This window comes from Symsagittifera roscoffensis, chromosome 3 (assembly GCF_963678635.1).
Source record: "Symsagittifera roscoffensis chromosome 3, txSymRosc1.1, whole genome shotgun sequence".
NCBI lineage: Eukaryota > Metazoa > Xenacoelomorpha > Acoela > Convolutidae > Symsagittifera > Symsagittifera roscoffensis.
This window is the reverse complement of record NC_087064.1, coordinates 76,026,347-76,098,435: the sequence shown is the minus strand read 5'-3', so window position 1 is coordinate 76,098,435 and position 72,089 is coordinate 76,026,347. Positions and strand designations below refer to the sequence as shown.

The window sequence follows — 72,089 nt, the reverse complement described above, 5'->3', positions numbered from 1 at the left end:
AAGCTCAGCTTAACAAGATCCTAAGGAGGGTGTCTTTTACTTTAGGTGTGGGAACTTACGTTCATTTACAAAACCCTAGGATAGGGGTCCTCCAAAAAAATAAGGACCATTTCCTAGGATTTTGCTTTACGTGAGGACACCCCCCTTAGGAAGGACCCCCCTTAGGATCCGGGACACGATACAATACTACTGTTGGTTGCTTCAACGTTTTCGAACCATGGGATTACCAGGCAATGCCTGAAGAGTGTTCGATCGAGTATTAAGATAGAGCTCTGTAGTTCTTTTTACTCCACTGTAGAGTTTTCAGCTGTCCTTTTCAGGAGTTTTCCATCTCGTTGAACGCATTCAGATTCTTGAGAAGAGCATGCATGTAGTTGTGATTGAATGACGCACGTGTTCTCTGCTTGAACTTTTCATTCTTAATTCAAGGCTGCGTAAGTTTCCTTCTATCATCTCGTACCGTTTTTGCATTTCCTACACGTCCAGTTTGATTTTCCTCTCTCTCTCTTTCTGTCTCTCTGAAGAATCATTAGGATTTTCCAGATATTCACCCATCTGTTCCCGACTTTTTGTTACCATGTTATAGTTTTCTAGACCTTAATTTTTCGTCCGACGAACTTCGCTACGTAGCTTTTTTCGAACGTTATCGCCTCTTCCTATTTTCTATTAATTCAGGTCCAATTTTTTCAATAAGTCTGAGGGTACTTGATTGCTGATGTTCATGTCTGTAATTACTGTGCTGTCGTTTTACTGTACAGATTGTTCTGTACTTGGTTCTGTCTCCGTCCACTCAGTTTTGATTGGACGGAGACAGATAAAAACTAGAATGGCTACCATACCTAAAGTTTTCAATTTTCAAACCATAGCGGGTGTTTGTCTGTTTTTTTAGTTATAACCGCCAATCATTTTCTGACTCGGGCCATCATCTGGTCTGTAAATGATTTCTGCTTCACTTACGAGTCGTCTTTTAACGGTTGCGGTGTGTTTCTACTCGCATCGGTGCCGTCTTTTAATTGTGAGAAGCCTATAGCTTGCGTCTATTGCTCTTGTTCCCACATTGGACATCGGAATTGATTCTCTTACTTTTATTTACCGCTCAAACTCTAATCACGTGTCTCTAGATTAGTCGTTCGTTTTTTGTACAGTTTTGAATTCTTTTGCCTCGGATCGTCCTTGGCCTTTTCTTGTTTCGGGTCGTTTTTGTGTGCCCCTTCATTAATTCTCCTAGTTTTACCATTTTATCTGAAACTTTTCTGAGGTTGATTTTGTTTTTGTTGTTGCATTCTCCTTTAAGGCTGTTTTTTTCATGAATCGGTTCTGGGTGATTTTGTTCCGCTCAGTTCTATCAACCTAGTATTTTCCAATTTGGTTCAAGATAAAAATTTTATAACTTTTTTTTTGCGATTGTTCACTCTTTTGTCTCGAGAAGATGTTAAGTGTGTATTCTGTAATGGCCAGAAGGAAAATTTATATTTCTTATCAAAATTGTTATGCTTTGTCAACTTAAGAGAGAGTTATAGTATTCTTAGATATACTATAGATTTTCGGCGAGGTATTTTGACATTTTGGGTTATAAGCATGGAAAAAACGTGAACTTTAATGCTTTATCATATGACTTTTCAAGTATTTCGAGAATTTCCAGAATAAACAATACTTTCTTTCGTGTTAGATGAAACTCTGCGGTAAGTTTTAAATTTCTTAAGCTCAGCACAAATTCCTGGACAAACCCTAACTTACACTAGAACTCACAAAAGAACTGTGTGAAAATTACACTAGAAAATGTTTTGCACAAAAGAACTGTGTGAAAATGTAATTAAAAAATGAGAATCAAAATCTTTTTTCAATTGAATTTTTCTCGTGCAAAATAACTCTAGACAATTCATTAGGAATGATGCAGACTTTTATTTAAAAAAAATTATTTCATAGAAAGTGCTGGACCTTGATTGCTTGACCTCAAACAAACAGTATTACTTGAAAACTTACTCAGTTTAAAACGCAACAGTAATTATAAGAAATTTCATTCTGATTTTTGTTTTATCTGTAAAGTAATAGCCTTTTGCCTCATTCAAAAACTATTTTCAATTGTTCTTTGTTTTCTCAAAAAACAATATGAAATTTTTACTAGTTTTTTGGGATTTTTCGAATCTTGCAATTTCGTTGTTACAAACTTTTAAACTTAACCTCCAATTTTGTTCGGAAACTGTCACTCAGCGGGAAATAGAAGGTGAATTGCCAGACCGTGACAAGGAGTGCAGGAGAGCCGATGTAGGTCGCCGTCAAAAAAGATGTGGTTGAGGAATTACTTTTTGTCCAGAATGTTCTCAGCCTAGTGTAACAAAGCAATCAATTGCACCAGATTATAGCCTTCCAGACCTTTACTGAGGGGGTCTGAAACACCAGGGTTTGACTCTCAAAGGTGGCAAGTTGCCTAACTACCCACCTTACGAGTCCAAACTATCTTTCGGGCATAGTGCGGCAACTTCAGAAAAACCCATTGTGTTTGAGTTATTAACAATGAGCTTTTTAAACTGTCGGACTGACTGTAGAACACAGTCCGCCCAATCTGGTCTGTTCATACACAAACAGGGGCTCCTTTAGACATACCCAGGTATCAATACCCAGGTATGAAGACCAGTGGCTTCCAAGACTGCTCTGGCAGCTGGTCAACTACCGTCAACTACCTTCAACGTGCAACGTCATGTGCATGTCATCATACCACCCGAAGGATCGAACTCTTAGTCTTCAAGCACTATTGGTTGCGGGGCTACCAGCGCGATCGTTAGCCGTTTACAGACCTTGGTCCTAGACTCCGGTCATTTAGTGACGTATACGTCGCCTGGGACCCGTCACGCGGAGGTGATCATTCGTGTTCTTTCTGGGTCCTTGTTCGTGTTCTTTTTCTTCATATTCTCAAAAAACAAAATAAACACTTTACTAGTTTTTCGGGAGTTTTCGAATCTTTCAATTTCGTAGGTACGAATTGTTGAATTTAACTCTGGGAAAATCTCCCAATTTGTTCGGAAACTGTCACTCGGCGGGAATTAGAAGGTGAAATGCCCGACTGTGACAAAGAGTTCAGGAGAGCCGATGTAGCTCGACAACAAAAAAGATGTGGTCGAGGAACTGTTTTTGCCAAATATGTAATTTTTTTTACACAAAGCAGGAAATAAGTTGAGAAAAAAACTCCATGCTTTGATTCAATTAACAAGGAACACTCTGATTCTGTAGCTGATTTGCAAAACGTTCAGCTCTGTAGCTCATTTGAATAACGTCGAGGAAAACGAGGGGGATAGTGAACTGCTAGGAGATGAGTTGAATGACTGTCAATACCTCTAGAAAAACACTGGGATGGCGAATGGACACCAGTAGGTATTCAATCCTCAACTTTCGAAACCAGATCCCAATCTGCTAAATAAAAAGCTAAATCAAAACTTTGAAAAATTTGTTCGCTCCACAAAAATCAGCATTACTTTGGGATTTGTACTTAAATTTGTATTATAGAAACAAACGAAAGTAGCTATTTCTGCAACTGTGAAAATTACACTCTTCTACATGAGCCAATGTTGCTTTGCACTGAAGCGTTCCTGGCAAGGCAACTATACAGATGAACGTAAGCAAGCAAGATCTCTTTGAAGTTTATACATAAGGAAACAAAATACAAACTGGCGATTTAAGTTGATCTTTGATATGACCATTTTTGAGGCGCTGCTTAAAAATGTGCCTTTGGCATGTCCCCACTCAGTGACTCCCGAGCCAACATTTCTGAGAAAAAATCAGTTAACTGTTTGATTTCGCATGTTCACACACAACAACCATACAATGACAACTTGTGTTCGTTTCAAGCCTCTGCTGCAGTTCAAATAATCATACAACTTGCTAAACGAGATTCCAAAACGTTTTTTTGAAAGTTCGGGATGCGATCCGAAATAATTTTCTGGAGTTTTGATGGATAATTTGCCAATAGTTGAAGATGTGTTAGAGAAAAACATCTACACTTACAGTGAACATGGAGATTTTGAGGGTGAAAGAGCTGGGAGAAGTATTAGTAAATAAGAGATTAAAATGAAGCTTTTGCGATACAACAACTATTAATTACGTCAATAATCTCTTCTTCTTCAAATAGTTGCGATGACCAACTTGCGATATTTTGTTCCATTAAGCAAACAATTTTAACGAGCGCCTTCTACCTTGCAATGTTGATTCAAAACATTTATCAGGAAAATGTTTGCTTTTTGGGCGAGACGTTATTTGAAAATTGGAGTTCGAAATTGAGTATAGTAAAGAACAAACGTTGTTCAAATATCTAGTCATTTTTGACTTTGAATCAATATATGTAGGTTCTAATCAGTTGAGACCGATAGAAACAATGACCTGGATTGCGAAACATGAATCCGTTGCTGTATAATTTTCGTCGTATTTCATTGATCAACCCAAAGTTTTGTGTGGCAAAAATCCAAAACCCCTCATTGTTGAACTTGTGGCAAACCTGGAATTGTTGGCTGAAAATTTTCTTGAAATTGAAAATTTTCGTAGAAAGCAACAACATATGATTTAAGCATTCTCAATGAATGAGGCAGTTTTAAAAAAATGAAACAAGAAAATACAAAGATGAGTCTATCGATAATGAGGAAGAGACCGATGCATCCATCCACCTTCTCGGGGTTCAAACGAAACAATTGATTGATTTGATGCAATATTCAAAGAGACACACCTAAGCTCTACCAGTCTTTGTTTTCTACATTGGCCGGCTTGATATAAACCTCATCAAATCATGTCTCAACCCCTGCTTCAACAACGCTTAAAAAACTGAAACTTCAGTTATCAGGAAAAGTAACGTCTTTCTTTTGTCAAAGTTGGTGACATTCAACTTCTGGCCATTATGAAACTTTTGAGTGGAGCTACTGCTTTCGATTCATTCTAAAAGCTTACTGAGCAGATGAGATGAAAGATTTAATAGTGCCAACGAAACCTTGACACTCCCACAAGCTCGTCGAACAATAAATACCGCCGTAGGATTACTTTCACAGAAAAATGAAGAGCAGTATCCCCCTCAAAAAAGAATATGACGATTTTAAGAAACAGTTCAGCAGTAGATTAGCTGAAGAGCAAGCGAGGAAAACTATTGGTCTTAAAACTAAACCACAAAGAGGATTCGAAAACTACAATTGCCTGAAATCTGCCTTGGCAAAAAAAAGATGATAACGTTTGGAAATTTTGTACAGTGGTATAAAAGCAAAGATGTAATTCCTACCCTTGAAATTATGCAGAATCTGAATGAATTTTTTCAAAATAAGATAAAGATATGGACATGATAAAACTCGACTGCAACCTATAGAATCTAGCGAATTTGTTTACACAAGTCAGCCGACTATAATTTTTAGCCGGTCTACTGGAGTGATAGTAACTTGTTTAAAAACTAGGGGAAAATTGACCTATGGTCTCTCATTTTTTTAAACAACGAAAACAAAAGAAAGTGATTTTTTTTTTAAAAAAAAGTCAATTGAATTGTGAAAATCAATCGTTTGGATTGATGCGATTCAATTCCATCCTCCTTCGATATGCAAGGATATGCCCACAGTCTTGTATACATGATGGGAATGTTTGAAGAAATACAACCGGCAAGGCAAGAGAAAGTTAGAATCAAACATTTGTAAACATAGTCGATTCATTTTTCCAAGCCACCAGATTACAATAGAAAATTGAAACCTACTACGCAACAGGAACTCAGAAAAAAATTGATTGCTTTAATTTTTTGATGATTGCGGCCGCCATTGTAAAGTGTTTTGCAGCAATAGACTGTTTTTTAACGATGTCAAGAAGCGAGACATAGCCTCAGTGATGATCACATCAAACTACGATACAAGAAAAGGGAAATGGACGAGCTTTTAAAAGAATACAATCGAAAAAAGGATTTTTCATAGAAAAAATATGAGAGAGTTCTTGGTGGGATCAGTTTTTAAAAACAACGTAGAAAGAAAAATCCAGTAGAGATGTAACAATTTTTGGCGACGCGCAACGCAATCTCAAGGTTCCGGACAATCTAAAAGCAAAATTTTCCATTTTTACAACAGAAGACTTTAACCACATGAACACTTGTAACACCACTCTCCATCTTTTCCTTCCATTGTTCAAAAACTCAATTTTTGTACAATACACACTGCGTAAACTATTCAGCAGTTTTGCTTAGTCTGTTGTTCATGCTGAGAATTCCTTATCTGGTGGAGTAGCCGAAGCAATGAAAAAGCTATTTCTTGTGGTTATAAAATATTGGATAGATCAAAGCATACAATGACAAAATGACATGGTGAAAAAAATTGATTGAGTATCAACAATTTTTTCTTCGAAAATTTTAGTTCGTAATTGAAGTATTCTATGAAAAAGAGTTCATAAAAAAAACTATAGAACATCTTGAATCAATTAGAGTAGGACTTGATACCACAAAACGCTTTAAAAAAATGAATTGAGTTTTCGATTAGTTTTGCGATGTAAACAAAATTAAAGAAGTCGAATTGGACACAATTTTTCTCTATTTGGCTTTTGCAGAAAAAATTAAAGCTGTTTATCTTTTCCAGCGAGCAAACACAATTGGCTGAAAAACAAAATAATATTTGTCGAGATAATTTTTGATCAGAATTGAAAAATTGATTCTCCCCGCAATTGCTGCTCCTGGCACAGGAAATATGACAAGAGAAAACCAAGATTTTTCAATTTCAGATTCACCGAAATGTGTGTTTTTGCAGTAAAACTTACTGCTGCACAAACGGAGCAGTTAAAATCTAAATCAAGCGTTAAAGGATTGAACAAATGAGCATTAGAAAACTCTGGAGATGGCCTGATGGCAGTAAATCGACAAGTGAATCTCTGAACCTAAAGTCAACTATTAGAAGAATTGAAACAAATGACCATTCAGTTTCCATTTAAAAACAAACTAAAAAGGGCGTGAGCTATTTTTACACTGAAAGAAAAGCTGAATAAGATGGAAGACAACCTAAACCTCTGAATTTATAAACAGATTAGGTCGCAAAAACTTATACGACTAGCAGCTCTTATCTTTTTAGTAATCCAGAAAGTTTATGAAACCTAAAAATTGTTTTATCGGGCGCCAAAAAAACCTATCATCTGAAACTTACCATCTTACTATCTTAAGCTCCGCAACTTATAACCTATCTCAATACAAAAGGAAACCATTGTACTATTCCCTATCTCAATGCCTATTAACCTATCTCAAAACTATTCCCTATCTTTGAGCTTAGGGTTCAATCCCGGAAATCTATAGCCTATGCTATTTAAAGGGGGTCCGCACACTCCCGGACATTTTGCTCCAACATAAACTACTCCAGCTGTGAGGTTAAATCTTATTCGGACAGAATCATTTCGCGGTTCAGTTACACACAGTTTTTTCAACGCCACAACAATTTTTCGATTTGAAAGCACGCACTCTAATTGAATACTAATTAAATACGTAAAATGTTATAAGTAGAAACATATAACATCGAAAAAAGCATGAAAAGCAGGAACAAAATTTTGAAAATGGTGCATTGTTATAAATGTATGATAATTCTTAGCTTATTCTTCACATTCTGTCAAAATGATTTTGAGGGAAACATCTCTTGGATTAAAAAAAAATAGAGTCAAACTGGAAAGATCCAAAATGAAACAAGTCTACGGCTTTTAAATGCACTCGTTTTCACTAATTCACTGCCCGGTCATCCTACTTTTCATTTTCAGCACAACTATATGAGTCTCTTTTAAAAAACATTTAGACGGAGCAATTCAGTTATGTTGTGATAGTGCAAAATATGACTCATCTTCTGTTTTAAAATCAAAACATAAAAAAACAATTGTGAAATTGTTTTTTGATTAGAAAAGTAAGATTTCGGAAATTAAAACACCTAATACCTATTTGTATTAACTCACAAGATATTCGAATATAAAAAATTACATAGCTACAAGCATAAGAAAAGTCAGAGTTCTCTGGAAGTTTTAGTGGGAAAGGAAAGAATTTTTTTAAAAAAGAAATTAGTAACAGTATGAAATGTTTTTCCAGATGGCAAAATCAAATCAAAAAAAATTTTACTATAAAAGGTTCAAAAATTATTAAAGATATTCCCCTAAATATTATTCAAAACGGATACAAATTTTGCAAGCTATTGAATAGTTTTAATGAAGGGTAATTTTATGATCGTGTCATACAAAAACTATTGCTCATTTTTCAAACTACTGAGTATATATTTTAGTTTGGACATCAGTAAAAAAAATTAACACCTGACATACAATTCAAGATACTGCCAATTGGCATAAAAGATTTTTTTATTTTTAAAATCAGTAAAAAAAAGTAACGCCTGACTTATAATTCAAGATACTGCCAATTGGCAGAAAAGTTTTTTTTTCTTATGGTCATATATGTCTGCTGCACAAACGTAACAGTTAAAATCTAAATCAAGCATTAAAGGATTGAACAAACGCGCTTTAGAAAACTCTGGAGATGGCTTGATGGCAGTATATCGACAAGTATTGGTTAACTCTGTGAACCTAAAGTCAACTATTAGAAGAATTAAAACAAATGACAATTCAGTTTCCATCTATGAACAAACTAAAAAGGGCGTGAGCAGTTTTTACACTGAAAGGAAAGCTGAATAAGATGGAAGACAACCTAAACCTCTGAATTTGTAAACAAATTAGGTCGCAAAAATTCATACAACTAGCAGCTCTTTTCTTTTTAGTAATCCAGAAAAGTTATGAATCCTAAAAATTGTTTTATCGGGCGCCAAAAAAATTTATCATCTGAAACTTACCATCTTACTATCTTAAACTCCGAAACTTTTAACCTATCTCAATACACCTTTTCTGATTTCAACAGTTGGAGCTAAAGCTATCATAAAAAGAATTTATTCTTGAAAAATACGGATGGAACTTGAAAAGATGCATCAAAATTTGTTAATTTATCAAAATGTGAAGTAGCTCACTTGCAGAACAAAAAACAAACACAAAACACAAACACAAACAGGAGCACCATCTTGAAACTATAACTTCTCAAATTCTTTGAAATAAGAACCAATTCATGTAAAAAGGTTCAATTTTTGCCAGCACATAGTCCAATCGCAATGGTAGGATGTCATCAGGTGTGAAAACTAATGATTGAATTGATAAAATGCATTTGCGGAAAAGATATAACCAAAGATGCTGGCATAGCATATAAAGTCTAAAAAGCTGACAAATTTTTAGGGTCTCTACTTTGAGTGTACTGATAAAGCCACGGATCACAACAGGACTTCAAAGGCGACTAGAAGGCTCGATATATGTACCATGGGCTGAAAGTAGGCATAGCCTAGATGCGATTTAACAGTAGTAATATGCAAAACTAATAGAAGAAATGCAAAACTATTCGTAACCCCGGGACGTAGGCGACTGAAGCTGATGAACGCAAGTTTGACAATTTAATCACTGATGCTAATAGTTTTTATCCATTAGCATTTGAATTTCAGGCTCTAGCTTTTGAATTTTTTATAAGTAATCTCTGTGAGACCTCGAGCATATGTAGCGTGGAAACCATTGCAGGTAGTTTTTTTCAAAAACAGAACCTCCCAAACAATACAAGTTGTGAACGCTGGACTGGGCAGTGCTGTCAGCCTTTAATGATAGAACTAACTCCAAAGAACATTTTTATTTGTGGAGGCCAGGGAGCGTAAACTTGGCCTAGAGAAAACTGAGAATACTGTAAAAGTCAAATAAAACTACTAATTATATCAAATGCCCTATTCTATATATAACTTTTGTTTGACATCAACAAAAAAACATAGCTTGGAGAACATCTGAAGATACTTTCAATTGGCAAAAAATTACTACCTTTTTTCAAAAATCATTTGAGTCTCCAGCTCTAAATATCGTAAGTAATTTCAATGATTCAATTAATTTTTTCTACTCTATGTATCTTGATAATTTTTGAAATTTTTGATGAACAGTGAAATTGTGTTCTTTTTGTGTTCAAGTTCCTGTTTTTAGATGATGCTACGATCAAAATGTAGGAAACCTTTTTTGGGATGGAACACTGAAAAAGAATGATAACCAATTCGTGTCAGCAGTTTTTCCGGCAATCAAACAGAGCTTGTGTGCTTCTGTCGCTCACCTATTTGATTTAATCAATTTTCTAGCATCAACAATAGGAGCTGAAGCTATTTTAAGCAACAATTTTAGTTTAGAGAACGAGGATGGAATATATAATGAAGAGATAAGACTTTCGTTTAAGTAGCTCTTCCACAGAACGAAATACAGAAAAACCAAAGCATCGTCAAAGAGCCGAGGCATCTTCATAGGATATGAGAAGCAACCGGACGGTTATGCAATTCGGTCGAAATGAAAAAAGTTCTGATTTTGAAAAAAAAAAGTAGTTTTGATTTGGGTCTGTCAAGCACAGTTGTTTGGAAACAATTAAAAAATCGCAAAACACAACAGCCCAATTCACAATTTTGGGGAAAAATGAAGCTTCTTCTAGCTCAATTAGTATTCGCAACTGATGTATCTTGATCTTATGAAAGCCAGGGTGTTCTTTGAGAGGGCAGAAAGTGGTTCCGGTAAGTGGTCCAAAAAGCCAGGTTTTTTGATAATCACTTGTACATCTGGACGGATGTGCAAATCGGTCGAAACGAAAAAAGTTCTCATTTAGAGAAAAGAAACACTGAAAATTTCCATTGAGCTGATTTTTGAGGTGCTTTCGTGATCAAACGATCTTCAAAGAGTCGACACATCTTCACAGAATATGAGGAGCAACCGGACCGTTATGCAATTCGATTGCAATGAAAAAAGTTCTGATTTCGAGAAAAAAATTTGATTTGGGGTTGTCCTGCACAATTTTTTTGCTAACACTTATAAAATCGCAAAACACAACAGCCGAATTTACAATTTTGGGAAAGATGACAAAGCTTCTTCTAGCTCAACTAGTATTCGCAATTGATGTATATTGATCTTATGAAAACGAGAATGCCCTTTGAGAGCAGAAAAAATGGCAACGGTAAGCGGTCCGAAAAGCCAGGTTTCTTTTTATAATCAATTGTACAACTGGGCAGATGTGCAAATTGCTCGAAACGAAAAAAGTTCTCGTTTTGAGAGAAGAAAACTTGAAATTTTCCATTGAATTTGTTTTTGAGTTGTTTTCGTTTTTATTCTAGTACTAATTCCATACTGGAATTATTTCCAGAGTTTTTTTATTTGAGTTCTTGATATCCTAAGTTCCTGAAAGTAAATAGTAGAGTTTTTTATCAGGTTGAGCCAAGATCATTTTAAGGCTGCTCTATCCGAAATGGACCAAACACACTGTTCAATAAAAAACATAGCTAATCCTCAACTCTGTTTTTAACGGCGTTTGCGTGTTTTATTTTTAGACACATGGTCCTGGAGCGTTCCAATTACCCCCTAGAGTGGGGGTTAGATCAGTAGTAGCCTTTAAGCCGTACTGATCTTGATTTCCGTATCTAGTTTAACCATAAAATGGCTCCGACCAGCGCCAGTCGGTAATATCCGGAGGTTTTATCTAGTTATTAGGATTTAATAGTGTTTTTGAAAAATTTGAATCGACCATGCAATGCTCAAGTTTATCGCGACAACTGAAACAGGAAGTCAAAAAATAGAGATCATCAAGAGTGAATTTGCGAGTGCTACTTCTGGGTGAGTTTTAGTTTGAATTGAATCAAAGGTCCACTGTCCAGCAAAATTTAGTAGTATTTACTTGAGTTTTCAACCTTGTTTTTAACGGCGTTCACATGTGTTAGATATTTAGAGACCTTGCCATGGGGAGATACTTATTTCTAGAAAGTGGGTATTTTGGTAGTAGCCTCTAAGCTGTAACGCAACCTCGATGTCTCATGTCTGAAGTGAACCGAATTTGCTCCGACAGATTGAGGTATCAAATACAAGAGGCAGTGTTCCTGACCTTTGAGCCACAGATGAATTAAGTGAACGACTGTTACAGCCAATTGAGATTAAAAAAACTGGCCTTTGAGCCAATTACCAATTATATTCTTGGGCTCAAATGTTACGCAAGTGAACGACCGCTACAGATTTGACGTTTGTCTCAGAGGCGGTTGGTAGGGACTCCCATGCAAACGCAAGGGCAGTAACTCCATAAAATTTTGTAGATTAAATGCGGGCACGGCTTGTAACCCCGGCCAGAGGCGGCCGAGGTTGAAGACCGCAAAACTGACAAATTAACAAATTATTCACTGGTGTATTTTTTTCGTTCAAAAGCCTCTGAAAATCAAATCGTAACCCTGAGCTTTTTGAAAGTAATCTCTCGAGAACAAGTACAAAAGAGCCCACTATAGGAATAGGTAGTATTTTAATTAAAAGAACTATCTCGGAATATAGGCTGCAATCGCCGCCCGTGTTCTGAGAAATTATAGATGAAAGTACCTTCGAATAATCTTTTAAATTAGATAGGCAACAAGTGGGTGTAGACTAAGCCTAGTGTAAGTATCTGATTGAACTGAAGTTTCATATCGAGTCAGTCTTTTCGAGTTTTTTCATTTCTGGTTGACTCTGTGAAGGTGTTGGTTCTCTCAATCAAAGTGGTTTGATTTTTAACCATAGGATCCTTTTTACTTTTACGTTAAATAATCAGGACGATATATCCACGAGGGAAAAGACCAACATACGAGCTGTACAGCCCTTCACGGTGAACCGCGGTTGTAACCCTGCTGAAGAACTACATGCAATTTTTTTCGGTTGTTTTTCAGGGCTGGGTGAAGTTGCCTCACCCTCAAGCAACGGAAATATGGATCATGGTGAGCCTTGAACATCCGACCTTTCAATTGACAGACGGAGACGTACCAATTTTAGTTTACAATTGTTATTTACAATATTTCACACAAATTTTGGTTTTAAACCATCATGTTAAATAATTAGCCAATCACAGTTGACCTCTGAACTGAATAATGAGATTAAAATATTTTTAACCTCTAGAATTATTTTAAAATATTAAAACTAATTTGCCTGGAAGTTTTTGAGTCATAATTTTGATTCAGACATGTACGTTTTTAAAGAAAAAAAAAACCAAAAATATTTTGGACTGAAATTTCATTGTCAACTCCCTGCTCCTAAGCTCATCATCGCGCGTGTTCAAGCCCGGTTTCTCTTTCCTGATATTATTGCGTCTCTAGTGTTACAGTTTTGTTTGGTTGTTCGACCTATCTATGATTTCCCAGCTTACTGCGCTTTTTCCTTCAAGTCTACGAGTCCTACCGGTGAATCTGCTTTCTTATTTTCCTCATTTTAAAGGTCAATTGTCGAACAATTTGTCCAACATAGGTGGAAGTGCATTCAGTACATGATAATTTATAAACCACTCGTGACCTGAGGTCATTAGAAAATGCCTACTTCAGCCATGTTGAAAAAGGTTCTAGTTTGCTTGTGGTGAAAACCACTTGAACGTTGGTTAAACTTCGTAACCTGCTCGCAAAGTTTTGGCTTTGGTTACCTCATCAGAAATGAGGTCTTCACATACTTCGGTGACAGAGTTAAAGAACTCCTCTCCTTACCCAGGGGCATGCCCTTACCCTCGATGATTTTGCACAGGGCATCTGCCACCACATTTGGGGACCAACTTTCAGGGTACTGATTCGACAGCTATTGCGCCCTATTAGTTTCTATAGCCTTATCAAAATGCTCCCAGTTAGATGCACTCCTAAAAACTCAATGAACAATGCCTCGGATAACAACACGAATATATTGAGGTGGGGCGCAGCTTCTATAGTTCAATATAGTCCCAGTATCTGTTGGTTTTTGATACCATTTGTACTTTACATCCATCTCCTGCCAACATTTGTGTTCAAACCAGGAACGGCAAATTACCCTCTGAATTAATTTCCTCTAGAATGAACAGGCTGCATCGAGAACACAATTTGGCTCACCTTTAGCTGCTCTGGGAACGTCATCCACATACATGGCAAACAATTATGCTTGTGGAGCATCCTTTTCATTGTTTTTAGCGCGGCAGCAGCTTTCACAAAACAGACGATTTCAGTTTTCGATGCGTATATATCATTGGATAATTTTCCGTTTTTCTTACTTGAAATCAATTTCGGCAAATCTCGCATTCACCCCCTTTAATCTATATGTAACTTTCCTGGTGCAACACGAACCCAAACCATTTTTGTCAATATTGCATGAATCTCCGTTACCGCCGGTACTTCTTATTTTTAAAGCAAACTAATACTAATTGTTGCTCGTACTGCAATCATAGATTTGCCAAAATACTAATGTACTGCAATCATATATTTGCAATAAAATTAAAGTAGGAAGCGACCATTGCTAGAACGCCATATACAAAAGCCTTTCATTGTTGCTCTTTGAAATTCAGGAGGAGTCTCCTGGCTGTACAGTTTCTGTAAGGCAATTTCAATTGCTTCCTCCAAAAACATAATAGTGTATAAACTTTTCACATCAGGAGCTATTATGGTTTATTTTGCTCCATCGATGTTTTCAAAAAATTTTGCAACTGTTTTGTAAAGATTTCCATACGAGCTGCCCGGAAGTGATACTACTGGTCGTAGGTGGGTCTCAGTCTTGTGTACCTCAGCTAAACCGAACAAACAGGCGGGTTTCCCCCTTATGACCTCATAATAGAATTTAATTGATCACTTATCTCGTTTCTTCCGTGATTACAAGTAAGTCATGAACGAAAATTAATCGTAATTCATCCTTGTTAAGTTCCTCAATTTTCAGTATCACCTCAGAATTGCTACAAAGATTCCAGTCTTGATTCCAGTCTATTTCCTCATTATGCAAAAACCAACCCCTTTTCAAAAGGCACAGCCAGCAACCCATGATCTTTGAGATATTTCCTCGTTTTTTCGACGGCTTTGTCTCTTGCATTGCACTTGGAATTTTTTGTTGCAAATGTCTTTGCCGCGGCTGGTATTTCAAATAAAGTTTCACCCAATGTGTTTTGGTTTTTCAATTGTGAGACGAAAAAGTAGCTATTAGCCAAAAAAAGCGCTTCGTTGAGTTTAGGGGGGAGAAGGTCCACTTTGTTCATCGATGTTTTCAAAAATTTTGCAAATGTTTAGTAAAGATTTCCATACGAGCTGCCCGGAAGTGATACTACTGGTCGTAGGTGTTTCCCAGTCTAGTGTACCTCAGCTAAGCCGTACAAACAGGCGGGTTTCCCCCTAATGACCTCAAATTAGAATTTAATTGACCACTTATCTCGTCTCTTTCGTGATTACAAGTAAGTCATGAACGAAAATTAATCGTAATTCATCCTTGTTAAGTTCCTCAATTTTCAGTATCACCTCAGAATTGCTACAAAGATTCCAGTCTTGATTCCAGTCTATTTCCTCATTATGCAAAAACCAACCCCTTTTCAAAAGGCAAAGCCAGCAACCCATGATCTTTGAGATATTTCCTCGTTTTTTCGACGGCTTTGTCTCTTGCATTGCACTTGGAATTTTTTGTTGCAAATGTCTTTGCCGCGGCTGGTATTTCAAATAAAGTTTCACCCAATGTGTTTTGGTTTTTCAATTGTGAGACGAAAAAGTAGCTATTAGCCAAAAAAAAGCGCTTCGTTGAGTTTAGGGGGGAGAAGGTCCACTTTGTTCATCGATGTTTTCAAAAATTTTGCAAATGTTTAGTAAAGATTTCCATACGAGCTGCCCGGAAGTGATACTACTGGTCGTAGGTGTTTCCCAGTCTAGTGTACCTCAGCTAAGCCGTACAAACAGGCGGGTTTCCCCCTCATGACCTCAAATTAGAATTTAATTGATCACTTATCTCGTCTCTTTCGTGATTACAAGTAAGTCATGAACGAAAATTCATCGTAATTCATCCTTGTTAAATTCCTCAATTTTCAGTCTCACCTCAGCATCAGTGATGATTTAAATTCTGAGAGTTCTTACTTCTTATTTATCGAATCGGAAGCAATACGTAGGTATTGATGGCCACAAATCCAGTTTACTAGATATTTTCAGCGGAATCCCACAAGGATCCATCTTGGGGCCGCTGCTATTCTTAGTTTATGTTATTGATCTCAATGTCAACGTGCGTAGCAGTACCTATGCTTCTGCGGATGATGCAAAACTTCTGTCTATACATCGGAGAAACTCGCATTGCGAGCTTCAAGGCGATCTTAATGTCCTGAATTCCTGGGTTGCGAACAATTCACTTCAGTTTAACTTGGATAAATGTCACATTCTGCCTTTCCGACCGACAGACTCGAGTTTTGTATTAAACTCGGCAACGCTTGAAAATGTCTCAAATAAAAAAGACTTGGGTGTTATCGTTTCTTCCGACCTATCATGGACTCCCCACATTCGGAAGCAATGTCAAAAAGCCGTCTCAGTGTTTTTCTTAATCCGAAGAAACATTTCTTCTTCTGTCAGCGTAGCCGCTCGCTTGAATTTATACAAGTCGATGGTTGTGCCTGTCCTAACTTATAATTCGCCAGTTTGGTTCGCTATTAGGTCAAACCAGAAGTCCCTCGAAAGTGTTCAGCGGCGAGTCACCCAGTGGATACTATCATATCAAACTGAAAGTTATTTCGAAAGAATGAAGACACTGAACATCTTACCAATCACTCTACATCTGCAGATATGCAACTTACTCACATTCTCCAAAATTGTTTTAAATCATTATGATTTCGATTGGTTTGCTCATGTTAATTTCAATGACACTCTCAACACCCGCTCTGGGGAAAGTGTTCGCCTAAGTATGCCGCGAGTGAGACTCTGTGACATTCGACCAGAATGTCAAAAATGCAATCTCTGCAGAATTCGGAATTTTAGCAGTAAGCCTTCCGGATTGGTGGTTTTTAAGAACTAAGGGCGTTATTGGAACGTTTAGCCAAACGGTGGAGGCTGGAATATTCTAGTATTGTAAAATTTTAAAAATTCGAATGATGACGTCACATTTCTGAGAAATGCTGAAACGGCCATTTTAACAAGAAACGAGAGAAAAAACACAACAACATTAGTTGCGCTGACGAGAACAACTTTATCGAAATTGAAGAAGTCGAAATTGAAGAAAAACAGCAGCAGATTGCAGAGAACGTTCCGAGTTGCAACTATTGTGCTGCTACAATAGTTGCAAGGCCGTTGCGAACAACGGTGAAGGGTAAAAAACCAGCCTTCCGTGTTGTCGTGAAATCGAACTTAAGGAGCTTGATTCACCGGATTCAAGAATCCGGAAGGGTCTCGGGACGGAAAACTTTTATTGACTCATATGAACTTTTAGCATCCTGTCATGTCCCGACTTGAATTTAATTGATATTTGGATTAGTTTTGACAAGGATGAGGTGCTAAGAGTTGGGGGGGGGGGGGGAAGGGTTGATCCATCTTCGATGGAGATGATGATTTTTATCTACTGAACAAAAACAATAGTAATATAATAAGTAGTAGCCCTGTTTTTAGGAGTGACCTCGTGATCTGGGGATACTGAGACCCAGCCATGAGCTCACTATTTTTGCATGTAATTCAGTTAATTTGAGCGTTCTGGTCGAAGCCGGAGAACAGTAACGTTTTTGTCGACCCGATGTTAGAAAAGACCACCGAAAAGTACTGGCTTGGTAGAGACGGTGAAAAACATGCAAAGCTCTGTTTAGACGCTAGCCAGTCGTCTTAAGACTTAGTTTTGTTATCCGTCGATATGTATCTTCCGGGCGAATGTTATATGTATGTTTTTATGGCGCTCCTGGGTGTTATTCTTTTATAACATCATGACCGGCGGAACCGTTAACGAGCACTCCGCGCCGAGCGGATGCTCACATTAACGCCCTTAATAGGCCTAAACCGCCGGGGCGGAAGGGTAGTTTGGAACGCGGAGGCCTTCCGGATTGCCGTGAATAGTTTTTTAACCTAGTTAAGACCGAAAATTCACGAACCAGGAAGGGTGGGGGGATCGGCCGTCTCCTCGTCCCCTGAGTGGTTGGTGACCAAAAACACTTAAAGATATAAGTAAAACCAAACAAAAAGTAGTATAGTACCCAAGAAAAACAAAAAACATAAAAAATAACCGAAAAAACCAAAAACAGTAAAAAAAGTAAAAAATCAGTAGAAATCATCCCCCCAGACAAGATGTGATTCAACCCCCCCGTTTGTTGTTGATAGATATATTGTTGTTACAGGCATTTATATCAGTCAGGATCGTTACGATCAATTTTGTAGCCCGTTTGTGAGGCTTGTACTGTAGGGTTATTTGAGCATTTAAGCACGTTAATGATAAATTGCGCTCAATCCGGAAGGGTCTGCTGATTTGCGCTCAATCCGGAGGGGTCTTGGGAGAATAGTGATCCGGCAAGCAGTACAAGGAGCAACAAGAAAGGGCTCAGCGACAACAACAATCGACTGTTGGGTATCTTTAACAAGTTTTGTATCCCTTTTGGTACAAAAATTAAGATAGTAATCTGTGGGGGGCTCGACAGTGCTGCACTGTAGTGACCCTTCACCAAACTGCGAATATCCGAGTTAAGCACCTTAATTCGGATACTAAACAAACCCGGAGGGGTATACTATTACTAATTTTATTACTTATATAGCCTATATTAATACTCCTATATCGTTTTTCAGTGAAAAACACAGAAAGCAGACCGGTTTTTAGGGTCAAAATAGCGATATTTTGATCCCCCCACAAGTCGCGATTTTTGAGACATCGATATTTTTTGAAACGGAAAAAAGCGCTAAGTTAGTTTGTTACATTGTAACTGCACTACTGTAATAAGTAGAACCGGTTAACTTTAGTTCGGAAGTGGTTGGAACTAGTTTGGTACCAAAAACCAAATTTTCCCATTTTTTGATAGTAAGAAACACTATAAAATCAGAAAATTTTTTGAAATCTTTGAGTTAGGACAGTAAAAATAGTTGTTCGGACAACGTCCACAAGTGAATCTACGAGTTTTAAAACCCGCTACCCGAAAGCCTTCCGGGTTGCAGAGAAATCGAATATAACGTGCTTGATTTGGTGGATTCATGAATCCGGAGGGGTCCAGGTAGCATAGTTTTTCGCAAATTTTTTCTGCTAAAGCGTTTTAGATCGGGTCTTTTGCATTGAACTAGAAGAGTATAGGCCTTCTGAGCTCGGATCAATAATTTTTAGGTCGAGAGGAACAGAATTGCGGAAAAAGTTAGGTGGAACCTATAAGTGAGAAATTTTTTGAGTTTACAAGAAAGACGTTTTGGCTAATAACTTTTCGACAACTGGACAGATCCGGTCAATCTTGGTACCATTAGATTAGAAATTAGCTGAACTTACTAGTAGGAAAGAGAATTACTCGAAAAAGCGAGCGAGAAAATTTTTTGAGATTGTTTTTAGCAAATTACACAAATCCGGAGGGGTACACCCTTCACGTTTTATAAATTTTTCTGAAAAACCCTTATATCCCTACCAAAAGTTGATAGCGATTGAACTAAGTAACTTAGGACAGTTCTAGACAAAAAAGGAGGGCTGAAGGCACAAGACAACCATAATAGAGTCGAAATTAGGCAAGTGATAAGACCCTTCACCGTTAGTGTGAATTGTCAAATAAGTGCCTTAACTTCAATCCGGAGGGGTCTAGGAAAGGACCCTATACCCTTCCCAGTTAATTCAAACAGCATAAATGCATCGCAGAACGTATCCGGAGGGGTATAAGCTGAAATTAAGAAAACTAAGAAAAGCTACTTTGACAGAGCTAAGGGCTCCGAATCCGGAGGGGTCTACTTTCCACAAAACCGGAGGGGTCCGAATCCGGAGGGGTCTTATAGTTGCTAATTCGGAGGGGTCCAAATCCGGAGGGGTCTACTATTAACTAACTCGGAGGGGTCCCAATCCGGAGAGGTCTATATTCTGACAGTCCGGAAGGGTCCTATTTGTGCCAATCCGGAGGGGTATTATTTTATTAAGGACTTAGGTGAACGAAAGAAAGACTAAAAAGCGAGAGGTATTAGGTTATTAATACACAGGCTAGGTATCAGTGACTGCACTGGTAACTTGCCTTTCAAAAAGAACCAGACTAATACAAAACAGGTCCGAACTCGGATATTCGCGACTAAATTAAAGATTTAAGTCTAAATTAAAAAGAGCGTGACTCATTGGTGTGGATTGAAGCATAATACGTTTTTGGGAAAAGTGACTGCCCTGAGGATTTTAGTAGGTCTAGCTCGGGCAGTCCGAAGGCAGATAGGTAACACAGTACTCGGTGGGTGCAATAGACGCCCACTTGAGAAAATTACTGCCTTCAAAGTTTTGTCTGTTTGGTGCAGCACCAAGCAGGGAAAGCTTTTTCTTTAAAAGACAGGTTCGACTATTGTACTGCGACCGACTAAGAGTACAAGACACATACGTTTTTTTATATATACATTCATATTGTGTCAACATATATTTTTGTTTTTGATTTTAAATCAACGTAAACTGTGCTTGATTGGGTAGTGAATACACTATCTTTTAAATTGACTGATAACATCATATTGTGCTAGTTTCCAGATCTTTGGACCGATAATCGGTTAGTGTGAATAAATTTTATACAAACTGTACTCTGACAACACAGGGATTCGTGGTCACTATTTAATAGAATCTGGTGAAATTTATTGTGTTGTGTCATTATTATTGTTAATAAAACTATAAGGTCTCTAGCAATTGAGTCAAGAGTAGGCATAGGAAAGTGACAAATAGAGAATGAGTCTAGACAAGTCAAGGATACCAAAACGAGGTAATAGCTCTAGGAAATTCATACCTGAAAAGCAAAGAAAAACGATGACCGATCCTTTTGTCGATTGGATCAAGCGATCCCGGTCCGATAAAGGGGAGACGGTTTCAGGCAGAATGGTTGAAACGAGAAGTCAGAAGACCTCAGAAGAGCGAAGAGAACTGTTAGAAGTGGAGGTCAATACGGACCATACCATGAACGACAACCAGGGAGTAAATGGACTGGAAGGGAGAGGCAGAAGGCTGGCGAGTGAATCTACTCCGGTAGAACAAGGCCATGATTTTGCCACTTCCACCGGGACATTGGATCGAGAGAGATGTCGGAACTGTCCGACATCTCAACTGAAGTAGCGACAACTAGAAGATCTCCGACAGACAACACTATGATGGCAAGCGGAACTGGGAAGCAAACAACGTCGTCATCGTTCTCAGAAAGAATGAAGAACACCTTAGGAAACTTCTTTCCATTCAGCATGGGAGGAGGAGCAGGAAACGATGGTGAGTCCCAGGAGGATGAGGAAGATGAAGAAGAGCAAGGGGACTTTGGATCTCAAGTCAGCCTCAATAGTTCGATCCAGGAGAGTGAGGCACACGTCGGAAGAGAGACTGGAACCATGGAAAAATTTGGTGTAGTGACAACGATAAGCAAGGAGACAAACACAACGGGCCAGTCAAAGGACTTCGCGATTAGGACAAGTTCAGAGCCACAACCTGAAGAGAGTAGAACCAGAGGGCTCGGCAATGCGTTAATGGATCCTGAAATAAATAATGAAAAGACGTTGAAGCAGAGAGTCAAGGCCCGGATCTCGACAAGCACGAAGTTACCTGGGACCGACAGGGTTACACCGCCACTAGTGACGCCACTCGTGGATAACGGGGAAGCACTAGAGGAAGCCTTAAACAACATAGTGGGCAGTTTAGGAGAACAAAATGAACATATGTCGATAAGGATGAGTGAACTAGAAAGAGCAGTTCACATTGAGAGGGAAAGGCTGCGGGAAGAAATAAACCGCAACAGACAAGAAGTTGACAGGAGCGAAAAACGCTTGAAAGAAAGAACGGACGAACATATGACGAGGAACTTGTCGCGAATGACAAGAGAGGCGGAACAGAGGGAGTTACACTTAAGAGCCGACATGGAGAAATTAAGAATTCAGCAAGAGCAGTCTCTTGGGTCTCTTGACACAAAGATAGACGCGATGATGGAGAGGCGAACTCAGGCTATCATGGATAGGTTGGACGGGCTACTAAGCAGCAAGAGTGGACCAAAAGAAGGAGAGCCGAACTCGGGAGGTCCAAGCAGGGAACCGAGGGTGAACTTCAATGAACATCAAAGGAGGAAGACGTATGGATCCACTAGAGGCAGGGGCAGTTCATCAGGCTATGCCACAAGGGGTAATACAGCATGGGGCCCGAACAGTAGAGCAAGTTCAACGGGGAACAGACAAACCTCGAACGAACGACCAACGCAAGGCACACATGCGACTGGGAGAAGTGATTCCGGCAACAGGGGGCATGCAAGCCCGAAGAGGAGTCATGTAGGTCAAGAGAGAAAAACTCACGGCGATTCGGATTGCAGGGATGCACCGCACACAGAGCCTTCGACAAGGTGTGAGGACACTCAAGCAGGACACTCAAGGGATGCTACGGCAATGGCCACAGCATTTGAACCCCTAAACAGGTCTTTGGAGACATTCCTGACAAGGTTATCAAGAACCAATGAACGCAGTGAGAAGTCCAGAAGAGTCTTTAAGAAACCAAGATGCTACAAAGACGAATCTGATGGCTGTATTGATACCTGGATAGAGGTAATGAAGCTGCATTTCGAGGAAGAGGACTTGTCGGAGAGACAGGAATGCAGCGCGCTCACCAGCAACTTAGAAGGGACAGCCCTGAACTGTGTCATGGCCAAGAAACAGTATCAACGTGACACTGCTGAAAAAATCTTCGAAATCTTGTTAAACCGTTTCGGATCAGGGGTGCAGGGGCACCAGGCGATGATGCGCTTCGAGAAACGGAGGCAACGAGAAGATGAAACAATAGACAAGTTTCTCGATGATTTGGAAATGCTGAGAAGACGCAGCCAACCGGATGAGTCAAACCGAAGGATGAACCTGGCCGTAGCCTCAAAATTCATCGATGGTGTGAAAAATGACGAACTTCGTACGATGCTAGCAACGCATTACACACCACTATCAACTAATGCGCCAACACCGGAGGAGTTGAGGCTCAAATCAAAAGAGTATCTATTGTTGAAATCTCCTTCGAGATCTGGATATTACAAGAACAATTTTGGCAATTTTAAGAACGGACCAGCAAACCAAGGGAACAATTGGTACAAACCGAGGGATGATATGGACAAGAGACGCTCTTGTGCTAATTGCAGTTCAACAGACCATCATGTGTCAGCATGCCCAGCTTACAAGCAAGGCATGAAAGCAATAGGCTTTAGCCTCGAGGACGAAGATGCGTCAGAGTTGGAACAGGTGGATTTCATGAGAGGAGTAATTGCGAATTTCGGCCCGAGGTGATTCTTTTGTAACTTGGAAGGTCATTTTAAATCAGATTGTCCGCAATTCTGGGATGCAGTGGCAGACATCAAGCATCCAAGACATGAAGAAGCTTTGTCAGGAGTGAAAGCCAGCAAGGCTCGACTTTTGAGCGAAGCGGAGGCACGCAGAAAGGATAAACCTCAAGAGCTTGTGGCAAAGAAGATGCAAGCGGTAACAGAGGAAGCACGTGAACCAGAACCAGCAACTGCGGCCGATGACTTCAAAATCGATTATAGGGCAGCTGCGAGGGATGCTATAAATAGACTAAAACAGGAACTAGTGACGAAAGAGATTGAACAAAAGGTGAAACTCGAGCTGGAGAATGAAAAATTACAGGAGCAATTGAACGCCTTCGAAGCAACGGAAGTTGAAGAGGCAAAAGCACCAAGCAGCTTGAGCATGAAACTTAATGTTATCTCTGGTCAGAGGTTCGGTATGGCACCGCAAGGAAGTAAAATACAGTCGATAATCTCGGTGGCAGGGCATCAGGTAATCAGAAATCTGAGTGAACCGTCTGAGTTCACTTTGATGCATTTGGACACATATGCAGACTATCTGAGGCAGATGGAGCCACGCACCGAGTCTAGGGCTGTGAGGGCACTACTAACGACGGGTGGCCCTCGCATGAAGAAACTTCATGGACGCTACCTAGAAGTCTATGGGCCGTATCAAGTGATGCTGAACGTGGATGGGATCAGCATCTACACCAGGACTTATGTAACAACAGATGATGACTAAATAGGGCAGATCTATTTGGGAGAAGAGGAACTCAAGGTCCGCAGGATAGGCCATGACGCCATGATGGAACAAGACGCAGTACACATTGGATATGAAGCAGATGTGACAGCACATCTGCTCGACACCAACGGAACAAAAATCGGAGTCACAGGGCTTCTGGACACAGGAGCGGTAGTGAGTGTGATGCCGATAAAAACTTGGGAAAGAATGGGCTTCACGCGGGAAGATCTGATTCCAACGAATCTCCGACTGGCTGCAGCCAATCGAGGAGCTATCTACGTAGCCGGAAGAACACCAATAACGGTCCTCCACATGGGAGGACGGGATCTTTGGATGAGCTTCCTGGTGGTAGAGAATCTGGACGATGCCGACCAATTCATCTTGGGCAGAGATTTTGTCAGGAATTTTGACGTGATGATTGATTTGAACAACGGTCTGATACGGATTAGAAACCCGGACCGAAAGTATGTTAAGAGACCAATTAATAGGATAATAACAGACGAAAATAAGGTACCAGTTTTTTTGGATAGAAAAGTAAAATTGCAACCAGGACAAGCTGTAGTAGCAATTTTTAGAATGAGAAATCTAAATTCGTTGAGTGATAGTGAACAGGTTTGCTTAGTACCGAATCCAAATAGTCAGAGTTCGGTGATTTTAGGCCGGAGCTTCTCGGTAACGCGAAACGGACTGTGTGTCAGTGTGTTGTTGAACACACTGGACACCACGGTTTCAATCCAGCGTGGAAAGAAGCTTGGCTACGCCTTGCCGATGAGGACCGACTATGAAGAGACAGAAAACTTGAAGAAATATAGTGTGAAAGACTGTCCTTATCATGCAAATAAAGATAAAATCTTAAAGAGAATTAATGAATTAAAATCTATTCATAAATTGTTTTCAATGAAATCCGAAACGGACGACGGCTTATCAAGCTGCTCGAATTTTCCGGAACGCCCCTCGTCATATGAACTAGATTCTGACAAACCGGTTTTGCCAGAAATAGAACATTTAAAAGGAAAAATAGGTGAGGGAGATTTTGAAAAATTGCGGGACCTCCTAAATCGGAACGCCGAGGTATTTTCAAAACATAAGGCGGACATCGGTTGCTGTAATTTCGTCGAACACGAAATCGAACTAGAAGAGGGCGCCGTTCCCCATAGGGAAGGCGCAAGGCGAATGACGCCACATAAATCGGAAGCGTGCCGAGCGGAAATAGAAATGTTGCTTGAATACGACATGATATAACCCTCGAAATCGCCATGGGCTTGCGGAGTAGTAATGGCGAAAAAGAAAGGGGGCTTAGATGCTGAAAGAAGATTTGGAGAGAAACGTGACGTTGTGTCTCCACAACAGTTTCTGCAGAAACAGAGAATCCAACGTGGATCCCCTACCTTGCTGTAAACAGAGGGTAGAAGAGCAGAAGTGTTGGAGGACGGCTTCCAACAGCGTCAGGATAGCCAAAGATGTGCTACAGGACACGGAAACCGAAAGTGCGGAGTCAGTATCACAGGAGGAAGAAATGGAACATTGATGAATGGTCGAGAAAACAAGAGGCAGCAAGAAAGAAAATTAGAAGAATTTAGAAGTTTTAGAACTTCTAAACGACGAAAAAGAAGAGAACAAAGGGATGATGAAGAAAAGTCAAAACTCAGAATTGTTTTATGTGTGTGAAAAACTCAAGTGAGAAACCAAGCAACCAAGTTGTAATTGAAAACTGAAACATTTAATTGAGTTTTGAAATTGTTGCATTTATAAATTTGCATTTTGATTTTAGTTGAAGTGGCTTTAGAGACACTCACTTATTATTTATTTAGAAAGGCTTGAGGGAAGAGTATATTTAAATATTCCAGCCTGCATGATTGTTTTTAATCACTTAGCAAGACTGATCACTTTGTGGTGATGTGGAAGGCTTGAGTAATCTCTCGAAGAGGGAGATTGTTTCATTGTTCTTTCTAACCACAAAGTTTCTCAGTTTTAATATTCAGGACAATAAACAAGCAAGATTTCCGAAGGGAAGGAGCATAGTAGGATAATTTTAGCTTGTTGGTTGGCAGGACTGTCCTGCAAGCCAACACCTTTTAAATCTAGGAGAAAAAGTTCTAATCGGGACATTGACACTGGAAGTCAGAAAAAATGTTTTTCTTAAGTCATATCCTCAATGTGCAGATTAATGAAGGAATTTTAAGGCTATAGTGATGTAGTATGATGCCATTTATATTCTGCAGTGAGTCGATGTGACGTAGATAAAAGTAATTTCGTGCATTTTGTAAATTCTGTTCGATGACACTGTAACCATTTAGAACATTGCGCGATTCAATGAGGACATTGACCGGACTGTCCGGGGAGTATGTGACATTCGACCAGAATGTCAAAAATGCAATCTCTGCAGAATTCGGATAAAGTTCTTCAAATTTTATCGAAATTGAAGAAGTCGAAATTGAAGAAAAACAGCAGCAGATTGCAGAGAACGTTCTGAGTTGCAACTATTGTGCTGCTACAATAGTTGCAAGGCCGTTGCGAACAACGGTGAAGGGTAAAAAACCAGCCTTCCGTGTTGTCGTGAAATCGAACTTAAGGAGCTTGATTCACCGGATTCAAGAATCCGGAAGGGTCTCGGGACGGAAAACTTTTATTGACTCATATGAACTTTTAGCATCCTGTCATGTCCCGACTTGAATTTAATTGATATTTGGATTAGTTTTGACAAGGATGAGGTGCTAAGAGTTGGGGGGGAAAGGGTTGATCCATCTTCGATGGAGATGATGATTTTTATCTACTGAACAAAAACAATAGTAATATAATAAGTAGTAGCCCTGTTTTTAGGAATGACCTCGTGGTCTGGGGATACTGAGACCCAGCCATGAGCTCACTATTTTTGCATGTAATTCAGTTAATTTGAGCGTTCTGGTCGAAGCCGGAGAACAGTAACGTTTTTGTCGACCCGATGTTAGAAAAGACCACCGAAAAGTACTGGCTTGGTAGAGACGGTGAAAAACATGCAAAGCTCTGTTTAGACGCTAGCCAGTCGTCTTAAGACTTAGTTTTGTTATCCGTCGATATGTATCTTCCGGGCGAATGTTACACTCGCGAAGTCGCGTCAAAACTCCTTTCATCGAATAACCCGCATGATTAACTCCCTTTCTCTATGGGTCGACTACTTAAATCCCATCGGTTTGAAACAAAGACTCATAAAATTGTTCTGGATGTTCTTCAACTCTTACTATTCAACCGAAAATGCTTGTACATGGGTGATAAACTGTGATTGCAACCTTTGCATCTGTAACTCTTCTCTAGTCGCAGGACTGTGATTCTCTGTCTGGGATTAAACTCCCTTCAGTACTTTACTGTAAAGCTTTCATAATAATAATAATAATTGCGGCAAAGATTCCAGTCTTGGTTCATACGTTTGTTTCCTCATTATGCGAAAACCAACCCCTTTTCAAAAGGCATAGCCAGCAACCCATGATCTTTGAGATATTTCCTCGTTTTTTCGACGGCTTTGTCTCTTGCATTGGACTTGGATTATTTTCTTGCATATGTCTTTGCCGCGGCTGGTATTTCAAATAAAGTTGCACCCAATGTGTTTTGGTTTTTCAATTGTGAGACGAAAAAGTCGCTATTAGCCAAAAAGTGCGCTTCGTTGAGTTTGTCTCTAATCGGAGGCTTCGGATCAACAGCAGTTCATGTCCCCATCAAGGCATCTCAATTTTATCAGCACTTTAACTGATCGCTCATTTCCCCCCAAGAGGTTTATCTTGTCTCTCGGACACTTTTTCTAACTTTTTTCAATGGTTTTCTGATGTTGTATTTACGCTTGCATCAACTTGACGCCTCACGAAATGGGAAATGGATGCGTAAAATGGACTAGCGAATTAATTTCGGTTACCGTGGTTGTTTTTGATTTTCTTATTTACACTAGTCGACAAAATAAACGCAATTTCAGATTTTTACTCCCTAAAAGCCTAACTTTAAGGACCATCATGGACAATATTTATTTCGAATTTTAATAATTAAAAAGTGAGACTTTCAGAGAGGGTAGTTCAGATTATTTGCTGTCGGTCACTATAGAAATTTTGATTAATTTCGAAGTAGATATTGCCCAGTATGGTCCTTGAAATTAGGCGTTTTAAGAATAAAAACCTAAATTTGCGCATAATTTTGTCCACTAGTGATTATAGATCGATGCAGCCTCAAACTGCACATCGATATCTTATCGACAGGTGCCACCGCCTAGCTCAGTAACAAGCGAGTTAATCTGAAGGATCTGGCCTGCTGAAATGTATTTCGACGAAATTTTATATTTAGAATAGATAATGAATTGTGTTACTGGTGTCGAGTTACGTGTTTTTATTGAAGAAACGTAAACCGTATCGAGTTGAATTTTATTACATCTAATCTAATCCTTTCCTTTTTTATCATTATCACTTCCATATCTAGATAATTCATAGGGTTTTGGCTGGAGTACGTGATGAAGGGACTCCCGACTAACCTCGGTTACTGAGACACCTTTGACCTTTTGTTGATTATTAAAAATATATATTTGAGATTTTCTATGATCAATTATCTACGATGATTAAGCGAAGAATCGAAACTGCAAAAAATCGACGACCGTTAAGATGTCCCAAGAAATCAGAAACAATTTATAACAGGTATGTTCAAGAAGCCATCAAAAGGGGCTTTGTCTTTTATCAGACCACAATGCAATCATTCAATCAGTATAAGTTAAAGTTAGTGGAAGATTTGAAAAGGAAGCGGTTACAACAAACAAAACTTTGTTGAGAAACCGTGATATCATTGTCTTTACCCAGATTAAACGGCTTCATTTTTTCTAGTAAAAGGTCGCCCCCATCAAATTGATAGCCCGAAATGGTTATTAATATCTTGTTTGCCTTTAGCACTTTGCTGTATCTCAAGTTTGTCCTCGTCTGGGGTGGTGTTTTACTCGCTGACTTCATGCTTGGGGTCCGGTTCGAGTACCTCTGGCCAGTCTGGCTCTTCTTACAGTCAGTGCATGACACCTACAAATATCAAGGATTGGTAAACCCTATTTTATATTATAAAGGATGTTTGAAAATTACAACCGAATGAAATTTAATCATATATTCTGTTTCAGGCATTTAGCTTGTTCTTCAGTTGTCTCAGTTTAACATCAGATATTATCTGTTCATATGCTATCAAAGATGACTGGATATTCTTTCTAGCAAGCTCTTATGTCTGGGTGCAATATGTTTGGCATACGGAGAGAGGAGTTTGTTTACCAACAATCGTTCTCTGGTTCCTGTTCGTTTGGGTAGAAGCGGCTGTGAGACTTAAAGACATTTCCAAAGACATGAGTCATAGAGTGAATCTATGTCGACCATTTGCTGCTCACAGGTCAGTTTTCGTATTTTATTTAAATAAGTTTTCAGTGACTCTAAAGCAGAGCTTAATATTTACTCTCACATGTTTTAGTATTGGATACCCTGTAGTAACCCTTGGTTTTGGGTTCAAAAGTTACATCACGTACAAGCTCAGACTCCGAAAACAGTCAGAAGTGCAGAAAGAGAATGATTTCTATTTTCAACTTCTCAAAAGAGCGTTACCACAGCAGACTTTACCATGTAAGTTGGTGTGCCGTTGTTTTTCTTTCTAGTTCTTTGGTTACAAGCGCACTCGTTTTTTATAGCCAATTTTTGTGCATAAGAGCTACGTGCGCGCCGTGTCAGTTCTGCAAAATACATGTAGCATAAAGTAATACTTTATATAATTCATCATCTATTTGGTAAATGTAGTTGCAGTCTTCAATTTGATTTTGCTTAAGGTATACCATATGGACAGTTGTCAATCATATTGGTTTTAACCACAATTGAAACGAACATCTGGTTCATGTGATCTTATTGGACTTTTTTTTGTCAATGACCGAAGAAAATTTTCACTTAATTTCTGTTCGTGTTTTCCAGGAGTTTTTCCAAAAATTGTTCATGCTCGAGTTTTGACCTTTGATTTATTTTAAAATTCACTTCAATTTCATTTGATGAAAGGAAGCCAAATTACAGTATCCAATAACAAAGTGCAAACGACGCGGAAAAAAACGTGATTCACTCTTTATATTAGTTCTCACGCTTGGACATTTCAGGCGAAAAATTTGTTGCTTAGAATCCTTAAATCATATAGTAGCTTTTTCAAATTGGTTGATGGATTCTGGGCGACAAAAGCCGTGAATTTGAGTTCAGTCAGGACCTGTACTTTTTTTGACTTTTTTGTTTTTGGGTTTTGGATCATTTCGCGCGTAATTATAGTTTAAACAGTTCCCAGGAGGCGTAGATATAACATCTTAGATTTATCAGCCATAGGTAGATAGCGCGGTATGATTGGGACCTTTTCGAAAAGTTCGTATGTGGTTTTTTGCCGGTTCGAGATTCCGGCTTGTCGTTTTTTTTTCGGCATTTCGAAATGTTTTCTAAATAAAGTTTTGCTAAAATTACTGATTTTAGTTTTATTGGCGTTAAATTCTGTTCAATTTTTGCTGGTAATTTTATGCGTTACAACAGCTTCACTTTTTTGTATATAAAAAAGTTTTTCTATTTCAGTCCTTCGCTGCTCATCGACTAATTTTTTTGAATGTGGGCTGTTTTCACTTGCGAGAGCAAGTGCCCTGTTATCTGGAACTAGTCATTTTTCCCGTAAACATTTTTTTTTACAAATCGTGATTGCTTTACTTGCTTTCTTTATTATTGAACCTTTAAAAAAATCCAGGGTCATTTCCTTTTGGCCTAGAAGTAAGGCGATTACCGTCGTACCCTTAGGTCTGGGGTGGAAGAATTTAACCAGTTTTTTTATCTGAATTTCGGTTATATGAATTTTGTATATATACGCAGTATCTTATATTGCCGTGCTTAAGAAACATTTCAGCGCAAGGCATGGCAGGATGAGGAGCGACAATGCAGGGCAGGATGAGGAGCGACAATGCAGGGCAGGGCGAGGAGTGGCAATGCAGGATTGGGAGCGCAAGGCAGCCCACAGCTGGGCGAAAAGGGACAAGGCTTGAGAAGCGCAGCGCAGGGCAGCAAGTTCAAGGCCGGGCAGGACGAGGGGGAGTGGATGAGGTACAAGGCAGGGCAAGCCCGGGCAGGTCGAGGAAGGGCGGGGCAAGGATTTCCAAGACAGTGCAGGTCGAGTAGTACAGCGCAAGGCGGGGCGAGGAGTGGAAAGTTAGGGTAAAGCGAAAAGAAGCCAGCCCAGTTAGAGGAGGGCAAGTCAAGGGAGGACCACGCAAGGCCAGGCAAAGGTGCACAGGGTGGGGAGTGGGATAGCTTAGAGCAAAGAAGTGTAGGGGCAGAGCGAGGAGGGGCAAGGCGTTGCAGGACCGGGCGAGGAGGGACAAGGCCTGGGGAGAGCGACCAGGGGCAAGGCAGAGCAGCGCACATCAGGGGCAAGGCAGGGTAGGACAGTGACCTGCAGGGCGGATGGAGCGCAAAGCAGGAAGAGTAGAGAAAAGGCACGGCGTAGAGGGGCAAGGTAGGGTACGGTAGCGCAAGGCAGGGTGTCCATCTATCTAGCCATCTATCATCCGCTCATCTATCCGACCAGCGTTATGTCAAGCCATCCATCCAACTATCTTTACGTTGTTTCCAGTCATTCGTCCAGCCATCCAGTAACCAAAGCATTCGTCCATCCAGTCGGTTATCCAATCATCCATCAATTAAAACATGCATCCATCCGGGCATCGATCCAGCCATCCATCAAACCATGATCCCTTCACGAGTTCTTCCAGCCGTCACTTCATCCGTCCATCCATCCAATAATATACCCAGCCATTTATGCAGCCATCTGTTCATCCATCAAGTTATTAATTTACCATCCAATCTTATACCCAGCCATTTATGCAGCCATCTGTTCATCTATCTAGCCATACATCATCCATCGTCCATCATTTCAACTATCCATACCTCAAGGTAGCGTCATCTCTACATGCAACGAGCAATTCATGAAGCCGCCGTCCATCTAGCAATCCATCATTCCTCAATGCAATTAGCCAGCGATCCATCTATCTATCCAGACATCCATCCATCCGTCAATTCAGTTATCCATCGATCCAACCAGCCATACATCCGTCTCTCCAACAATCCATCGGTCCATCCATCTATCCATTCATCAATTGAACAATCAATTCAGTCCACCTAACTATCATATCCATCCATCTAGCAATCGATCCTTCCGTTTATCCAGCCATCCATCCATACATCAGCTATTGAACTAGCCATTCTTTCAACCACTAAAGAACTTTTTCCGTGTTAGATAAAGGCTGTCCTTTTCAGGAGCAGCGTTAGCTGCTCAGGGCCGCTAGCTTTGAATATATTTTTTTGTTACGAGCCTTTGAAAAATGTGGAGGAATTTTGTGTTCAGGTGTGTTTTAGTTTCTTTTTTTTTGGCTTTCAGGTACCACAAACAATCATCGGAATGGATCGAGTGATAAATCATTTAAAAGCTCTTTCATTCGTGGTTCGAATCACATTAAAAATTTTGAAATTTTCTCAGTCGAGAACAACTGGTTTGAAGTTTCTGATTTTTGGTCTAATTTTGAACTAATGAAATGAGCGTACAGGCTTAAAATAGCTTGCCGTGAAATCTTAGTTTAATTGATTTAATTTAGGTTTTGGAATTTTCAGCGCCATATTAGGAACCAAAAGTTTCCAAAACTTCAAAAATTTCCAATTGGCCTATTTGACTATGATATGATTGTCGCATTTGCCTACTTTTTTGTTCAGATTTTTTTTCACACCATACAGAAAAAACCACACTAATTTGAAAAATTTCTTTTAAAACTATGCTGGGAACATTCTGTGCTACTTGTTTTACTTTTCTGTTCCTTGTTTTACTTTTCTGTTCCTCAAAGGTTCTTTGATGTGATTAATTTTGGTGCATGTCATATTGGTTTAGTTGCTCCATTATAGGTGGTTTAAAGGGTGAAAACATACTTAATGCGTTGATGTGTGATGATGTGGTTTCTTGAATCTTATTGCACAATGTTTTTCATGACACTTTTTTCGTCTCAACGGGTGTCTCTCCAATCTTTGTCTGCCTAGATATCACTTAGTAAGTTTGGTTTCTCTGTTAATTTAACACTGGGAATTATCGTTCTCGGCTTTTTTCAAATTGAACAACATGTGCGACATGCATTGAATATTAAGTTTTTTTTCGAGTTTTTAAAATAATTTTTGACCTAGTGGCTTCCATCATTATCTATCCGCTACCTCGCAATGCTATTTGTGTGATGCTACGCAAATGGTGCGAAGCTTCGTTTCGCCTCTGTGATTTTTGTTCATTCTTTTTTGATTTTCCTAGCCTAGATTATTGTGATCGATACCTTCTGTCGGTTGCGCGGCAACCGTTTATCCGTTTTTAATTAAGCTTTGCGCATTCCGAGATCGTGATTCATTTTAGTTGACCAGTATCCGCTGTTTGACGAAGAACCACGCATGATGAATGGGCACGTTGGTCAAGCTGGAATCACAAATCAGCCAACAATCTCAGGACTTCTGGGGAATCGCGGGGATACTGGAAGCGTCGATCGAACCACTACTTGGGTGCAAAACCATTCAGCTCATCCAGGAGCCAACGGTTTGACTCATCGACCGAATGTCGTGAGGGGAAATAACACATCAAATGAAGCTGAAACTGCGCGATCTACACAATCCACTGGTGTTAATTTCTCCTTTTGGCGTTCTTCTAGAACACCTAGCATTGAAAGTAACCTGAACAAGCACAATCAAATTAATAGTACAGGGTCTATATCCGCGAACAAAGGTATTAGTGGTTATGCCAACCCTCAGGCGAACAACCCTGCGGTCACGTCCACAGCTACTGGTCACATAGGTATAACTCAGAACGGAACTGTAGTTGCTGGGTCGCCAAGTAGCACCACCCAAAATAGCAATAGCCAAACTGCCGGCAACGCTGCAGTTGCAAACCAGTCCTCTCATCCAAAAATTCCAGACACCATGCGCACTCTGGCCCACGTATTCAATAGCTGCTTAACTCCTTCGGTCAACGCCTCTGGCGAGGTAAGCTGGATTCGGCTTCTTAGGGACTACCCCCCCTTGAACAACTTTTCTTTCACATTTTAAAGAAGTTTTTGAAGTTGATTTATTAGAGATTCTTAGCAACTTCGAGTCTTCTTCTCACTTGGCCTAGAGTTAACGCGGTTGCGTTTTTATCCCAAGGTCTGGGGCGCGAGATTTTTCAACAAAGTCAGTGTTTTTTCTTTTTTTTTGCTTTCATTACTCTGTTCCAACTGTCAGTTGGCTATAATTTTTGTGTCGCTTAAAGAGCAGAAAAATATTGATTTTTAAAAAAATTTAAGGTACTTGGTATTGCAAGCAAGATTTCAAGTTTTATGAGTTAGTTTTTCAAATTTTTTTATGACAATTTTTTTTTATTGCATTTTCTTGTTTTCGACTCCCTGGGCGGCTTACTACTCGCTTTCAGCTTAGTTGTGGCTAGTCTAGTGCTAAAAGTGTATTATTTTTCCGACTTTCGTTACGAAAGTAACGGAATATTTGTGCTCGGGGTGGGTTTTTTTTTCTTCAGACAAATTTCGACTTTAACTAGCCATTTTTGACGGAATTTTTTTTATATCATTCATTTATATCAAAGGTATTGTTGTCCTGAGCTCAAATTTGAAAAGATATTTTACCTGTGATCATTTTTCATAAAGTTATGGGGGTTTAAAGATTGCCATTTTGGTCAATTTGGGACAAATAACGCGCGATATAGTTCGCGCTATTAACGCGTAAGCGGAGAGTTAATCCGTCTTAAAATCGTTCCAAATCGGTTGAAAGAAGCTTATTTGCCATAATTGTTTTGTTACAAGGAGCAAAATTTATCCTTTTGTACTTTATGTGGCTTGTGGGGTGATGATTTAAAAAAAAAAATGTAAAAAAAATAAAATGAATTTTTTTTTCCAAAAATTGAGATTTTTAATGTTATTACTGCTCCATAAAGCTTTAAAAGGCAGTCGGAACATTCAGGGCTTCGCCATGATACGAGCAGTCTTGTTTAATTTTGGTTGTGTTTGTACTGCTTTTCTGATTTTTTTCTCGATTTTTTTATTCCGTTTCCTTGCGAGTTTTAGCGTGCAATGCGCCGCTTGCATGTTATCGCTATGATTTTGAGGTTAATCACTCTGCTGATTCAGCAAACACTCCCTAATTTTGGCGCACATAAAGTTCGCGCTTGAAATAGATTTTTTGACTGTTTCTCGAAAACTATCCACCCAAATCTGAGATACAGGGTTAAATTCAAATAAAGGATTGTAGGAACCTCCCCTGCATAAGCGGCTACGCTCAATTTTTTTGAGTCCAAAATTGATGGACCTCGGAAACGTTTAAGTTTTGATTTTTCGGCCCATTTTTGGAACGTTTTGACATTTCTGGAGAACTACCTTCACAAATCTGAAATTTTTGGTTCAATGGAAATAACGGGTTGTGGAATGCTTTCGTGCATAATCGACGACGCCCATTTTTTTTTACTCGTTGGATCTTTCGGAAAAGTCATTTTTGTTATTTTACCGTTTTCTGAAACTATTTGACTTTTCTTGAAAAATTTCCTCCCAAAAGGTCATGTTTTTGATAAACTGGCAGTTTTTTTGGAAACTTCTAGGTTTTTCACGATAACTATTCAAATCTTATATAAAGGGTTTGATTGAAACTGCAGATTGCTGAAAGCCTACCGGCATAAATTACTCCGCTCAGTGTATTTAAGATAAAAGTTATGGTCTCCAAGACAGTCAGAATCTTTTTGACTCGCCTTTAAACAACCCTGCCAATTCTTAGATTAAGTATTCAATCGAGAATCCCGGTTTTTAATCTTCTCTAGTATAAAAAATTTATGAGTTTTGGAGAGCCGAGTTTTTGAGCCGGGAAATCCCGGTTATGGGAACTTTCTAACGTTTCTAACAACAGCAGGAAATTTATTAACGGTTTTATGAGACTTTCTGGTTTTTCTTGAAAACTACCCTATCAAATTTGAGATGGAGAAGAGAAAATTTTGGTTCGCCGTGTTTTTTGTGAGCTTTTAATTTTTTTTCGACTTCTCACGTTTTTTATTGTTTTATTATTTTTTATATTTGTGTGGTATCGCAATTGATGCGACGCTTCGCTTCGCCTTTGTGTTAATATTGACTCTCAAAGATTTCAGACAGGAATTCAAAGTCAAGATCCAAGTTTCGCAGAACTTTGCCTTGAGGATTCAGTTCTTATCTGATTGCTAACTGTTTTTACTTCAGCTAAATTTCGGGCAACGAATGCTAAAATTTCCGAAAATCGATTACCGCCTATGAATTTACGACGCCTAATACAATTAAACGGGGATTGTACAAAGATCCCCTGGTTTGTTTGAGTCAGTCTGGTGGGTTTGAAAGAAACTGTAATCGCGGAATGGATGTTGATAAAGATGTTTGAAACGCGCAATAGACTTCTAATTCATTTGATAAGCAAACAGCTGTTTTGAATCTCAATTGATCTTTGTGTGCACGTAACACAGTTTAATCTAATATTTAAGTTCCTGATTTGCTTGCAGTGGTATAAAACATGCTTTTCTATGTGTGTATCTGATGTATGGTATCTTGAAGCTCTGGATTGTTGGTTTGATGAATTCTGCAAATCAAATTTTAGGCAGTTGCTGTCTGAAAAATGCGTTATCGTCTAGTTTATTTTGAGATGTTCAGTGAAAGTTTTTGATGCGAATATTTGTTTAGGGCTCGAAAAAGAATGTGGGAGAGTCTCCTAAGTCTGAAGAATCACAAGTAACAGTTCAATCAAGTACAAACGTATCTGCGGTTCCATCAACCGGAGTTTCTATATCCACAAAATCTTCTCAATCTAATAAGCGCGATGCGGGCAATAAGAAGGTGGGGGGCAGTAACAGTGGCGCCAACACAGGTCGGGAGTCTAGGAAACAACGTGCTAATAATAACAACAGCAACACAGGAGCCAGCAATTTCAACTCGAGTAACCCAGATTTTAAAAGTGGCACTGCTGCAGGTTTGTCCATGACCTCTAGCTCTATCTCGAACTGGCTGGAGCCGAACAACAACCACCTCTCTTCTACTTCTATCGTCACTACATTCGACAGCTTAACAGACACAGAGAAACTGCAAAAGTAAGTCAAAATCAGTAAACATATCCATAATTATACTTTATTTACACCAGTAGAGTAAGTTATATTACAAAACAACTTAACTAAACCAAATTATATCAATTTAAGAGGTGTTGTGGCTAGGTTTTTAGCTAGTTTGACACATATGGATTCACCTATGGCTGATATTTTTCTCACTCTCATTTTCGAGGTTTTTTATTTTTTTTTGAAATTTACATTTTCGAGCTAGTTTTTGTGCTTAGTTTTCACCTATTAATGATGGGTCGTTATTCCATATCTTTAAAGAAGTGTCAAAAACTGTTCCAAATATATTCCAAAATATCAGCATTGGCATGATTCAGCGAAGTGATATGGATTTGAGATTTTAAGATGAATAATATATGGCGCTGAGCATTTCATTGGCACACCATTTTTCATTTGATGCCGAAAAAGAGCCTAACCGAAAACTGATTAGTGGTCAGGTAGATGTGTACCAGCTTGTGAACTTAACAGTTGTTTTCGTTGTGGTTTTGAAGCGATTCCCAGTTGTTTCTAACTGACTTGACTGACTTTTTGAAGAATGGAGGAGCTGGACATTCTGGTGAAGAGTCTGAGTGCTGACTTGTCGGCGAAGGGCATGATCAACCAAGAGCTGCAGAGTAAGAACCAGGAGTTCCAGTCCAAGATAACCAGTCTGTCATCCACGGAGAGACACAGCAAACAGGAGATAGAACAGCTTAAAAACGAGAAGAAGGAACTGGAGAAACGCATCACAGGCTAGTCCTCATTTATATGTAATCTACATGCAGGCTGCAGTTCGAAGCAAAATTTAGAATCTAGAAGAGGCAGAGCAGAACAAGCACCAGTAGTTTATAAAAATTACTTTATATAGCAGTTTTTAGAAGAAAAAAATAAGTTTCCGACAAAGGCTAAATGTTCTATTCAAGTTGATCAGTAATATGCTCAAGGAAAAAGATCTTTTCGAATAAACAGACTGAAATTTGTTTGAAACTGAGCTGAGCATTTGTTTGAAACTGAGTCTGAAATGATAAGCACCCACAATTGGCACCTTAAGAAGATCAATTTTTTTTCACAAAAATTTCGCGATGATTTTGTTCTTTTTTTCCAGGAAAAGTCTTTAAAATTTGTTCAGGCTCAAAATCACTTTCTCGCGCTTTGACTTTTGAGTTTCAGTTCATTTCGTTTGTTAAAAGGAAGCAATTTTAAGTATCGAACGGCGAAAGTTAAAAGATTACGTTTTTCAGATTTCACAGCGAAGTAAAAAAATTCACCTATTGATCCAGTTTTCTCAAATTATGTTAACTTTATTGCATAAGCAAAGCTTGTGTTATAGTATGAGCTCTCTTTTTTTCCAACCTAAATCGCAAATATTGTTGTCACACAAATATTGTAGCGACCAAAATGTGTTCATTTTGAAAGTTCATTTTGATCAATAACCACCAGCTATTAAGTACAGCCAATGCTAAGGATATTAACACAGACTATTATATTACAAATAGCACTTTAGCTTCAAGATATCATGGATCTGTAGCGTAGAGGAAGGGAAGGAGACCCGCATCAAAATAAGTGGGTTCGAACCTGGGCAGGGTCGGCTGTTTTTTAATGAACTTTTTCGTATAATAGTTAAAATGCGTCCGCTCTATTCATTGAGGCTTGTTACTTGGTATTTTTTTTCCAAATTGATTGGTACTGCTATGCGTCATAGTTGGCTTGCGTCACTTAGCAATTATGTAGACTCATATTTGGCGTGCTTCACTTAAGTTTTACTCATTCAGTTTTTCCCAGTTGCGTTATCGGTCATATTTTTGCTTGTTTATGCGAAGTGCAACTTCGCCTCTGTGGCGAAAAAGTGCCAACATCAATTGTTTTAGAAATTAAGAGATATGGCCATCTATTTTTTCTCGGAAATTCGACAGCTGACTTTTGTCCGCAATTTTTTTCTGTTCGCTTGTGTTAATTGACTCTTTTCCAACTGTCTGTTGACTATGTTGTTGTTGTTGTTTGCTGTGGATCCCGTCACAGATTGGGAGGGCATAATTGTTGACTATGTTCTTTTCTTTTCTAGAAATTAGTGCCAATTTTAGTTTGTGATGTGATTTGAGAACTAAACAAACGCGTAGAAAGTTAGTGAAGGCAAGGTTGGTTACATTTTTCTTCAAAAAGTGAAAACAAAACAAAAAAATTGAAAAATTTAAATTGTTGTATAGTGAAATCAAGTTTTGTGAAGCTAATAGCCTTTAAAAAGTAAATTTTTGCCTAACGAATGTTAATCTTTCGTTTTACTCGCTCGAAAATAGACTAAAGCTCAAAAATTTCAAACCAGGTTTTCTAGACAATGGGACAATTTTGATTGAAAGGGCTTAAAATGATATATCACTCGACGCAAACAAAGAAAACTAAAACGCACCCAAATGCAAAGCTCCCCATTTTCAAAGGTAGGAACAAAAATAAATATTTTATGAGTGTGCCTGAAAATATTCGACTTAACACGTACTATATTTTAATCACAATATATTTTTATACACCTCTGTCATGTACAACAGCCGAGAGCTTTGTTGCACTACATCTATATGAAATCGAGAAAGATTCAATTTGGTTGTCTTCTTTTTAACTGGGTTTTCGCGAGCACAAGTTGAGAGTCTAAGAATTTCAGCATCGAAAGTCCTATTGTTTGAGAAAAATAAGTTAATGATTAAAAAATGGGTGATTTTCTGACAGAATTGTAAAATGCTGTCAGAATGGGTTTGATTGGAAGGGTGTTAAACTCCCTTCACATAAATAGCAATTACGTCATCGCATGAAAAGCAGTTGGTTCGAATCGGTTTTTTTCTTGAAAAGATGTAGAATAATTCTAATTGAATGAGAGCAGTCTTAATTAAATCAAGGGAGACAGTCAAAGTATGGGAGGAATGTGGAAAAGGAATTTCGACTATAATTTCAGACTTGATACTTTTCGATCGCAACATTGAACAAGGAATTTTAATATTTTTTTACATGTTTTAGTCTAGACTTCTTCTGGTGTTTAATTCACGCCAGATGAAAGACGCATGCCACACTGGTGTTATTTTTATGCCATCTAATTTCATATCACCGTCTTTTTTATGATCCAGTGTAATTGAATGGAGTGAGTTTTCATTTAGGTTACTGCCGTTTTTTTTTGGCTCGAAGTGGAGCTCAAATTGCGTTTTCCAGTAGCATTACGAAGAGTTGGCATATTATTCAAGCATTGTTTTTGAATTTGACTGAAATTTAAGAGTTCAAAGGTGTTAAGCTTGGCAATCATAGAAGATTCTTAAAATTAGAAGATTCCGAGAGGTTTAATATCTAAAACTTTCATTAAAAAGTTCTGTTTCCTTGGCAGCTTGAATTTGTTTGTTAGATATGCTTAAGTGTCAACGAACAAAGTGAAAACATGTACTTGTATCGTGTGGTTTTTCGGTTGTTTTTCTCAGGAAGAGTTGTTAAAAGTCGTTGACGTTCAAATGTGTTTGCGGTTTGGCTTTTGATTTGATTTCAAGGTCACAATTCGATTGGTTCACCAAGTGGAAGACAAATTGCTCTCCCTGGCAAAAAAAGTGCAAATGGCAGGAAAAACATAATTTGCGTTAATTTTAAAATATTATTTTTCAAATTCACTTTTGTTAGATTTGATTAGATTTTCCAGCAGGAAAAAAACATGCCTCTTAATTCATCTTGAAGTATCAGGGAACGCAGTGAAACACTTCAATAGGTCGTGTTTACATTAGCGATCATCGTAGCGTTTTTTAGTACGAACTTCTTTTTTTCTTAGCTAACTCGCAAATAAATTGTTCATTAAAAGTGTTCACTTAATTTGTGAGAGTTTTGCTATATAATCATGATCTGTAGCAGTGGAAATTTCATAGCATCTGTTCTCTGCTTTATTTAGGGCTGTGTTTCTGATTTAATAAGCGTCCGTGGCTGACAGTTTAATGCGTGAGACTCATTTTCTCTAGGTCGCAGTAGGTGCCAGATCGAATCCGAGACGTAGCCGAATTTTTACTAATTTGAGGCTTTTTCTACTTTCTCGTTGACTATTTATAGAGCTGATTTTTCTCGTGTTCTCGCAAGTGTTTGCGAAGCCAAGCTTCGTCTCTATGTAACTTTTCTTGTTGTTTTTTTCACAAACAAACTTTACAATTTGATCACTCTCAAGTTTGACTTTGGCGGTTTGAGTTTCGGTTTTTTAAATTTCAATACGAATTTATTTACTAAGAGAAAAGCAAATATTGCTCTTTGAAATTTAAAATACAAATGGTGCAAAAAAACGTAAATGATTTTCTGTTTTGTAAATTGGATTTTGTTTTTATGATTCACTGAATGTAGTGAATTTTTTCGGTGTTGGTATTTTTTGGTATTGGTGATTTTTTTTTCGGTTCCTTTTTGTCAGGAAAAAGTTTTGAATTGCTCTAATAACTACAGATGTACATTCATATATATCAATGCATCTATGATTGTACCTAGGTATATATACACTTTTTAAGCTCAATTCAAACTTATCTGCTAAAAATACGTGAAATCAGATGCTCTCCAAATACAAACTTGGAAATGGCGCGAAAAAACGTGAACGACTTCTAGTGTCGAAATTGGATTTTAATTGTTTGATTTCCCTGCGGAGTCAAAGCTTTACCCATTGATCCAGTTTTCTTGAATTGATCCAGCTATTTTTCTAAAAAAGCGCATAAAGGCCATATGTTTTTTTCATTGAAACACCAAAATTATGTTTTTTTTCTCCATTTTTTTTCATATTTCATGCGTTTATCGACTCTTCCAACGTTTTGCTGGCTATGTTTTAGATTTCCCAGTACAATACTGAAAAATTGGGAAACTTTTTCTTTCATTGGGCTAGTTTTATGAAAAAAGAACTGCCAATTTTGAAATGTTCTCAAAATTCAAGGTTTTTTAAAGCAGATTTTTTACTCTCCGAAAATCGAAAGTTAACAATTGTCCGTAAATAAGTCAATTTTTGTTTTTTTTTCTAGTTCAATGAAATTTTTCAATTCTCTGTTGACTATGTTTCTCCAATTCGAATAATTTGTTCAAAAAAGGATCCTTCATAAAAATGTTTTTGAAATCAACAGACTTCTTTAGATAATATTTTCTTCGAAGCTCAGAAGCTGAAATTTGTCAGAATAATTCATTGTTCTATTCAAATGCATATTTTTTTGATAAGTACGCGGATGTTGACGGGCACTAAGCCAATGATACATCAAGCCCAAGTTCCGTCAAAGTACTGCGTTATTTCAAAATTTTATGAGCATAACTATTTGCGAATCAAATCAACCAAGAATGAATCAAACAAGGATTGAAAAAAGCCCAGAAAAAGACCGGTTTGAAAATTTTTGATTTTCTGTCTAATTTTGAGGGAGAAAAGCGATCGAGTAACGTTCGTTGTCTGAAAATTTTAGGCTGAGAAAAGTTGATTCTACTGAAACGGAAACTATTTAGCGCTTGCTCGGTAAAAGTTTATCTTAAGGTAGCGCTACATAGGAAAAAAAATTCTAAAAATATTTAAATTATTGTGAAAAAAATGATTTTTTTGTTTTTGTTTGTTAATCAGTTTTTTTTTGGAATCTACGTTGTCCTAGTTTTAATTGTGGCTCGTAAGTTAACGCAAACTTGAAGTTGGGTCAGTTTTATCAGAAGGTGTCAATCATGAATTTCTTAAAGCGAACTTGTTTTCTTGGGAACTCAAAAAATTTTTTGGAACAGGAAATTTTAGTTTCCTTGTTTCTTATCTCTCTTCCTATTTTCTGTTGGATATGATTATGGTTAATTACAATCTCGTTAAAAGTTAATTGAAGGTTTTATTGATTGCTTCTCATAATTTTTGAAGTCGTGATGAATGATGACACTGATGAAAATCTTCTCTTCTGTAACTGTCAAAATAGCCTGAAAATAAAACATGAAATCATTTTTGAGTTAAATTTTGTTAGTTAAATCACTTAACACCAAAAGAGTGAGTTTTTTTTGAGGGCGTGAACAGTATTTTTGAAAAAGATTCGTCCCCTAATCGAAGGCGTTTTTCGACTGGGGTCGGTATCTCATGCGAAAATATGGTCCTCTTTTTTATTCTATTTGTAATGCAATAAAAGATATGGCAGCTTAACCTTGCGATAAGCTAAGGGTGATGCAATCGGGTACTATTCTTTTCTCCCGTAAAGAACTTAGATCAAAACATTTTTCACGTGAAAATATTACACGTGTTTCAACTTGCTTTGGAATGAAATAAGTTTTTGTCACCAATCCAGATTATCTGGAGTAGAGATAATTAATATGCCCTGAGCGATAAAAGCGTATGGTTCGAATTTGTAAAATTCCACTGGTGGAGGTGATCGAGTTATAAGATTTTTTTGCGACTGTTTTGTTGTATTTTTTTGAAAAACTTTTTTTTTAAAATAAATTTAAATGAAAAAAGATTTTGTCTTTTGTTTTGTTGATTAATGTGCACGGAATTAGTATTACTTTTCGTTTCCTGTTGATTTTAATTTTATCTAATCTGGTGAAGTATATTTTGTTTTCGTTTTTCTTTGTTTTTTTTTGTTCTCTCGTCTTATTTTTTTGGTTTATGCTTAATCGGCTTAGTGACCTCATTTTGCGTCGTTGCTTAGATAAAAAAATTTCTTGTGTGAGAGCGATTTGAGAGGGCACTTAAATATTTTAGAAGTTTTTTTAAGAGTTTTTTTGGCTCAACAGGTGTCGGCTTTGTTACTGCTTCGTAAGTCGTTTCGAAGCAAATTGAAAGTCAGTTGTCTCATTGGGCTTCTTTTGAACAAAATATGCAAAATAGTTTATTCAAAATATGAGAGCTTTGGTAGGTCTAGCTTTTCTCAGGACTAATTCTGCTTTGAGACTTTCGTCTTAGTATCTGTCTGCTAGTTCGTCATGCCATGTTTGTGTTGTATCTCGAGTGGTGCAAAGCTCTACTTCGCCTATGTGTCAAAACTAGTGTTCAAGGATTCATTTTATGTGATGTGTGGCAAACGTAAGAAGTTGGTTTGTGTGTGGTTGCAGATCTGTCACTGCAGAAGGTGGCGGCCAATAGCAAAGTGGAGACATTGGAGATGCGACTGGAGAGTGAGAAGAAGGGCAAAGTGGATGCGGAGAAGAGGGCGCAGGAGGAGAAGCACAGAGCCAAGCGGACAGTGGAGGAGGAACTGACCAAGTTCATGTCTGACATCGCCAAGAAGTTAGTAGAATTAGAACGGCATAGAACTGTAGAATAAGTACCCCGTCGAACTTATTATGGAGTTAATTGATTAAATCGTATTTGAAACTGCATGTAAAATAAAGTACCCCGTCGAACTAATTATGGAATTAATTAAGTACCCCGTCGAACTTATTATGGAATTAATTGATTAGATCGTATATGAAACTGCATCTACTTAATGGAGATAGTATTAGTGATAAGCTCTGTTACAGTGTAGCTTAACAGTTCCATTTTGTTTTTAATTAAGCGCAATTTATTGTGATAGTTCAAGTCGTTTGTGATATCCCGTGTTTTGTGCAATAATTTTTGTAGAATATGTGAGGAACTGATGAAATTGTTTAAAAAATCACAGTGGTGGGGGGTAAAAGAGCTATCATGGAATCGAAAAAAGTCAAACGAACACAAATGGTTTTTTTTCCCATTAAGAAAAAATAAGTAATAAATTTGTACCTCTATAACGAAAAATTATTGACTGTTTACAGGACTTCAGACTTTTCTTTGAAAGATAACAAAGGTTCGGTTTTTGTGTAATACGGTACGGTTTTAAACTGATTTTTTGTTATTTAAAAAAGTGGGTCATAATGCTGGAATTTTATTGGCTGAAACTAGTTCCAGTGAAAGAAAATCTGGAGTTAAATTAAAATTTCAATTCAGCAGTTTTGAGCCGTAGAACGGAAAGTAGTCTGAAGGCCGACTTGATATGTGCCAAGTTGTAGGTTCACTAATGAAATACGAATAAGGCTTGAGGCACTGAGCTAGCTCTCAAGGTAAGCCAATGTATCATTGAAGAAATGTGGTAATCGTTGTGTTTTTAGGAACGAGTGTACATCTAGTAACTGTAGCAAACGATCGAAGGATCTGGAACTAGAAAAGAATCAGCTGCAAGTCGAACTTGTCAGAAAGAGTGAACGGATGCTGAACATGGAACAAGAGCTAGAGGTTATTTGAATATTATTTTAATTTTTTTCAGTTCAAGCTTCTTCCGAGCTTGAACGTCGCGTAGTTGTTTGTTGATAAGCAGGAACTGATTACTCAAGAAGCATTCCGAGCACTGGTATTTTATTCCTTGCTGAAAAGTTCATGATTGTCTCTTTATAAGCGATGTTTTTTAGAACCATTCAGAGGTAACGTTTTAATCTTGAAACTGATTGTTATTGTTCGTTAATTGAATGGTTTTCTGGATTGACTTTTTCATAAATATTATTTATTGTCCTTTTAGTCATTGATAGAGAATAAATGGCATCTGAACGTTTTCATTCATACAGAAATTAAACAGGCGAGAGCAAGTGTCTTGTATTATTAAAAGTCTGATCACAGAAGAGCTGATTAGAGTGACATAATTTAAGAATAATTATGTGTTTCTTCTTGTAAATTGGTTCAATCCAAGACGCCTCCATGGTTTGCTTGAAAATTTTCTTAACATTTTTGCATTATGTTTGGTGTTCAAAATTTTTTTGGTGTTCTTGCGAGTTAGGCCTTTTTAAATATCATATATATATGTAAAATATATATATACATGTAAAATATAGACTAAACGTTGTCTTCTTGAAAACGAATTTTTTATTATTATTGTTCCGATCATTGAAAATGGGGAAGAACTTAGTTTTAGTTTTTTGCTTTCCACGTAAAATTAGGTACCACAAATAATCATCGGAATCGGTTGAGTGATATATGGTATTGACGACCGGTTTCGAGAAAAACAGGTTTGAAATTTTTGATTTTTCGTCTATTTTCGAGCGAGTAAAGCGATCGAGTAACGTTCGTGATATATGAAAATTTAAAATTTGGGCTATAAATTACTTGATTATAATTGAAATATTTGAAATTTTTAATGCAATTTTTCGGTTTTTTTGTTTATTTATAATTCGAAGACAATATTAGTCACTAAATTACGCGTTTGTATAGTTCTATCATCACACGGCGTACAAGAACAGAGACTAACTCGTAAACATTTTTTGAGAATGTGGTCGGAACATTCTGTGATACTTGCACAGCAACCGGCTGTCCTTGTTTAAGAGTAATGAAGGTAGAAGACTCTTATATAGGTCTTGGTGACTTTTTTCTCAGGAAGATCTTAAAATGCTCTCATAACTACAGATATGCATTCATACGTATTAATGCCTTTATGAATGCACTTAAATATAATGCACTTTTTGAGTTCAAGTGACATTCATCTGCTCAAACTGACGTTAATAGCACTCTCCAAATACGAACGTGGAAATGGCGCGAAAAAACGTGAACTATTTCTAGTTTCGAAAGTGGAAAATAATTTTTAGATTTCCAGCGCAATAAAAACTTGACATATTGATCCAGTTTTCTCTAGTTGGGTAACTATTATCAAAAAAGCGCCAATCATAAATTGTTCTAGAAATTCAAAGAGCTTAAATGGCGTCTATTTTTTTCTTCGAAGTTCGAAAGTTGAGATGTTTTCAAGAAAATCAGTGTTTTTTCATCTTTATTTGCGTTCATTACTCTTTTCCTATCTTCGATTGGCTATGTTCAAAAAAGTGCCAATAATAAATTGTTCTAGAAATTACAAGAGCTTAAAGGGCATCTATTTTTTCTTTGAAACTCGAAAATTGAGAGATTTTTTCAACAAACAAAAGTGCTTTTTTACTGTTTACTTGCGTTCATTACTTTTTTCTAAGTGTCAGTTGTCTTTGTTTATTATTATTTATTCAAATGAAGTTGAGTTATAATTGTTGAATAGTTTTATATAATGGATGTTGTGTTGCAGACGTTGCGAGTGCTGCGAGATGACTTGGCGGAGAAGAGTAAGGAGATAGCGAGGGTGCAGGAGTTGAACAGTCGACTGGAGAGCAATCTGAGCATGGAGAACAAGTACAAGATGGATCTGTTTTCCGCCCTCAACGAGTGCAACAGGAAAATCAACAGCTTCCAAAGTTAGCTTTTTGTCTGTTTCATCGCATCGATGACATTTTGCTGGTCTTTTCTTTGGCACAAATTCTGTTTTTTGTTTTGTTTAAAGATGCGGAAGAAATAATTGAATTTGATTGGTTGATATTAAGTCATAGCGAGAAAGAATCTAACTTTCAACTGAAGCTTAATTAACGATTTACAAATTTGGATTCATATATAGGAAGTATTTAATGACTGAGCTTTCAAGAATATTTAGGTTTCAAATACAAGGTTTCAAAACTACGCTTATCATAGTTTTTCAACACCCCAAAAATTGAGTGCTCCTTTTTTCGGGTTGATTGTCAGCTTTCAATTCAAACAAGTATTTGTTGAAAAATTGTTTACTTTCATAATCAACTCGTTTTAGTTGAAATCGGACAGAAGAACAAAGAAATCTATGAGCTGCAAATTCGGGCCGCTAGTTTTGGAGCGTCAAATGGCACAGGCGATCGCTACTCTTTCATGTCCATGAACGGACCCTCACAGAATATCCCTAGTATCCATAGCTCAAATGTCTCGAATGGTATGCAACAACACCCGAGTATGCAACAGTCGTCGCAATTGCATGAAAGTCCTCCGAATATCATGACTAGCCCGCCTGGAAGCGCACAGGCGTTCTACCTGCCAGCTCAGATCCAACAGCCACAAGTCACACGAAACTCGCCCATTAATCTCAGCAACTTGAACCCAGAAGCCATAGCTTACAACCCGGTCAGTCACCCGGCGGCAGTGGTGTCCAGTGGAGCCCCAGTAGGAATGCAGAACGGCGGCGTGATCCAGACATCCGGAGCAGGCATGATGGGACAGGTGATTTCGATGGGACTCCAGTCCAATGGGGTGGTTGTCACTGGCAACGGAGGAGGGGGAGTTAATGCGGGGACCACTGTTGACTACCATCCAATCAAAGTAGAGCCAAAAAGTGAATAGAAAATGTAAACACGATGAGGTGGTACTATTGATTGGAGACACAGTGAAAGACAACAAACTTTATAAACTAATTTCCAGATAATTTTAGCCAGTTCAAGTATCGTGTCGGAAGGAAATATTGGTTTTGCTTGCGTAGTTGGACGAAGTGACATCTGTCATATACCGCACCCGTTTCTAGCTGTCACTTTTAGGCATAGTTTCTTCACTACAGTAGGTTTCTTTGTCAAATTTACAATACTATAGACACAAAAAGACAAAATTCGAGTCTTCGTTCTTTTCAAGAATGAACATATGCGGCTCGCGTTGATCGCAAAATTTTTTAGAAACTTAAATGATTGTAATATTATTTAGTGAGTGGTGTGATTCGAGAACTATGCGATCGCGTAGAGAATTATTGAATTAGGCATGATCAACGAAGTTTGTTTTCAAAAGATCAATACCAAACAAAATTTTTTTTGTATTTTTTTGAAAATCTTTTTTGTCACATAATCGCTGAACAAAACATCCAAAACTAGTTTTCTTGATAGTAAAAACAAGTTTTGTGAGCCCAAAGTATTTCTAAAACTTAATTTTCATAGCGAAATTCCTTGATGCGTTTTTCGCTCGAAAGAACTAAAAATCAAAAATTTTCAACCAGTTTTTAGCAATATATGTATAGCGCTCAACCTAATCAACTGATTATTTGTGGTACCTGATTTTGCGTGGAAAACAAAAAGAGAACTATAACACCTGAATACAAAGTTCCTTCCCATTTTCAATGGTCGGAACAATAAGATAATTTTTTCACATGCAAGCTCGAATAAAAGGAAAGTTAGTTTTTCATTAAATTAGTGTCAATGAACGTAGTTAAGACTCTTTTATAGTTCGTGATAATTGTTTTGGAAAAGTCTCAATATTTTTTCACTCTCAAAATTGATTTTCGCGGTTTGACTTGTGATTTTTGTAAGATAAATTCATTTCTTCTAGTAAAAGGAAGGTAAACTCCACTATCAAACAGCAAAAGTGGATTTTACTTTTCAGATTTATCAGCGGAATGATGAAAAAGTTCACAATTAATCCAGTTTCCTCAACAGGTTAAGTTGATCAAATAAAATGGCAATCATAAATTGTTTAAGAAATTCAAGTGATTCAAGGTCATCATTTTTTTTTGTCTCAAGTTCGAAATTTGAGATATTTTGAGACAGTCGCTTTCCAGCTCTTGTGAACATTTTTTTTCTGGTTTGCCTCATACCCCAATGAAACCACGCAATGGCTTTGCCTACTACAGAAAGTCAACCACCATCAGCTGTGGAGAAGTTTCAACGAGTTCAAAGAAGTTGTCTTCGGGTTCTGAAACGGCAAGTTGCTCACTTCAGTATACTTCGTAATAGCCTCAATTGCAATTAACAAGAGTTCAGCTATGAACTGGCCGAGAATCAATCTTTCTAGCGTTTCAACACCTGTCTAAGCTTCGTTGAGCAGTATCGATCAACTGTCCGTGATCCTCGTCACCTCTTCAGAATCTGATGTTTTCCAAGGTTTGTTTGAACAGGTATTCTTCTAAACGCATCATGACAATGACGATAACAGAAAAGAAACTATAAGTGACGCTTGGCATGCTAGAGCGGAGATAAATAAATGATCGAATCAACCTTCTCAAGCTCTTAGAGACGATTCATGGATATGGATTACTGCAGTTAACATGGAGAAAATTTCTCAGCTTCAACAAAGAGTCTTCGGAAGCAAGCAAGTAACTCGGAGGATCAGTAGAAAACAATTTGTGGCCCTTCATTTTTGCGAGAATCTCGATCCTGAATATCAGATTGTATGGGAAACTGATAATGATGGGACTGAAGCTCTTGACTCTGATCGGCTTATAGTTTTCTTAGACAACAGAGTCAGATTTTTGGAGGTCGTTCAAGCAGCTCACAAATCTTTTAATAGAAAAGTCGATGTCACAAGATTGACCTCTAGTTACCTCAATGTAAAGCTCCTGTTAGCCAAAAACTACATCCGAATTGGCACTGTGAGAAATACAGATTGATAGCGCTATCAAACCGAAGAAATGTTTGTCTACCAGTCACGATATCCAGTATCACTGTGTAATGCATAATTACTCTAGCGTTAACTAGACCTTCTTTTTTCTAAGCCAGCTCGCAAATAAAAGTGTTCATTGAAAGTGTTCATTTGGTGACACTATTGCTATTATCACGATCTGTAGCTTTGGAAATTTCGTAGTATCTGTTCTCTACTTTATTTGTGGCTAGTGTTAGTTGTTTATTCAGCGTACGTGGCTGAGTGGTTAGTGCGGGAGACTCAAAATCTCTAGGTCGCAGTATCGATTTCGATATTTAGCCGAATTTTTGCTAATTCGAGGCTTGTTCCTACGTTTTTTATTGCGCTTAAGTAGTATGTAAAAGTGGCTAAGAAAATGACCACTTTTAACTCCCCTCCTCGTTTTCCGGTGTGCCGTTGCAATGACCACTTGTATCCCCCTAAGGGGTTAAATCAACTTTTCGGATATCTATATTTTAAGCGTGGTTGAAATTGGTCATTTATTGGTACTCTATGGCACCAGCTCTTTATCTAATGTAGATCTCTTCAAGAGGAATGTTTTTGAGTTTGAACCCGCCGAAAGGGATAACATACATGTCCCGTTTTTGTCTGAGAAAAATTGGAACACTTCGATATTTGTTTACTTCCCGCTCTAAAATATACAAAACTTTTCTTGGTATTTGTAAACAGTTCAAACCAATCAGAAAGGGTGCCATTTTTACCCAGGGTTTTGCGGCGGCATTACTACTCACCGGTGTTCTCCTGTGAAACGGCTTGAGCGCCGCCGGTTATTCTGCATTGGGAACAAACCAGCAATTGTTACTATTGCCAAATGTTAAGAAGAGCAGTGTACGGTTCAAAAATATCGGTGCCCGAAGCTATAGCCCATTCGCGGTTTTACTTTGATTTGGAGTCTATGTTGGAGAAGGTGGAAACAGTGAGAAGTAATCATGCCTACTCGAGCACAACCGTAATCGAAAATCACGAACCCAGCAGTTTTTGCCTTGTAGTTGTGGAAGCTGGAAACCCGCAACCGGTGTTCTATTTTTCACTTCGAGGAATGGACGCGATGACTAAAATTGTTCAAATGCTAGAAGTTTTGGCACATGACTTTCATAATAAAAAACGAAGATTCCCGAACTACTTCGGAAGCACCACTAATCTTGAAATCAGTGACAATTGCTGGATTTTCGAAGACGAGTTTTCCAAAACTAACGCAAAAGTATTGGACCAAAATTATTTCGATGGATCATTCCCCGGATGGGCGGGCTCACAACAATTGCAACATCCTGAGACGTACCATATAATTCACCCTTATCTTTGCTCACAATCTTCGAAATATCGTTTGCACGATGTACTGAAGCGTCTGCAAGATACTAATATCAGAAACACCTTTTTGGTCATTCCTCTCAATGAAGAAAAGTTTATTTCACTTACAATGAAAGTGTGGATTAGATCGTACATTAACGAAAAAAGAAATGTCTGTAATATCTACGAAGAAATCGTTTTGTGGACAGTTTTAAACCTTTGAACAGCTCACTAGATGAGCTGGCTCGGAATCTACCTGTGGACAAGTTCATATACCTCAATAACCATTTTGCTAGCCGACAAGAAGAAGATTAAGCCTTGATTAGACGAAAAGGTTACTTACCCTACTCGTATGTTCAAAGCCATGCAAGATACACAGAAGATGGACTACCTGCACGGGACAAGTGGATCAACAAGCTGCAAGGAGGTGCTGTTAGTGTCAGTGAAAAAGAATACCAAGTTGCATTATTAGTGTACACTCGTTTTGGTTGTCAGACGTGGGTCGAATACAGTGATTTGTATCAAACGACTGATACCTTGATTCTTGCATGCGTTTTTGAAGAGCTTAGACGAATGTGTTATGAATTATATAAGCTAGGTTGTACTCAGTATTTCACGGCTAGCAATCTCTCAAGGGATGCGTTTTTGCGAGCATGCAAGGCTGACCTCCAGCATGCAAGACTGATCGGGAGCACTTGGATGTTGCAGACAACTTCGTCAGGGGAGGCATTGCTAGTGTTTTTGAAAGAAGCCTTGTTTCTGTCAACAACAAATTTGTGAAAAAATACGACCCTAAACAGCCGAGCACTTTCCTCTGTATGATAGACGCGAACAATTTATATGGCGGGATTATGGAGAATTTTCCTCTTCCATTAAAATCATTCGAGCTTAATCATCAAGTAACTATAGCCGAATATCTCAATATGAGCGGAGAATCCGAAATCGGTTACCTTTTGGACGTCGATCTTCAGTACCCCGATCATCTGCACGATGCAGATTCGGATTACCCACTTGCCCCAACAAAAGAAGTTGTGTCCAAAATGTGGCTCTGTGAGCTTCAATCGGACATGAGGGAATAAATGAATCTTTTAGATAAAGTGGGCACCACGACAAAGCTCATACAACACTTCTTTCCAAAGAAAAATTTCTTTTCAAAGTTCATCATAAGGGTATCTATTTTTTTGTTTACTCGCGTTCATTGACTCTTTTCCAACTGTCTGTTGGCTATATTAATACGTAGGAAAATTTTATTGGAGAGAATTTCCGGTCAAATAGTGGTAATAATTGTGCTAGAAATTGACCTGGTATTTCAGAGCTATCATCAATATAATTTCTTAAGTAAGTAGCAACGCTAAAGAAAATTAGTTTTGTGTTTTTCTGGCCAATAGGTAATATTTTGTCGTAATTGAGTGACTGATTGACTGAAAAAGGCGATATTTTGTCGTAATTGAGTGACTGATATCCCCATGCATCAACAAATCAGCTATTGTTCCGGAGATTTTTTTGCTTCTGCTATCCTTTTCATTCACAGCTAGGTTCTGATTGTATAAATGAGGGATTCTAGCATCAATTCGTTTTTGCAGAAAGTTTTAGGTTATCGAATGTTTAGTTTTCAGTTTCAGCTAGAGATGCGTGCAAGTTTTAAGGGGAAATTTTACCTGAATGCATATGCAGTTGATTTAACTTGATGGGGCTTTACTTGTTGGATAAGGATTCGTGCGATTTGTCATCTCGACTCCAGCATAAAAATTGCCATTCTTTGTATTCGTCGATTTTACAACCCAAATACGTTTATGGTCAACCTTTCGACCAATTCAACAACTGTGACGATTATCTTAAACACTTTAGCTCGTTTCAGAAAAGTTGGTTTGCATTTTCATGCAATTCTAAATTACCTGTTAGTTTTGGCGAACTGTTTTCTATATTTAAATTGGTGCCAGATAATTAATTAATGTTGAGTGTTTTTAGCTCAGTCATTCATTCGTATCTTTTCGTCGATCGATTTAGGCCAAACAAGTTTTCCGACTGTACATAACGACTGCTGGGTTGCTTATACTTTTTGTTTGGAATGCAATTATATTATATGTATTTACAGGTCTTGAAACTTTTTTAAATCTCTTGTGAAATAAAAGATTGAGGCTTAAAAAATAAAGTATAACATAAGTATTACGTTTAACAAGAGTTTCAAGACCTCTTGTATGAGAGGCGGAGACGTTTGCTTAGTCTCTTTTCTTCTTCACTTCGGCAATATTAATACTGTGTTATCTTTAGTTGCTCAGCTGCAGGTTTTGTGTTTATTATCTTTTTACTCCTAGTACCTACCAATCCAATTCTACTCTTACTACTGCTACATATACATGTTTACTATTGCTATTCCTTCTGCGACTTCTCGTTGTTGTCGTCTAAGTCTACATATGATCCAACTGCAATCTGGTATCTACGCTCAGTTTATTTCTCTAATCTCTAAACCCCCCCCCCCCCCCGCATCCCCGCGTATATTAGCTACACCCACCATACCGTCCAATGTTAACCATCTTTCTGTGCAGAGCTAAAAGTAGGTCATTATGCTGTGTCTGATGATGACCCTATCCATTCTCCAATACCCTTCTTTTCTTTCCAAGCGAATTTGAATGATCTGAAGTGAGAAAAGAGGATGACTGTTTGCGTAGACTGAAACAGAACGACTCTTTAGCTGAAGTTGTCGATGAAATGAATGATGATGATGATAATATCAGATAGATTGATAGATTGAGATGATACGTTAATGCCTGATACAGTTGATTACAGTACTAGTACCATACACAACAATACAATACAATAGACTAATATAAAGAAGCTGTCTGCTGAACAACATTCTATCTAGCGGGCGGACTCCTTACCCTCCGCCCCCGCCAACAGCAGCCAGCATTTTCGTTTTAGTACATGTTTAGTTCAATGGCTAGAATTTATTTTTTAAAATTCAGTTTCACCTTTCGAGCCGAGATCAATCAGAGACGACAACGATGAAGAGCTATTGTGGTAGCGCTAAAAAATTCTGGCAATTTTTTTAAGACTTGATAACTTTGCCAATTTGGAGGATAACAAGTTAGTGGATATGTCCGATGCCACTTGAGAGTTTTTACGAGCGTTGGTTTTTCGGAGCGAGGGTGAAACAATCTAGTAACGTTTATTGGGTCAAAAATTTAGGGGGCTTTAGAACTCTTTTTTTTTCGATTTAAAGGGCCTCTTGCCAAGATGTTTGCTTTCGTTACCGTCTGGAATTTTTGAGGTTTTAGTATGATGATATCCGAAGCATGTAGTGTTTTGTCCCAAACAAAAATTATTTCGATGCAATGTTACAATTAATTTTTCGGCGTAATAGCATTCACCGCAATTGTTTGGTCACCTAGCGAGCTTTGTTAATTACTCATGGCTGTCCAAGGACTCTCAGGGGTTGCAAATCTTGCGTTCAAATGCGACTGCCGAAGTCCTTGTACTTTCTGAAATGTGACGTTTCTTAGTTCCTTTTAAATGTTTTCAAAGAACTTACATATATATAATTTCACAAAATTTTATGGTTTTTCAAAATTTGAATAAAAAGTTTGAATAAAAGAAACTTTGCTTAATTTGAAACTACCAACCCTGTAATTGGTTGCTGTCAGAGTACGCTCAAAGGATGCAGATCTTATTTTCAACATATGCGTTTTTCATGAGTAGTTAAAAATTCGAAGCTTCGGAGGTGCTTTACGCGCTATTTTTTATTTAATGTTAGTTTTATTTTTATCAACTCCGATTCGGTATAATTTATTTTTTTTTGCGTGTTAACTCGGCCTAAATTTCTTTCCGGTTGATACTTAATCTGCTTAGTGGCATCATATTGCATCGCTTGATGAGCGAAACAAATTTCATATGCGTGTGGGTTTATTGAGGGTTAATTTATTTTTTTTGAAATTTTTTCTAATGGAAACTTTTTTTGCCAACAGGTGTCTGCTCAACATTTGATGGATTCATACCGCATGGAAACTTTTCATTTTCTGATTATCATGTTCAGTTTTTTAAAAAAGTGTATTCAATTCAAGACGAGGATATGAAAATTTTGTTGAATCTTATTTTATCGACGGTTTCAAAACTTTAGAGTCGATGAACGTATTTCAGACTCTTATATAGCTCGTGGTGATTTTTGATAAATGTTCGGGAAAAGTCTTAAATTTTTTTTCGCTCAAAATTGCGGTTTGACTTTTGATTTATTCTTGTTAAGTTCAGTTTATTTATTTTGTTGAAAGGAAGGCAAAACGAACAGCAAAAAGTGAAGATCATTAAACGTTGATCAAATTATAGTTTCGAAAAAAGATTTTAATTTACAGATTGTCCAGCGAAATACAAATTTTACTTTTTGATCGATTTTTCTCAAATTGGGTCAATTTTTCGAAAAATATCAATCCTAATTTATTCTTCAAATTCAAAGAGTTTTAAGGCCTCATTTGTTTCTTTAAAGCTCGAAAATTGAAGTTTTTTTTCAAATAACGTCATTTTTTTGGCGTTCGTTTCTCTTTTCCATTTGTCAGTTTGCTATGTTTTTCAGTTTGTGAAATGGAAAATGTTTTCCGATAAGTAAATTGAATTGTCGGGCTTTGTTTGTCTACTTGTGTTTCGTTGACTTAGTTGCAATATCGGGGAATTTTGAATTTTCTTGTGCAATCAGAAATTTTCATCGTAGATGCAAGTATTTTTGATTTAGTAAAAGAGTCGATTTTTTTCTGTTTCCTTGCGTTCAATGACTCTTTTCCAATCGTCCATTCTTCACAGCAAATGGTATAGCGTGGCACCTCTTGCGATGTAGAAATAGTAATTGAATTGAAGCAAGTTAATTCAGCAACATATTTAGCTAATATGTGCAAATTTGATATTCTGTTCTTGGCGTTCCGTTTGAGGGAAGAATCTATATTGGCAGATTTTCCCTTCTACGTCACAAATATTATTGCGGATTCTATATTACTCACTTTCTGCATTCGGGTGTTCTGCACTAAATCATATAGTTAAACCAGCGATAAAGTAAAATCGTGGACAATTTTAATACAGGCATTTGTTTACGGTCCGATTGTTTCACTGACAGTTTTTGACGGAATTTTTTTACACCATCTGAAATATTTCGATGACGTCAGCAAAAATCAAATATATTTCAGCTGTGATCGTTTTTCGCAAAGTTTTGAACGTTAAATAATAGGCGGATTTTCAAAAAAAAAATTGAACATTTTGTCGACCTTTTTTTTAGGTCGACTAAAATGATTTTCTGAGCTCACCCAAATCGCACCGCTATAAAGACCCCATTTTGACCAAATTTGCTGCGCGCAGGCAAATTTTTGAAAAAACAGTCAAAAAAAGGCGTTTTTAGGATTTTTTTTTGGAAAATTTTGACCAAAATCGCGTTTTTTCGGCGCGTGCCCCCCCCCCCCCCCCCCAGACACACAAAATTGCTATATTTTGGCGCCTTTACAAAAATTTTAGGGTCAGTCAGCCAAAAATTGAAATCTCAAAATATTACAAAGAAGGACCCTTTGGGTCGGCTGGGGTCGAATCCCTGAGGGGGGGTGGGGGGGGGGGGCTAAATTCGCTGGTGGCTTGTAGCGGAGTAAGCGACGAATTAATCCGGCAAAAAAACCAAATTAATATAGCGTGATTCGAGTGCGATCTTGTTACCTATCGGCGAAAGTTGTGATGTCCAAGCATCAGTGGATTAATTAATGAATACGGCAATTGACTCGTGGCCATTTTATTGACGTGCGAACTGCAGCTTCCCCTGTCTAGGAAGTGGAAGAAAAAAAATTAAAAGATCCCAGTGCTTGCAACAGTATTTTATCGGAAAATTGCGTGTGGCACAAGCTTTTGTTTGCTGTTACGGGGGTTTCCAGTAAAGCCCATAAAAGAAAATTAGCCAAAAAAATATACCATCTCACAAAATGCATGTGAACAAGGGGCGTTATTTTTGAACAGATTCTAAAGAGAGAACGAGTTAACGAAATAAATTCATGATTTAACGTCTAGTTAAAATAATTAGTTTTCAAACAAAACAAAGTCTTATTTTTTTTCAAGCAAATTACTTCATTCGATAGTTTTAACTTTTCAGGTATTGTAGACTTTTCTTGTAGACTCTTCAGGCATTTAAGGCTAATTCTGATCGCCAACTTTCCTCAGAGCGTCTTCAACCGCGGTAAACTTTTCATCCAGTTCTTTTTTGGCCTCTCTGTGGAATCTAGCAACCAGGATTCGTTGCTCCTCTAGCGCTTCGTCTAGCACTTCCCGCTTTTTTTTCAGTTCTCTTTCATAAATTGAGGACTGTTGGTAAATATTGCAGATATCTTCAGCCCTCTGCAAATCATTGGAGATAAATGTTTGGATGTATGCGTTCATCTTGCTCAAAGTTTCTGATGCTTCTTTTACAGATCGTGAGAAGGCTTCCAACGATATTCCCACTTGCTCGCGTCTTTTTTTTGCTGCCTCGATGCTGAGGACTCTATGAGGACTGCCTCTATGGTCTGAATGAACGCATTCAGAACACAGAGAGACTTCACATTTCTGACAGAACAGGTCCTTGATCTCTCTCGGATGTTCTTCGCAAATGCTGGAGCTAGCAGCCGTAGACAGTCCACTAGCTTGTCCTTCGGCCTGCAAATTTTGCATCATAGCCTGTAAAAAAGAGCAGGTGTTAGAATATATAATATACAGTATTCCCCATGACAGAAGAAGTGTATGACTCAAAGTGATATTAGCAGTAGCGGATTGGGGGGGGGGGCTGACGGACGCCAATCGCCAATTTGACCCCCTGCCAACCCAAAGGGTCCCCATTTTTTGTACTATTTTGAGATATCCATTTTATGGCTGATTGACTTTAAAATTTTTAAAAGGCGCCTTCAGCGTCAACCTATTTTAATTTTGAGGGGGGAGCGCGCGCCAAAAAAACGCGATTTTGGTCAAAATTTTCAAAAAAAAGTGCCTAAAAACGCTTTTGTTGGCCTTTTTTCAAAAAAAATTTAGGGTCAAATTAGGGTCTTTAAAGTGCTTTGGGAGAGCTCGGAAAATCAATTTGTTCGACCTAAAAAAAAGGTAGACAAATTTTTCAATTTTTTTAAAATTAATCCCCCCCTCGAGAAAATTCTAGATCCGCTCCTGGGTATTAGCCAATGGGGATTCCTAATTCAAACATTTGAAAAAAGCATGATAATTACAATACAACCCGATGTTAGTGCTATTTAACGGACTTTTGTTAGCTGTACAATTTTGGCCTTTCGAACCTTCTACCGTGAGAATAGCTCGTCGACCCCAATGTGATAAAATAAACAGTCGAAAGAGTAAACAGGCTTCACTTTTTTCAAAGCCTATGAAATTTTTGAGTTTTTTTGGAAATTTTACTTGAAAAAATGGAAACCGTGATCTGAAACTTTTAGAAAAGAAGTCTGCGATGCTTGTGCATCTTAGAATCAATTGTTCATTGTAAATATTGAAAATGAGTTGTAAATAAGTTGCACTCAACTCGACGTTCTTCTGGAGGCTTGTGTTGATCGGATAAGTCCTCTTACTGTCCATTGGATGGTGACATTGGGGACACTTTAGAGCGCTGCCTCTATTCTCCTTCAAGATCTTATCCAGACATTCGTGACAGAAAGAGTCGCCGCAATCCAACACCCGCGGTCTATTAAAAGGCTCTCTGCATAAGTAGCACATACAACCGTTTCTGACGTACAGATCACCCATTTTTTTTCAGGCTGTGAAGATGTGTCAAAAATTATATATTTTTTCAACTAACAAGGCGTTTGGTGGTTAAGTTTTTAAATTTTGGTTATGTGAACATAATTTAATGATCTAAGATGTGTGTCAAAAATTATATTTTTCTTCAACTAACAAGCCGTTTGCTGGTTAAGTTTTTAAATTGTGGTTATGTGAACATAATTTAATCATCTATCTTGCTGTCGTCGAATGATTTAAAAATAGCTATCGCGTAAAATTTGATGAGACTTATAGAATGCTTGGTTGAGTTTGGATAATTAGAGCGAAGAAAAATTCGAATTATTTTGCGCTTGCATATAAAACTGCTTCGAGTTATTGGCTGAACTCAACCAACCCGTGGACTGCGTTGCACGTTTAAGTTTTTGTTCTTAAGTCCTATTTTTAGCAAGTTTGCTAATAAAAGCGAAGTGTTCTTTCAATTGAGTAAGTACACCTCCTATGGTATTCACACAATTCGCCCTTCACACTTTTCGCCCCCTCTTAAATCTAGTGGCACATTTCGCCCCTCAAATTACTGGCATATTTCGCCCCTAAGAAAGCGGCGTTAATTAAGTGTGGAATACGTAGACATAGATTTCAGCAGTTTTTTTGACACCTACCCGGGATGACCGAAACTTCTTATCATACAATTCCCATATATGAGAAACTTCTTGTCATACAATTCCATACGTACAGAAAATTGTATAAAATCTCTATGATTAACATTTTTCCATAAATCAAAAATTGTATGATAGGTGTTTTTCCATAAACCAAAAGTTTGATTTATGCTTTCTAAATTTATTTTCTGAAAAATTTTCGGTTGTGTTTGCAGCCGAACACAAGTGACAAAGACCTTGGTTACTCAAAGCACCAAAGATTGGACGGTCTTTGCATTTACAATGCATAGAAAACGACCTGAGTTTGGCTGTCTTTCACAATTCATATAACAAAAGTAACAAACTTTTAATTTTTGGCAAAATTTTTTAATGGTGATTATTTTAAGTTTTAGAATTTTGAAATTATCAGACATTGATCAAGGCATATATAAACACCCCATACAAAGGAAATAGGATTTTTCAGCGTTTTTGAAGAAAAAATTCAAGTCAAAAGAAAATGAAAGCCAATATTATTGTATCCAGGACTACGTTATGCACACAAAAAAAGTAAATTTTGCATGCAAAAAAAAATTTCGGAAAATGTTTGTTTGCGTACGAAATTCGATTTGCGGTTGAAAAAAAACAACAAATTTTTGGGCCAAATTTTCAAAATTACTTGAAAATTTTTTGTGTCGCCATCAAAAAAATGCCAGTCATACAATTTCCATATATGGGAATTGTATGTTAAGCATTTTTTTTTCAAAAAACGAAGTAAATTTTGCATGCAAAAAAAAATTTCGGAAAATGTTTGTTTGCGTACGAAATTCGATTTGCGGTTGAAAAAAAACAACAAATTTTTGGGCCAAATTTTCAAAATTACTTGAAAATTTTTTGTGTCGCCATCAAAAAAATGCCAGTCATACAATTTCCATATATGGGAATTGTATGTTAAGCATTTTTTTTTCAAAAAACGAAAACCAGTTTGTTTACCAGACTGATTTATTAGAAACAAACATCCACAGAAATAAGTTTATATCTTTTTTCAACCTTTTTTAGAAATTGTATGAAAATTGTATGACACGCATTTTTCCACACACTTGATGTATGGAATTGTATGATAAGCATTTTCGGTGTATGGAGGTTAACCCGGGTAAATAGATTTTTTGAATGTGTTCTTACAGCTGTGACAGGATAGACAAATGGTGATAGTTAGATCCAGATGATGAAAAAGAAAATTTGAAGATAGATCCAGGTGATGAAAAGTTATAAATACACATTTTGTAAAAATATACACACTTCATAAGTCTGAGAGGACAGTCTACGAACCCATTTCGCCTACGAACCTCAAAATTGCTCCAAAAACAAGCAAATTTGCGGAATCCGGAACTTTTTTTGCGGAATCCAGAAAAATTAGTTGAATTCACAAACAAATAATAAGACATGTGTATAGTTACACTGAGCTGTTGCGGAATCCGCAACTGTAAGCGGAATCCGCAAATTGTAAGTGGAATCCACAAATTGTCAGTGGAATCCACAAATTGTCAGTGGAATCCGCTTTTGGTTTGCGGACTCCACTTACGTTTGCGTATTCCACTTACATTTTGCGGATTCCACTTAAATTTTGCGGAATTCACTTACAGCTGCGGAATCCAGAACAACTAGCTATATTTGCTTGTTGCGGAATCCGCAACAAAAAAATTGTGCCGACAAAAACAAAATTTACGTTACAGCAATTTGCACGCGGAATTCACGAAACTTGTGTAAGTGGAATCCACTTGCTTTTTAGAACTCCAGGAACATACAGACACAAAGTTGTGCGCTTATCCAGTGCAAAGTTTGGCCTCGCAATGTAGTGGGTGCATTATTGGCTATGTTTGATTCATTGCCGTAGATAACTACATAAAAAGAAGCAGACTTAGGCTTTTGTTAAGGTAATTAAATATCAAATTAGTTTTTCTCGTTTTCGCTACTGGACGCAATGACATCGGATTTTGTTTTGGTTACCACTAGGAGCCTATATGCCGTCGTTTTGGTTTGTAACGGTTTTTCTTGAGTGTGTAGTTTTTTATAGAGCGTGAGGTTCAGCTTGAGAACCAGCTTAGTACCATTCGTCTGTGTATTTTGTTTATTGGGACAAGTATTTCGATCAGGGCGTTCAATTAATCGTAGAATTCGCTGGCCGTGTTGTGCAGACGGGTTTGAAAGAAAACAGAGACACCTCATTTTGAATATCGCTGTAATTCGCTGCTCCAAGGCTGAAGTCTCCAGGTGCTGGTCTATGGGAAAAGATCAAGAGGTGCTTCAAATGCTGGTGTTCGGAATTAAAATGATAATTTTAGTTCGACAGACACTGGCAGATAATATGACATGTGATAATGATAGTGTGAATAAGAATCGTTGCGCGCCAGTAGTGAAGAGAAATGTTTCTGAAAAGTAAAATACTTTAAAAAATTTTTTGATCACAAGTGGGTAACTTTACTGACTGTTGTAGACCTTGTTGTTACGATAGTTTTTGTCTTTTCGATTCTCGAGGTTCATAATTTTGATGTATTTTCCCATTTCTTAAAGGGAACGTAATATCAACGCAAACAAGGACATGATTGTTTTATAACGTGAAGTTAAGCTTAGCGATAAGGGCTGTTTGTGGCTGGATTATATAAATTTCACAAAAGGTTTCTGTTGTTTTTTGTTTTAAATTCTGCAGCTACGCAGCCTTGAGAGAAAGTTTAATTTATTTTGACGGAAGGAATAGATTTGCTTACTGCATTGAAAGTTCCCCGTGTACAAATTTTTTGTCTTTGGCTATGGCATTACAGCTCTGTAAAGTTTTGATCATTCAGAAATAAGCTCGAAACGGTGTGTTTGGTCTTGAAGCCATGATTGAAAAACTTTTAGCTGTGTCGAGAAAAACCGGTTTTGATTTTTCGTCTAATTTCGACCGAATAAAGCGAACGAATAAAGTAGTGATAACTTGTTAAATTGGCCATTTAGACTAAAAAAAACTTGATGTCTCCAAATGAAAAATAATTTTGAAATATTTATTTGGCACTTTCTGACAAAACTTCTTTAAAAAAAAATATTTTTTTAATTTGCGAATTTTTTTTTTGATTTTTTCTAAAATTTTTTCTTTTTTTGAAGAAAACTTGTCGTTAATGCTTAATTTGTTAACTTTTTATACTTTTACCTGTATAGTTATCTCATCACACCACGCACAAAAAATGGCACTAATTTGGAGAACTTATTAAATTGAAGAACTCTTTTAATTGTAATTTTTATGAATATGGTCGGAACATTCTGAGCTACTTACACAGCAACAAGCTATCCTCGTTTTTTTTCTGTAACTGTCTCTTGGCGGTTACAACTAGCAGGTTCAGAGTGTTTGTCAGTTGCTATCGGCTTCATTTCTGGATAAGAATTCAACTAATTGGTCAATTTGATATATCTTCAGATAATTTTATCCTAAGGACCTTTTCAAGCAGTAATTTTCATTCAATTTAGCATATCTTCTGGTAGAACAACCACTTTGGTCTGAAAGATTTTTTTTTTAGTTTTTCGTTTTTTTTGGCCAAGATTGAGCATTTTTCTCTATTCCCCATGTTCCAGTTAGATCCATGATCAGAGCCTGTGGTTCCATGCGAGTCTGGTCAAAACGTCCCATGACTTTTTATGTTAACCTCTGTATTATGAACAACAATTGTTTATAATACACCATTCTTTTTTCCCATCTGGATGATTTTTCGTTGTCTTCAGTCAATCTATCAAAATGCACAAACTTCTTTGGTTCCAACTTATTTGATATATTCGGCTGCTCCTTTACCAAATTTTGTTACTTTGTTTTCGATAATGTTTTGCAGAAATATTGACTGCAAATGTCATATCGGGTTTTACGTTATTGAAAATTTCTTTAAATTTATGTTTTTTGAATCTAATTTCATGTCTTCTAGTTGTCGATTCTTGAATCAACGAGTCGCGCGAAGCACTAGATTGGATGCCGTTGTGCTTAATGCCGTTCACCGCCACTTGGGAGAAGCCGCTTCAAATAGTCGAAACCTCAGCACACACATTTGTAAAATTTATCATTTCAACTGAATGTTGTTCTTGCAAGTTTTTTATACAAAAAAGAGCCATTTTAAAATGAAACTATTTATTTCCTTGACTTTTCGATATGAAGTTATTTAACTGTATTATTTTTCTTTTGAACTGATGTTTTTTTCATGTTCTTACACGAAGGAGTCATTTTAATATGAAGCTGTTATGTCGCCAAAAATTCTATTCCGGAATCAAAAACAGCTTAGACTTCAGCAAAACAGTAATTGGAATCCACTGTTTTGGTAATTGTGGTAGTCCAAAAATGGTAATTGGAATCCACAAATTAACTAGATCGATACAAATGAACAAAATCAGCGTACAGAAGTATGAAAGACCGGATTCTACGCAAACACTTGAGAATTCTTTTTTAGTATATGCTGTAAAAATAGAACTTGGACCCAAAAACTGAAGACTCCCATTTGAGATTCGTCTGCAATTGATTCAGATCGACATTTATAACCATCTGAAAAAAATTAAATTAAAAAACATTTGCTTCTAAAAACGCAACATCAATCTATCGACAGAAACTGTTTGTATAATTGGAACTCAGTTCAATACCAAATGGGCGGATAAGTCCACAAAGCGAAAAGTTTCAAATTTTGTTGCTATTGATAATAGAACATCTAAAAACCATTTTGTGACGTTTTTACTGATGTTAGACTTATAATTCATTGTTTATGGTCCAAAGTGCGGACTAGTGTCACAACTTGAATAGTTGTACATCCCGTTAGTTTTAAAACCAACAAAAACAACTGTCTTTTACAGATGAGTTTTCAAATCTGATCCACTGCAAAAAACTCTTTGATTTCTTTTGATTTTTATGGAAAGTATCAATAAATTTTGTGTTAAATGCGTAAAATGCACAAGCAGAGATGAAATCTTGATTTCTGCTTGTTAAAGTTGAACAGTTTATATCACAGGGGTTGAATTCAATGACAATGAACTAATAAGCGTTGACGGCTCTTTTTCCTTTTCCTCCCCACCTCACATAAGTATAGATTTCATGGTGTAACGAGTGGTTTTACAAGGTTGAGTATGAAGACTAAATATGTTTGTCAGGGCCTAAATAGTCCGTATGCCAAATTTGGTAACAATCCGACGATGTGAACAGAAAAATTACTCTAAAAATTTTGCAGGTGGGGGGGGAAAAGGAAAAAGAGCCGCGTTGACTAGCAATATGCACACCCTTGTTCTTGAAAGTGTATTTCAAAATGATCAGGCGTTGTGGTCATTTAGTTTGAATCAGGGGCGGATCTAGGATTTTCTCGAGGGGGGGGGGCGGATTTTAGGATTTTCAAAAAAATTTTGAAAATTTTGACGACCTTTTTTTTTTTTTTAGGTCGACCAAATTGATTTTTCGAGCTCTCCCAAAGCACGGTTTTGTCCCTATTTTGGCCAAATTTTTTGCGCCGCAGGCAAAATTTTGAAAAAACAGGTCAAAAAAGGCGTTTTTAGGCACTTTTTGGAAAATTTTGACCGAAAAATTGCGTTTTTTCGGCGCGCGCTCCCCCCTCAAAATTAGTATATATTGGCGCCGAAGGCGCCTATAGAAAATTTTAAGGGTCGGTCGGCCAAAAATGGATTTCTTAAAAAGTATCAAAGGGGGGACCCTTTGGGTCGGCAGGGGGTCGAATCCCTGAGGGGGGGGGGCGTCCGCCCCCCCCGCCCCCCCTAAATCCGCCCCTGGTTTGAATCCACCTCCAATCCAGCCAATAAATTTAGAACTCATTCCGTTTTTAAGGCTGATAGAAAAAAAAATCGGTATTGGAAAAATTAGGTTATGGTTAATATTATGCAAAATGGAAAATGCCTCAGTTTTTTAAAAATTGAAATTTTTTGAAATTAAGTTTTTTTTTAGTATTAACTGAATAATTCAATCAGCATTTAATAATTCATCAATTATTTTTTGGCCGCTTTAGAGTCATAAGAAGTCAGTGATGTTGCATACTTTTTTTGCGAATACCGATGGTATGACAGCCGGGTACTGATGCTTTTCCTTTTCGTAAACATTTTTTTCGAGCCTATCAGTTTGCTTTATAAGCACATCAAGTGTCAACTACAAATTTCGCTCGCGTGATGCAAAGCCAATGCAGTTGCTTGGTGAAAACAAAAATTCGGGCTTCGACTGAGGCGTTGTACATTTTGCAAGAGAGAGAGAGAGAGAGAGAGAGAGAGAGAGAGAGAGAAGAGAAGAGAAGAGAAACGAAGAGAAAAGAGAAGAGAAAAGAAGAGACAGAGACGAGAAGAGAGAGAGAGAGAGTGAGAGATCGAGCGAGCGAGCGAGAGCGAGGGTGAGAGCGAGAGCGAGAGGGAGAGAGAGAGAGAGAGAGAGAGAGGAGAGAGAGAGAGAAATAACTCTTTTCTTTCAAAATCGAAAGGTTGGTCTACCGTTTGCTCTGTCTGCTTACTTCATGCCTGTCTATTTCCCACAGACTGCATTTTCTTAAATGCTCTCAAATGTTAGGTAAAATATTTGGTTCAAAAACATCTCTTCTTTTAACTCATTACATTTGAGTTTCAGTTTTTGAGATAAGCACAAAATATTTTGACCAGTCTTGAAAAAAAAACTTTTTTTTTCGAATTCGTGTCGTTTTTTGGGCGTGGTGTGATAAAAACATCTGAACTAAAATTATTTGTAAAATAAACAATTGGACAATTTTTGCGCAAAAATGACTAGAAAAACCAAATATTAATTTTTTTTTTTTAATTTTTGATTTTTAAAATTTTTGATTCCTTAAATGGCGTTGTAAAAACTCCTAAAGTAATTTTGGTTAAAAATTATAATTTGACCCAACTAAACGATTTTAAAACGCCTAAAGTAAGCATAATTAATCGTACTCGCTCGCTTTATTCGCTCGAAATTATACACTTCAAACACTTCAAACAACATTTTTTGTTCTTAATATTGTTCGAGTCACGACAGAAAGTGCTTTAATATAATATATCAGTCGACCGACTCCGATGATTATTTGTGCTTCTTGATATTGTATGGAAAACAAAAAAAAAGAAAAATTAAAACACTCGAATACAAATGGTGCGAACAGAAACTATCTTAACGTCCTCAAATTTTGGATGGTCAATAACTCAACTATTGTGATCAAATGTATTGGCCCTGTTGTTTTTTCCCACGTCATAGACGCATAAATTTAATCAAGTCATAAAAAGGTGTTAGAAGGATAAAAATGAAGACAAGATGTTTTTAGAATAGCCTGATTGTTCGCCGATGCCATTTTTACACAATCGGAAACTATGCAACAAAATATTTTACAAGTAAAAAATTGCAGCTGGGGTTGAAGGAAAAAGAGCCCAACCGTTCTCGGCTCTTTTTCCTTCCCCCCACCTGCAAATTTTTCAATTTGAAATTACTGTTCACTTTGTCCGATTGTCATGAAAATTGACATGCAGACTGATTAGGCCATAACAAACATATTTTGTCTTCATAATTAACCTTGTAAAACCACTCGTTAAACTATAAAATTCATGTTTGTGTGAGGTGGAGGAAAGGAAAAAGAGCCCCGTTCTCCCTAATTCACACAAAAAAAAAACGGGAATTAGAAAGCTTAAAAGGTTATAATATTTTTTTCCGCTTTCTGTTTTTTCTTATTTCTGTTTACATGTTCATTTGTCCACCGGCGTGGCTTTAAGATGTAAGGTATGAAGAACAAATCGGCTCTCAATTATGCGTTTGTTCAGCATGCCAACATTTTAGACTGCTATGGGATTAGGTTTTAGTTCCTTTTCCCATTCCCACAAAAAGTCTTGCAGACATTCCATGCGAATTGTTGGGGTTCTCACATCCGAAATTTTTTTTATCACACATTCCAAAAACTGTGTTTTTATAAACTTAAATAAGTTTTATTGAAAAAAATTTTGCATTGATCAATTTTTCTGAAAGTTAGTTTATGTATATATTTTTTCAAATTGAAACTTTTGTTTATGTGGCAACTCTTAAAAGTAAAATTTCGTTCCCATTTCGTTCCTGTTTGTTCTCATAGGAAAACTGCGAAATGCCGCTAATTTGGAAACGTTTCTTTTGGAAGTGATTTTAAAGTGCACGTGTTGCTGAATTTTTTTGAAAGTTGAAACTTTTTGTTTTGAATATCGGACAAGGCATATCATTTGGAAACTATCTGGCTTCAGTCTTTTGGCTCTTTTCCACTACCCTTCCCTCCCTTTCACATTTCCGTATTTCAAATTGTCTATTTCTTCAGTTTTTTATGCGTTTATTGTGGCTAATGCGTAATGTTACAAGGTAAAGTATGTTGAACCAATCTGTTCACAGTACTTAGTTTGTTTCACCATGCTTAACTTTATTGATTCATCACAACTTTGAAATAAATTTCCAAACTTGGAATTTAAATATGGGGGAAAATGGAATACAGCCCGGCTTTTTCCACTTTACCGGCCATCATTTGAATTTGTGTTTTTAAACCAGGCTCCATCCCAGCTGAGCTACCAGTTTTATGATGAAACGGGTGGTTTTACAAGGATACAATTGAGGAACAAAAGTATCGGTAGTGTCCAAATTTGTCCCCATGTCAATTTTGAAACAAGGTTAACAGGGCAGTATAAGCAAAATTTTTTATCTAGAATGTCGCTAGTTGGAGGGGGAGGGGAACAAGAGCCTAAAACTAATTTAAAGTTGTGGCATTTCAATAAAAAGGTTGCACAATGGCTAAATAGTTTCTGGTTTTTCCTATTACAGACCCCCATTTAATTAACCCCCCCCTTCAATAGGTAAATTAGATAAAAATAAACAAAATATGCATGTTTTATTTGTTTATAGCTGGCAACTCTATGCAGCACTTGGTTCAATACTAACAAAATACGGATGCACTTTTGCATGAATGCACTCATGAAGAAAAGCAGAACGATAGTTTTTGAGTCAATGAAATATTTTCAAATTTATGGGCTATAACTTTTTAGGCTGTGGTAGCTATGATTGGCCAGACCGGCTCTTTTTCCTTTCCCCCCATCTGCAAATTTTTATATTTGAGGTTACTGTTCACTTTGTCCGATTGTCATGAAAATTGGCATGTAGACTAATTAGGCCATGACAAACATATTTGAACTCTTTTTCCTTCCCCCCCCCCCCCCCCCACCTCACACGAGCTTCATTATATATGTGTAACGAATGGTTTTACGAGGTTGAGTATGAAGACCAAATATGTTTGTGGTGGCCTTATTAGTCTGTATGAAAATTTTCATAACAATCGGACAATGTGGTAACAAATTTACATGTAAAAATTTGCATGTGGGGGGGGGAAGGAAAAAGAGCCCATATTTGGTCTCCATAATTAACCTTGTAAGACCGCTCGTTAGACCATAAAATTCATGTTTGAGTGAGGTGGAGGGAAAATGAAAAAGAGCCGCCAGACCTATTTTTTTGTAACAACATTTTTTTCATACTTTGCTTTGTATTTTCACGCAAATATGCAAATAACATGTAGCTGGTATGAAAAATGTAAATCTTTTAATGAGAGGGAATGGAAAAAAGAGCTTAAAGTTGGGAGATTGACATCAATCAATTGATACGACTAAATAAACGTGAAAATATGAGTGGTTCTCTAACAGATGTTGTGGACGAAGACGAGGAAACAACCAATGACCGCAAGATGATCCAGGGATCTTTTCCAGTTTCCCCCTCGAAAAATTACCAAAGCTGTTTAAAAAAGAACAAAGCTGTTCAAAAATTGGCGTCTACTTAACAATCCCCCCTCCCTCCTATGGTACCTACTTACGAATTCCCCCTATAATTTACGTGCTCATTTGCTAAGTTCATTTTACGTGCTTATTTGCTAACGTGTAACAGCTGTTGCCTATTAGAACTTTCTCGGTTTCAGAATTTGTTGCATTCTGATTGGCTGAAAGTTCGACTAATTTGCTTGTAATTTGCTAGCTGAACCTACTTAACAATTTCCCCTCCCCCTTTTGTAATAGATGGAGGGGGGGGGGGAATTGTTAAGTAGATCCAAAAATTGATCACACGGCATTTTTCAAAGGGGGGGGGACTGGAAAAGAGCCGGATCCAGGCACGACTGGACGACGAAAACGCCTTAATCAAGGCCAGTCCCAACTACGAGGTGAGAGACTAATTATAGTTTCTTTCCAATTATCCCATCAGGCACTAAATAGTTACTCTGTAACCATAGTATGCTTGCCGGTTTATGTTTTTGAAGACCAATCCAATTATGTTTGGAATTGGATGATTACCATCACCATGTATGATCCTTTACTCAGGCTCTTTTCCATCCCCCAACCCACCGTTCAAAATATCTCTTTTTATAATCGTTTTACGTGTTATTATGGCTAAACGGTATAAAGCATGAATATTAATTTAATTCTCAAATGTTAGTTTCTTCAACATGCCAGATTTCATCGCATTATGACAATGTTAAATGAGTTTTCCAAAATTTAAATTGAACGGTGGGGCGAAAATGAAAAAAGCCTTTTTCATAATGGAATCAAAATTCTATAAAACTACCCAATGATAAAAACTCAATGATAAAAGTACCCAATGATAAAAGTTTCATAAGCTAAGAATTGGGCTCTTTTCCAGTCTTCCCCCTTTCAAATTCAATTTTGAAAAGCTTATTTAACGTTTTCATAGTGCAATGAAATTTGGCGCGGTGAACAAATCGACAACTGTGAACAGATTTGTTCTTCATACTTTACAGCGTAACATCACGCATTTAGCCTTAATAACACGTAAAACAAACATAAAACCCGGTATTTTGAAAAGGTGGGAATTGGAAAAGAGCCAAGAATTGCAAGCATGTGTGGGTTTGAAAAGGCTTTTTCAATTTTATGGTTTAACGAGTGGTCTTACAAGGTTGATTATGAAGACTAAAAATGTTTTTCATGGCCTAATTAATCTGCCATTATGACAGACATATTTGGTCTTCATATTCAACTTCGTAAAACCACTCGTTACACTAATATATTGAAGCTTGTGTGAGGTGGGGGGGGGGGGGGGGGGAGGAAAAAGAAAGAGCCACATTTTTGTCAACCATTTTAAAAATGTGTGTGATTTAGTTTAGGAATGGATTTTTAACCGTGTTACCTAAGAATGTAGTGCAGGTGTTTAATTTGGTCTAAGCCATTGGTAAGCGTTTTTTCGAGGAAGTTTTTTAATATAGTTTTGTTTACATTAGTCACCTTTGCTCGTTAAACCAAAAGTTCTTTTTTAGTGCTTAATTTTCCTACTTTCATTAGATTTCTCAAATACTTCCAAAGCTTCTTACAAACCTTGGCTCTTTTCCAGTCCCCCCTTTCAAAATACCGAGTTTTATGTTTGTTTTACGTGTTATCACGGCTAAACGCGTGATGTTACGCTGTAAAGTATAAAGAACAAATCTGTTCAGAATTGTTGATTTGTTCACCACCTTAAATTTGATTGCATTATGACAACGTTAAATAGACTTTTCAAAATTGAATTTGAAAGGGGGAACTGGAAAAGACCACAAACGTTAAGTTACAAAACTTCTGATATCAAAATTGGAAAAATAATGTTCAAGTTTTTTGTTATTTTTTGTAATTTTGGCTAGTTTCAGCTCCTACCGTATGTTTAAACTTCGAATTTCAGAAACACAGATACGCCAATTACTCCTAAACGGAATTTAGTTGAGCAAATACATTGCTGTTAATCAGCAATTATTAAGTTAGGTGACTTAATTTTTCTGCACTGACAAAATTGGATGAAGGTTGATTTTAGCATGAAAAACTACGTAGACCAAACTGAGACCAATTTTACTATAAAAAAGTTTGAAGAAAAAGAGATTAAGGTTGATATGGAAAAACTAAAATCCAGGCAAAAAAATGATCCAAACCGATTTTAAGCCAAGATAAATTCATATTCTCCAGTCTTTGGTTTTCTCAGTTTTTAGGAGGGGGAGGTAGCAAATTAGAATCAATAAAAATCATTTTTTTTTTCAGTTTTTTCAAAAGTTTTAAAATGAATTTTGCGGTATTTGTTTTGAGATCAAAATCTGGTTTATATGGAACATTTTTTGAATTGTTACTCACGGTTTTGCTCTAAAACTATTTTAAATTGCTGGTTTTCTATTATTCCGTTGGAGAGTTCTGAGCTTCAAATTTTGTTTGCATTGGCCATTTACTTGATATGATGCATGGTTCGTTTCTCTACATCTGGTTTGTTTT

General features: G+C 37.4%; 3 protein-coding genes across 3 annotated transcripts in view; 2 read left to right on the top strand and 1 right to left on the bottom strand.

Moving 5' to 3' along the window:
- The first annotated feature begins 28,500 nt into the window (after positions 1-28,500).
- On the top strand, positions 28,501-48,278 carry LOC134841086 (macoilin-2-like). Its single transcript, XM_063856866.1, has 11 exons — positions 28,501-28,600; positions 28,847-28,988; positions 29,065-29,324; positions 29,403-29,551; positions 33,375-33,994; positions 36,688-37,091; positions 37,647-37,843; positions 44,121-44,295; positions 45,132-45,255; positions 47,054-47,219; positions 47,603-48,278. The coding sequence occupies exons 1-11, from the start codon at positions 28,521-28,523 to the stop codon at positions 48,160-48,162; spliced, it is 2,877 nt and encodes a 958-aa protein (XP_063712936.1). The 5' UTR covers positions 28,501-28,520; the 3' UTR covers positions 48,163-48,278.
- Positions 48,279-57,648: 9,370 nt separating this feature from the next.
- LOC134841843 (tripartite motif-containing protein 2-like) lies at positions 57,649-58,161 on the bottom strand. The gene has a single exon (XM_063857883.1). The coding sequence runs from the start codon at positions 58,159-58,161 to the stop codon at positions 57,649-57,651; it is 513 nt and encodes a 170-aa protein (XP_063713953.1).
- Positions 58,162-63,075: 4,914 nt separating this feature from the next.
- The window catches only part of LOC134842792 (ATP-dependent 6-phosphofructokinase, muscle type-like), a 480,347-nt gene continuing 471,333 nt past the window's right edge, over positions 63,076-72,089 (top strand). Inside the window, exon 1 of the mRNA XM_063859282.1 lies at positions 63,076-63,087. The gene's annotated coding sequence lies outside the window, so the exon portion shown is untranslated. The remainder of the gene's footprint in view (positions 63,088-72,089) is intronic.

Bases quoted from the DNA above. Each gene is read 5' to 3' on its own strand.
- LOC134841086 (XM_063856866.1), top strand. From the start codon at position 28,521: ATGATTAAGCGAAGAATCGAAACTGCAAAAAATCGACGACCGTTAAGA. The intron at 29,325-29,402 runs GTCAGTTTTCGT...CACATGTTTTAG, and splicing joins CGACCATTTGCTGCTCACAG to TATTGGATACCCTGTAGTAA. The intron at 37,844-44,120 runs GCTAGTCCTCAT...GTGTGGTTGCAG, and splicing joins ACTGGAGAAACGCATCACAG to ATCTGTCACTGCAGAAGGTG.
- LOC134841843 (XM_063857883.1), bottom strand. From the start codon at position 58,161: ATGCAAAATTTGCAGGCCGAAGGACAAGCTAGTGGACTGTCTACGGCT.